Source organism: Ambystoma mexicanum, chromosome 3q (genome assembly GCF_040938575.1).
Source record: "Ambystoma mexicanum isolate Mex_15411 chromosome 3q, UKY_AmexF1_1, whole genome shotgun sequence".
Classification (NCBI taxonomy): domain Eukaryota; kingdom Metazoa; phylum Chordata; class Amphibia; order Caudata; family Ambystomatidae; genus Ambystoma; species Ambystoma mexicanum.
Window position 1 is genome coordinate 508,667,093 of NC_090926.1, and position 72,089 is coordinate 508,739,181.

Consider the following 72,089-nt stretch of genomic DNA (forward strand, 5'->3'; position numbering starts at 1 on the left):
CTGTCCTCTAAGTGAAATACTTCATAATTTTATTTGGTTTCTATAGAGGGTAGATTTTCCTTAAAAACCCATGGTTTCCTGGTTGGTATCGTAATGTTCATACCATGCAACCATGGTGTCTGTAGGTGGGTGTAGATAATAGGTTATGGACCAGAGTTCTAATAAAGATTATTTTCTATCCTCATGCATGAAGTGTCATTAATGTTGTCCTTTGAACTTCAATGCAGACAGAATTCCTAAAACTTGATCTATCCTATCTTCTGTGGAAAGATCAAACTGTAGTCTGGCGTGGAAGTTTTAGTCCTATTTTGTCGCACAGTTACAGTTTAGAGATGAGTCGACCAGTTTCAGTGGTATGGAGACCGCTTTCATCAGGGCTTAGACAGCTGGTAGTAAGTAGTATGGTGTTGTTGGTATTTTGATTCGCAGCTAAATCTGGCTGTGTATTTTTAAGAGGACCTGCTTGTAGAGGATACAAAGTGGGTGGGGAGGAGAGAAACGATGAGCAGTCATAATTGAGTGCACTCCAGCTAAGGCCTGGAGCATTAAAGTCTATTAGTTGCCACTCCGGGTAATGTTGAATCCTACCCTGTCGTGGTGGTCCTTCTGTGGGACTGGATAGCTTCAGTCTCACTGCAGGTGCTGACACTACTCAGCCACATGCGGGGTAACCTAGATGGAAACCATATATGGTTTTAATTAATCTAGGTGAACACTTCTATGACAAGACATTTGCTGCACTTTTAAATGGGGCTAATGTTGAAGGAACATTTTTTGGAGAATATTCTGTGGTGCTGTTTTGGGAATCCGGGTTTTGGTACATTGTTGCTCACTTTCTGTTTTTACTCTCCTTTTGCATGGTTAATTTGGTGTATTTGCATGCTTTCCTAACTCTTTGTGCATACTTTGTCAATATTTTGCACTCCTTTTCAAAAGGGTGCATCTCTGAGATCCCCACTTTTGTGAATGTGGCACATCAATTTGTTGCACATCTTAGATTTGTACACTTTTTGGATTTTTGGAGAATATGGCCCAATGTGACTAAGGGATATCCGTATGTATAAGTGTCAAAACGCAATTGTTTATTGGTATGAAAAGCCCTACCATGTATGATTAGATCACTTAATGCAGAAAGTACTTCACATCACAGTTGTCTTACCAGTGTGACTAATAACAAAGGACTATTCTAAGAAAGGGCTGAGCAAATTTTGTGAATGATCTCATTTTTTTTAATGTATAATTTATAATGGAAAATTACTCTGGTTGATACAATCCTGATGGATTAATCTAGGTTCCCAGTTCAGTTTTCTGCCAGTGAGGGATCAACAACAGAAGATTGAGAGCAGGACCCACGCCACAGAGAATAATTAGCTAATGGACCTGAAGCGTACACATCTGGATTACAACGGTCTAAGCAACCACAGCTCACAGACCCCAGGTATAGAAAAATAAAACTCATAAGGCTATTCAGTTTGAATGAGCCCCTTCTGGCATGCATGAATGGCAACAATTCAGATATTGCTGCACTTAATTATGTAATTCAATATGTTTCTATGTATCTAAAATATGATGCCAATGGATACTTTCTAGCTTCCAAATTTGTATTGGTTGGTTAAACGTTTTTTCCACAGCCCAGGTCAATGGGACTAGGGTCTGTCACCGACAAATGACCACGATCCTTACCATCCACCTTGTCTCCTGCCCCTTCTGTACCCAATTTATTTTGTCCTTCCAAGGATAACTTAACACATATTCTCAGAACTAAATATTTACTTGAAATCTTTGGGTTAGTGGACATTGCAAGGCACATTTGTATGATGTTATTCTCTGTTTAGTGGCCTGCTTATGATGTTTCGATTGTGTCTATTATGTTTAGGCAATGGCTGCTTTACCTAAAATATAAATTGCCTGTCGTGTGTCAAGTTGACGTTTGGGTCCCATTTCTTTTTTAATTTTTTTTTTATCTGAGATCTATTTTGTGAATGCATTGATGGCATCATTTCAATGTGTGCAATTTCTGCCAAATGACTGTCTCCAAATACATCCCTGTTCCAAATGTTTGTGTTTCTGACCTCAGAATTTCCACAACATAAGAGGATTGGATCTCACTTGACGGCAAGATACAGTCTGCAGACTTGGCCACTGTTTAGCCTTACATAACGATGGCCACACTGGAAGAAGGTAGGTTTCTGGGTGATCAAGAATGGCTACTGAGTACTGAGGGTAGGAATGATATGATCTACAACTGATCGTGAACTAATACCAACAGCAGGATAGTGGAGACTGGCCCTCGTTCTGGTGCACATAGCTTAATATCCAAACGCAGTATGAAGCAATAAGGTCCAGCTGCTTATTCACCTTCTAATCATGGTCTCCACTTATCCATTTCAGCTTGTCCAGACTTGCACCCTTGAGCACTGAGCCAGAATTATTCTTGTACCATACACCAAAGAGCAAAATGCCAGAAACAAAAGAAGAACAAAAAGGAGAACTGTCTGGATTTATTTTTAAACAGAAAATCCAATACATTCTGTACTGTATAGAGGTGAATGCTGCTGGAAGACTTTCAGACACACTTGCTACTGGTTCGAGAAATAAAACCGAAAGTATATTTGCAGATATGGCGCAAAGGTCAGATATCTAGAAGCCTAGGGATGAATACATACACAGAAGGAAAAGGATAGGGCACGTGTTCATCATTCTGAAAATACGTGTTAGCATCCAATTTTATTTAAGAAAGCCAAACAATCAAATCAAAGGAGTCAGTTGTGATTACCCAAACCGTATCCAGCTAGAGTGGGGGTACATGAACGTGGTAATAACACGTAAAGTGGTAGGAAGTAGGTGGCAGGTAAGAGAGTCGCCAATTTAGATAACACTAAATCCATTAAGATGTCAGACTTGTGCTGATATGATCACCAATGTCCCTATCTCTTGACAATGTCCATTTTGTCTTGCCGTCTTCAGATTGAAGGCACAAATATTTATATATTTGACATAGGGCGCATTAGCGTAATGCTACGTGGTGGACGTTGCAGCTTCAACACTCCACCAATCTGGCATTTTCCAAATACCCTGACAGGATTTTCTACAACAAAAAGCAGAGCAAAATAAAAAAATAAATAAAAAGAAAACACATTCAGGCAGAACCTGCATATGCGAGACAAAGGAGGACTATTTGGTAAAAATGAATGGCAAATATGCAGTCTAGAATCAAACAATACAACAGAAAACCAGTAAACATCAAAATCGATATTGTAGTACATTTACAAAAAAGACGAATGCTGATATGTGGATCTGATACTACAGAGAGGTTTTGTTAGTAGCAATAGATTGAGGAAAAAATTATTTGACTAGTTCTGTGAAGAACAAATATCCCTCACCTTTATCAGTGACTCGAGCGTGAATTGTATTATATTTGTCAATGGCACGATTACATGGATTAATAATTATATTTCCTGAACCCAATAATTTATGCATTAATATTTTGCCCCTGGCATGTCTTTAATTTTTGCAATTAATTGTTTTAATAGCATTAAGGTTAATTGCGCCATTCATCAGAATTGCTTGCTGTGAAATGGTTGACAAATGCAAACCTCAAAGATAAAGGGCAGAATGACTAATCAATTCTGTCATTCCTGCTGAAAAGTAAACTTGCTGAAGCTGCCTAATAGATTTAGTTAATTGACCAAGTCTGAGGTTCAAGATGGATCCTGCTCATACAAACCGACACTTAAAAAGCAAGCCATCAACTGCCAAATAATTTGTGCAGTTAGGTCTCTCTGCTTTTTTAATTCATTTTGTGCAAATTTTAGAAACATGCATTACCCCTTGTTCATTTTCTAACACCCAAAAACAATATTAATGTAATTATTTTAGGCTGCACCCTGAGGAAATTAGAATGTTTTTGAATGCCACGGTTTTCGATAACGTGCTTAAAAAACAGCAGTACTCTTGGAAAGAAGAAGGCACTGCGGCGTTTTGCTGCTGAGCCATTTGCTATGGAAAAAATAACAACGTTGTATCATGATAAAATGTGCAAGGAATGGGATAGCGATCAATGGTAGATCTGCTTCTCGATTGTCGACTAACTCTACTGCATAACTGGATGATAATGTGACTGTGATTCTTTCCACCTGATGTCTTCGTTTTATGTTGTATAAAAAAAAAGAAATTAAAACAATCTGGGAACATGACAACACCAATTCAGTGTTTTGGAAGCACACAAAACAATGAAGCTATTAAAGCATACCTTCAATGTCTCTACAGATAACAACATCATCACCAGAAAGCCTCCAGTAAATTACATAATGTTGCAGAGAATCCTTGACATTGGCGTTGAAGCAGTCAGATCATACCTTTCTTTCCTGTTCAATTAGAAAGGGAGAGAGAGATTTGGAGACAGTGGGGAATTACTTTGGGCTTTGAGGAGTTGACACTTAGACAGCAAAGTGCCATTTAACAGGCATAGCTGATAGGCAGTCTGAGAGAGATGAAAAAGATGTGAGTTTTGTCCACAAGAAGGTGATGGGGGAACCCAAAGGAGGACATGAGGTTTCAATGGGATAAGATGGAAATGGTATAGAGGACAAAGGCAAAATTATTGAAGGACACTGAAAGGGCGGGCAGATCAGAGTTGTTGTGTTCTATGCAATGGAGAAGGATGAGTTAGAAAGCTAGGTGGCAATCCTGATGAGAGCGGTATCCTGGATTCCAAGGGCAGAAAGGATTTGAAGGTATCAAAAGCAGAAGATTGTTTGGAAGGACTAGGTTACCTGAGAGTTTACAATAGTGAGCAGTGGTCAGAAAATTTGGGACAAGGGAATGGGTTTCTTCTGTACAGTTGCTTCTGGAACCCATAATCTTGAGAGGAATATGGATGGCATGATTATTAAAGTAGGTGAACATCCTGTTGAAGATTAGCCTCTCCAGGGTTTTAGAAGAGCGAATGAGGAAAGCTACAGATCGATAGCAGGATTGTGTGGGTCAGTCAATGGCTTTTTCAGGATCGAAAGAAGAGCAGCTACCTTGATTCACACTTGTTGCACAATGAAAAGGGAGAGAAAGGGAGGCCATTGGGGATGGGAGAGGAGCAGGTAAGACTTGCAAGTTCCATGGCCATTGTTAGGAAATACTCTTCTTTTGCTGCTTTCCACCCATAGACATCATCAGGAGCCCTTTGCTATTGTGTTGAACTTTTCCTGACCTGTGGAGGTATGTGAATCAGTTTTTCTCGTCTAAACATAATAAGCTCAACAGTTTTGAGGACACTTATCAGTCCCTACAAATATCAGTGAAGGAAATGATATCCTTTTAATAGTAAAGTTATGTTATGTTTCCTGCATACATCACCTTATGTGAAGTGTGTTAGGGACAATTTGTGTACCTGTAACTCTGTTTTTGGTATCTTTATGGATACTTGCATGATGTGTCCAGGATGGGATAGTGGCAGCAGATACTGTTGTAGTGTTTTTCTTTTATTAGTCCTGTGCACTTTGTATTTGACCGCATATTCAGAGTACCATATACCCTAAAATGGCTGAGCCGTGAGATTTTAGCCTGCGCTTTGGCCATCTTGTAGTTTGACATTCTTCCTACCCGAGTGGCTGGATTGTCCATACATGATAAGCCCTTTCCCAGGGAAAGGTCCAGCTTGCGCAGGCAAAGTGGGTGTCTGTGGAAGTCTGTGTGTGTGTCCAGGTTTTGGGGGCTAGGTCTGTGTGAACCAGTACACACTCAAGGAATGTGTATCTGATGCTGTGGCCAGAATATGACCAGCATTGGACAGCTATGCCAGTTTGAATAGTGCAGATCCTTGACATTGGTGGTCTGGCCGCAACTCCAGCCCTCAGCCTTTATAAAAGGAGGACTCCCGCAGCCATTCATCAGATCAATGCTTGAGTAAATACCTAAGTGAAGGAGAGTAGCCCACAGAAGACCCAGAACTCATTGGTGTAAGATCGCCAGCAACCCTTTCTTCACTTGCCCTGTGAAGCCACACTTCTCTGAAGATCTTCATCAGTGCTTCAACTCTTGAACCAGTGATTGGGAACAACCAGTTCTGACCTCTGTCCATAAACCATCCTGTGGCCTAGTCAGACAACCTCATGTATCTTCTTGCACATTTCCTTCCATGTGGACCCACAATCTTTTTGCTCTGTTTTTTAACCTGTTGTGACCTTTGAAGGGGAGTAAAGCCTTTAGCTTTGCTTCCCTTCTTTTTTGCTTATATGTTATGGGGAATCTGATCGGACAGTCAGACTATCAATACTGGAACATGATGTTTACCTTTTCAATTCTTATATTTTTAACATTGCACGCAGCAGTTTACAGTGGATTGTAATGGTATTACTTGTATATGTGTTTAAAGACAAGCTTTTTTTCATTATTTGTTCATTTGTGTTTACCACATATGGCTACTAAACCCTGCCTAGTGACCTAACATGGATGTGACATGAAATGTGTGCTTGTTCTTTGGCCATATTAGAGTTTGGGCTTCTTCCTGTCTTCTCAGGTCAAAACATTCTCATACGGTCATTCACTTGCCTGGGAAAGCTGCTGCTTTTGATCTATGTGATTAATGTGCTTTTTTATCTATGCATCCCAAAATGTCACTTTATTTGCGGTTTTATCTCATTTCACTGCATATATTTGCAGTGGAGAGCCCTGCAGTGTCACCATACCCCCGTATATATTATTACCTTTACTCATGCCCCACATATGTACGCAGTGAAATGGGGCTTTTAAAATGCAACATTTTGGGAGGCACAGCAATGGTGTGCACAGTAATGGGCTGATACTGCTGCTTTCACAGGTTAGAGAGCCTTTGTGTGTGTATGCCACAGGAAGGGGGCTGGAACTGTCCAAACCAGTCCACCTCACTGTTGCCAGAAAGTCTGCTACTGGGGCGGATGTGAAACCAGTAGTTATGCCTGATTACCCGGTTTCCTCCTCCCTAGATCTTCCCTAATATGAATCCATCCATTCCTCCCTCAAATTCTCGTTTTGAGCATTCTTGGTGCAGGTGGAAGTGGACCTTCTTTGCAAGGTCTGTGATGTCGAAGAGAAGGAGAGAGTGAAGTCAAAGATGACACCAAGGTTATTTGCCTCACAGTACATAGAGGGAAGAGGGCCCAAGGAGGGTGGCCAGAGTGAGAGAGGGAAAGCGGGAGCAAGGGACCCAATTAGAAGGATCTGAGACTTACTGGCATTAAAGCAGAGATCGCTGGAGGCACACCAATCCTGAATCATGGATAGACAATCAGGAAGGAGCGAGGATCGAGAGGAGGCTTTGGGAACCCTGAAAGAGAGCTAAGTGTTATCCACAAAGTTAGAAGAGAAGGTGGAGATCAGGTGGGCCAAAGCGGCCAGATAGACATTGAAGCAACAGGGTGAGAGGATAGAGCCCTGGGTGACACCACGTGTGGAGAGAGAGATGTTGGAAATAACCCAAGTTGGACCTGTAGAAGATCAAAGCCTTTCTCCCCTTCTGACTCTCCTGTGTGCAAGGTTCCCAGTACAAGTTCTAGACTTGAGGAGGAAACCAAGCACTAATTCAATGTATTATAGAAGTTCACAGACAACATAGGGAATACTCAAATCATCATGTACCTGGAAGAAATTAGCACAATGCTGGTGAACAAGCTCATATTATGGATGAGTGCAGTACATTCTTCACTGACCACAAAGCACAATGAAGATTGCCAGCCACATGTCTATGCCTACAGTAAAGCTGGACAGCATGAGCATGGACACCCATTACAAATTCAATGAGCAGTCATCTCCGCGCCACCTTACTTCAAGATAGTAGAGGCCAGTTTTAAATCCTTGGCTTGCACTCCCCTTCCCTATTACATGTTTAGCAGATATGTTAATCAAATTGAAAGACCCCACTCAAGTACAATTAGGAGAAGCAACGTAGACTCTGTGGAGGAGGAATGCTGACACAACCCCAGGCTTTATAAGAAATTACTCAGCCCATTGCTTACAATATTGGGATCCTTAAGGTTGCTTGGAGAATATAAATGAAACCAAAGGAGGCACACAGTATGGGAGTTTGAGGTATACTGTGAAAGCTGGTGAAGGTGAAAAGAAACCCAGGCAATTTAGTCTTGTAATCACATGCCTGGTGCGGGCTATAAACCAGAGGAAGAATCAGAAAGCTAAGCATATTCGTATTGATAGCACCGAGCCCTACTAGAACAAGGGGGCTAAAGTGAAAGTCAAGTGTATGCCAGTATGGGTTGCAGCCAGGAACCTGGCTGGAACTAAAGAACAGGAAGAAGCAAGAATGTAGCCCGTTTTGTTCTCAAGGGTTGGTAGAATAACATCAGCGTGAATGTGGGAATAACATCACCTGGGTGGGTGGCATTCAGCTTCTAGGTGTTATAAGAAGCCCCTTAGGCAGTATGGAATCGTACTTCCTTTTGCATCAAAACGTTTTGTTTATACGTAAAGTAAGAATAAATCAAACTGTGTTGCCCGTTGGTTGTGTACTGAGTCTTTATTCTCGGAGTGCAAGAAACGAGTAACAGTAACGACCTTTGACTCAAGAGATGACTGGCAATAACCTGAAGAAATGTTCTGGGGCACTGTAAACACTGTGTGACAGTGAATAACTAGGAGAATGCCAGCAGGGGGTTCTCTCACTGAAACTGTGTGTTTTGGATGAGTGAACCGAACTTAGACAAGGACACTGGGTCCTCTTGTTTTGTTAATCCTCCATCCTGAATCTTTTAAGCAAAGTTATCCCTTTGTGTGCGTTAGCGTTGTAGTCTCATCTCCTGTAACTTGGTCAAATTCGAGGTGCTGCATTATCGTGAAATTCTGGAAAATGTAGCCATTTGGCCAACAATGCCCTGGATGAACAATTTATGATTGTGTGCGTGCTTCTGAGCATGATTCAAACTGCGATTTTTAATGGCACTTTCCCAATGAAAAGCACTTTTGTGTTGTGGATCAGGACCATTATCTCTGTAGTGATCAGGAGGGCCCCATTGTTAGGGACATCTCATGGTCATGCATAATTTTTTTAGCTGGTCCGATAGCACAGCAGTAGAGCGCTCGCTTTGACATCTGCCGAGACTGCTGACCCAGGTTCGAATCCCGTCAGGGCCAAACTCAGCCTTGCATCCTTCCGAGGTCGATAAATGAGCACCGCACACTGGGTAATATTAAGCAGCGCTCAGATACCTGAGGGTTCGTAGCGCCATATAAATGCTAAATTATTATTATTATTAGTTTTAAATGTGTCTATGTCAAGCAATACTTTTTCCAAACCTAGGCTTAGTTATATCTATCCATTTCATCAATTTTATACCACACTACCTAAACATTTCTACTTTTTTGTAAAGGATTTTTTCTGTGGTTTGGCTTTAAAATTTTAAAAATAGTTGTTCATTCTTAAGCGACTCTGAGAACACGCCCAACTGATCTGGGCACAGCTTGGCAATGTAAGTAGTATACATGCTCCTAATTCATTGGGATTGCTTTGATATTTATGATATTACTAAGTTGGAGGCTTCAGAGTTTCCTTAAAACAGTGCCTCATTCATTTACCCTTTGAATGCCATCTTAATTAACAAAATGTGCAGTCTATGCTTTACTTTAGCCACATATATGTCAATATAATTGTTTGACCAGATTTTATTTTTGATTGAAAGAAACAAAAAATGGTATGCACTCAAAAAATTCAATTAACTGTGTTTTTCTAAAGCACACGACAGTGCCACTATTATTTGTTGTATTATTTGCAGTAGTAGCAGTGGTAGTAGTAGTGGTAGTAGTGGTAGCAGCAATACTAATAAATAATAATAATAATAATAATAATAATAATAATAATAATAATAATAATAATAATAATAATGATAAACGACAATCTATGCATAGATACAAAACATGGATACAAAGAAAACTCATTAGGCCAAAAACAACATAGCAACGTGTGGATAATTACCAATATTACATTTTCAGTTTCAATCTGGTGTCTACATGTCCATGTGTCTTTTAACATGTTTTTGACATGAGGAGTATGTTTTATAAAATGAGCTGAACCTAACATTTCTAAATGTCAGGCTCATCTGGTAATAGGCACTTGACGTTGAAAGGTAATTTATGCTGCTGGCGGTGGATTGCTACAGGACTTCATATGAGCTGCTGTTTGAGCCAGGGATTCTACTCTGCTCTTAAATCATTCCAGTAGTTAAGACTGCATTGGTAGGGACGATTCAAACTATTTAAAAGGCAATAATGAATCCCTAGACTGTGCTTCACCTTTTCATTGCATTTGAAACAATGAGAAGCAAATTCACAAACAAAGTCATCTGGTCGAACGGATCATGGCAGGTGAAAATTACACATGCAAGTACCTGTAAATTGCAGGGCGATTCACATGCACTCACAGCAGAACATGAGCATGAGCACCTGGACAGATGACTCGGGGTAGAGTGGAACACAGGCGACACCCATGGAGAAGGAGTCAACAACCACAGCCAACCCCATCCAACATCTTCACTCGCCCCTTAGTTGCTACCAGGTACGAAAGTGTTGTGGAATTGTCGGGATATTGCCAATCAACACATTAAATGAATTGTGGACACTGGCAGGTGCACTGGCCATATAAGTGGGAAGGAAGGACAGGTGGGGTTGCGAGGGAAGCTGGTGGAGGTGGGAGCGAGATGTGAAAGGGACCTTGAATGCCGGACCGGCCCATATCAGGACAGAGGTGCAGGGTGCCCCTGCACCCTGTCTGGAGAGATTACGCAAGCCCAACATGTCAATTCAGGATAGAGATGCCAACTAACCAATTCCACTAACAATTCCCCCCTCTGCATACACAGCTCAAACTCCAAACCAAACACAACCACAAACCCTCAGCACAACAAACCACACAAACGTCACTACACTACAACAACAAAACAAAAAAACACACATGCTTATACAGGACTCTACAGGACAGGGTTAGGGTGATGATGGTTGGATCGGAAGGGTAAAGTAGGGAAACCGAAATGAGGTTTATGGAGAGGTTATGGATAGGTTGGGGATGTTAGGGTAAGGTTTTGACCACTGCGTGGTCATAGGATGTGTCATAGTAGCTGTTCAAATGCTGCAAGAGAGAGAGTGCAACCCAGTTCTTGCCCCTCCCCGTCCAAAACACATATTCATGGGAATTCTTTGAGCTTGCTTTAATCAAACCATACCATCAAACTTTGCAGTGTTTTCTCAGACCAGCCTCCAAAAGTTAAGGACTTAATTGGAGCTGTAAACCCGCTAATGGTGTAATAAAACATGTCTTAAACAGGACTGTCTTCAACCCCCATGTGTGTCCTTCACTGAAGTCCTGTTAAACCAAACACAGAGTAAATGCCCGATTTAGCTCCACCTCTCACCGCCTCTACTTTAACGAGGTATCTGGAGTGATGCTCTCCTGTAAACACCACGGAAAGTTGTCTGGAAGCTCTCCAGTAAATTCCACGCTGGATCTATTGGCTTAATTAGAACATGTTGTGTTGTTGGGTCCAAATTAGGCTCCCATGCCCCCTTTGTCCTTCCAGACCACAGAAGGCATGCTCAGTAAACAGGATCACAGACTTGCGCTGCCTAAAAACACCAGACATCTGCCTCGTTAACGGACAAGACAAATGTCGCCAGTACAGTCGCTATAATAATGCATACGCGTCTCATCGTGACAATCTCCACCACAGATCAGCTAGCAATATAAAACTCAGGCATATTATTTATTATGCATTAACACTCCTCACCCCCAACCCCCTCCCTTCGCAGAACTGCAGGTGCCATAATAAAAAGACACAAATGGTCACCTGAGGTCAGATGGCCGATCGCTGGTCATTCGAGAGCCAGTGCCAACCTTTCACCTTTTGGTGATAAAACGTGTACACAAGTTGGTTAATTATAGCACCTATCTATGAGAGGCATACGCTAGCTATACATAGTCCGGTAACGGGTACAATAGCATTCTTGGAGTGAGTTATTATGACTAAGTCACTCTCGTTACACCAACCTTAGAGAGGCAAGCGCGAGAAGTAAAGGCCCACCTATGGAGGTGAGCTGGGGGCCTGTGCATCTTCAGAGACATGCGAGGAGGTAGACAAAGGGGCCGCAGGGGACTGGAGAGAGAGCGAATGGCTGGCGCTGGCAGAGGGTGATGTGGGAGAAGCAGAGGATGTTGGCGGGGGTTGCACATGCCCTGCAGCAGGGACCAGTGCCTGGCAGCTCTGCCAGCTGCACCCTCCCAGTACTCACCCCGGGTTTGTGTGTGCTCCCCCAATTACTCACTCCGGGTCTGTGTGTGCTCCCCTTTCTCTCACTCCGGGTCGGGTGGCATGCGCGTGGCAGCTTGTGGGTCAGGGGCAGGCTACATACTCTAACGTGGCCTGTGCTGTTTCATGGTTAATTTAATGTTGCACAGCATTGTGGTCTAGCCACAATCCCTTGGGTTCAGTATCTTAAGTATATTAGTTATCCAATTGACAAACACAAGACCGCGGGAGATTCAGTAAAAAATGTATGAAAAATCTAAAACACAACTTTGCCAAGCTTACTGCATTTACCCAGTCTGTTTGTTGAAATGTTATCTCAGTGGGAAACAAAAAAGCTTACAACACTTACTGCAAACCGTACAATCAGTGACATTGGGCCTCATTAGGACCCAGGCGGTAAGGGGTTTACGCCGGCGTAAACCATGGCGCCCCTTACCGCCTGAGTACGAGTTCCCTTAGCGCCATGGTGATTTTAACGCCTGCTTTTAGCAGGCGTTAAAATCCATGGCGGTAAGGGACCTTGTTGTTAATTACGCCACCGTAATTTACGGTGGCGTAATTAACGCCTTCCCCACTCCCATTATGCCCTATGGGGCCAGAAATGGGAATGGGGAAGGGTAAATGGGGATTGGGGACTTACCGCCCCGCCAACCTCGGAATGGGGCGGTAAGTCCGCCAACCCCCATGGCGGAGTTGGCAGCTTAGCGCCATGGACCATGGTGCTAATAGCGCCATGGTCCTCCGCCAAGGTCCTAATGAGGGCCATTGTTCTAAAAGGAACACACACAAACACTGATGAAGCCTCTGCATGGTATTCATTTATAGAATTCTCACTCTGGCAAGCACACACAACCTTACAATGTTCACCCCAGCCTCCTGGACATATAGGGACAATGTTCTGCTACAGGCAACAAACAACCATCCAACTATTAATGCAACTTTTCAAACATATTAAGTGGCCAAGCTTGGACTAGCCCATAGGTCATTGCCCGAACTAAAAGCACACAATGCTAGTGTGGGCCAGTATTTTTGGTCAAAGTGGGCCACTTGATTGGCCAATGTGTGCTGATATGTCGTGTTACTTTGCTGGTCTCCACTACCAGGCCAACCAGATCACCGTACACCAAGATGCTCTCGGTGCCACTAGTAAAAAGAGTAAAAGCGGGCAGATCCAGCTTCCCCTATCTCGTGCCCACTCACTGGAATGCCCTACCTCCCACTATCCGAGGGGGGGCCTCCCTCACCACCTTCCACAAAACTCTGAAAACTACCCTCTTCACATAAGACCTGACACACCAGCACAAATACTTATCATATATGTTGTAATATACGTCCCAATGCAATATCTGTAACAACAGTAGGATATCTTGTAGTATTCATAATGTGTTAACAATCGCTTTCATGCCTGTACCATGTAACTAAGTTATTGCAAGTAACAGCGCCTCAATGCCCCTGGGCTTCTTGCGCGCTATATAAATATAAATAAATAAATAAATAAAATAAATGCGGCTAGTAGTAGTTATGGCCAGTGTTACTGACTAAATATTCTTTCAAATGCACACTTTGTATCACATTTTATTTTAAAATACTCCCCATTGGGTACTATTGAAACAAACTGTTACAAAAGGAATAAATTGTCATTTGCCACTGTGGGCCACTTTTTCTTTGGTGCCGAGGCATTATGCCCCAGTCCGACCCTGCCCGTAGTGGGACTTCAAGAGGACCCGCCCATCAAAAACACTGCCACCTAAGACTAAGATGCAAACACGGACACTGTCACAGGGGTTAGGGCGGCATAATTGGGGGTGCCCCTTCTCCAGTATTTAAGCCGACATCCCATGTAGCGTGGATCCCGTAGTCTCAGGGCTGTTTTGGACATCTCACGGTCAACTTTCTCAGTGTTTATTTGAGGGCTGATACAAAGCCACAGATATGGCGCACATTCGTTTCTCTAAAATAATTCCCCATCCAGTATCAGGTTGAGAGAAGTCCCTATTAACCACATAGGGTTTTTCACTGGATGGGCAGATACAGTGAATACGCTGGGAGAAAAGCACTGAGGTAGTGCTGCTCTAGGTGAGTGCCTGAGTTGCTCACTCTGCCGGCAAGTGATTACTAGTCTGACCCCTTCCTCTCCTTACTGCTCCTAGTCACAAACAGAATGTCTGTGATGCTGAAATAGCAGCCCACAGGGTCTAAAGCAAACCTCATTGGAAATGGAACTGTCGTGTTGCCTTGTGATCTTGGGCAAGCCATATGTTCATATGTTCTGTGTCCTTGTGTTCATTAGGAACGCATCACTTGGTGTTTTGAACTCATTTCTATTAATATTTGGTGATATAACAGAAAAGACCAGGCATGCCTCTTTCTCCCTTTTAGCTCTTGTTCCCACACGTGAGGTGCATGGCACATCAATACTTCATGAAAGTCTTGTGGCCTTAGGACACGCATTGTTGGATTAACCCAACTCTCAAAATAATGAGGTGACGTGACAGGTGTGTTGAATGCCTCAGGTACATTTGCTTGGCTGGATACCAGAGGGGTGTGAGACAGTGACTTGGGACATTACATGGGACATTACAGGGTGAAGAGGCATGAGGATATTAAGCGAAGTGTTTGCAAAATCTATTAACTAATATGTGTCTTGGGACTGAGGGCAAAGTGGGAGACGGCACAGCGGGACATTGCATTGCACTTTAAATGAGAAGCGGAAGTTGGGTCAACACATTTGGATGGGGTGGCATTTATCATTAAAATGCAGGTCCCCTTTCTCTTCTGGGCTCTGATGTATCACAGCGAAAGGCACTACCCACCGGTGTGAATGCATCAAAGGGGCATGTTCTGGCAAAAATAATTGGCCGACTGCTTACAATGGTAATCACTTTCGATGTTTGAATTGCAGCTATGGACAGTGCCACAGTCTGGGCATGCAGGGGTGGGCCGCAAGCGCCCCCAGGCAGTTGACCTTAGGGACGGCTGGCTCCGAGGCCAGCCTGGCTCACAATCCATGCACCAGCAACATCTGCATTCACCCGGGAGCCAGCCAGACAGTGCGTGCCCCAGCCTCCCGCCCCGCTCAGAAACAAAACACACTCAACCACTAGGTGCAGCCGCTCAGCTGCCCCAGGAGCTCCTCTGCCACCTGTCCCGACCGGTTACACTCACAGAAATGGGCAGGAAGTGACACACAGCAGGACCCCTACTGATGCCCTGAAGAGGTGAGCAGCTTGCTGGCTAAAGACAGTCTGTGCACAGTGCACTGTGGATCTTCTAATGCACAGAAGACGGTGTGTGCATGTTCCCCCACTCATCCCAGGTCTGCTTGACTCAGTCCATTAGTTTCTTGACGTTGCCTCTCATCACCTGCTCTGCTCCTGGGAGAGAGAGAGAGAGGGTGGAGGGGGTCAGAAAGTGGAGAGTCCCAGGTGCAGAATTTCCCTCCTTTGAGGGAGGGTGAGCAGTTGCAGGATGTTACTTTTTTACAAAACACTGGGATTGGGCAGGGATGAGGCCTGGCCAGTCCACTTCCAGTATTTTTTTTAAAAAGTAACACTTCCTTCACTTGCTAAGTTCACCTGGTGGCTGGCACCATGGTGTCTCGTGCCGACTCGCTGCCTGCAGGCCCTGATCATGTAGAGCAGAACAGAGTAGGCAGGGCCTGCAGACAGCCCTGAACCTGCATGAGACACCATGGCGCATTAACAAACCGGCCCAGGAGTGGGCTAAACCGGCCCCTTGCCCGTCTCCAAATGATTTCGACCCGACCAGGGGCCGAATGTCCGATGGGTCAATCTGACCCTGTTATCTTAGCCTGTTTTTAGGAAGTAAAAGTGAGAGGTGTGTTGTTTATCCAAAGAGATTTAAAAAAAAAAACTTAAAAGAAAAGTGGCAGGTTCAGAAAATGATACAGGCATAGGATACTAGAGAACTTGCTTGCCAAATGATCTCAAAGAAACCACAGCCAGCACCAACATGCATACATAATTTCCAGACTGTTTCCAGAGATTCACTTCTGCATTGTTTCCCTTGACTCAAGTGGATGCAATGTTGAGGTCAGTCCTCCTCTCATGTCGGTACAGTGAGTGCATTGCAAGTGTAGAGACTTAAACAGTTCCTCCTTGTAAATGCATGTTTTTCATGTCCACTCCATTTTCAGTTTGTAATTTGAACAATGATAGAAATGCTCAGTGTAGTCCCTGTTCCTCAGCCCTGGTCCATCTAAAGGTGTACATGTCCCTTTCATCTAAGGGTGTACACTACCCTTCACCGGAGCAGGGACAGTTCCCATGGACGCCACCACCGCCATCCCCCAGCCCACTGGGCAGGGATGGGTGCTAAACATCCTAAAGTAAATGGCTGTCAACTGGAGATAGTCTACACCCTGAGTTCTTAGATCACTAAGGGACACAGAGACCAGAGTGAATGTTATAGGGAACCCAGCGGCAACCCCTCTTTATTTATAAAACACTTGTACTTGAACCCTTTAACTGGCCCTAGGATTCCTCTGACATGAGCACCAACTCACTGGGGATCTGCTATGTCGGCTCACCCTACCTTGGAGAGTTTTCGGGGACCCTTAGGGTGAGCATGATGCAACATACCCCTTAACTAACTAAAGTAGCACCCACATGGAGTGTGTTCTTGTGCGTGGTCCCATCTCACTAGGCGGCCTCAGGCATTTCACTACTCTATCCCACCACATCACTCCAGGGTACCTCCTCTCTAGCCTCATCTTGCATAATGGGCATTATATATACATACATAAAACGGCCTATCCCTAATTGACATTTAAATCTACTTAGCATTCCCATTAAATCCCCTATTTTCTACATAACATTCTACTTAACAGTATTTAAATATCTGGAAATTTTGCATAACCAAAATAACAAATCTTACTTCCCCCTCCCAACTTACCTTGATTGTTTCCACTTACCTTCTTTCCCATCTGATCCTCCTGTCACCCTTCTCCCTGGAACTTGTTTCTCCTACACTTAAAATGGGTAGTGAATGCTGCAGATCAGGTGTAGGAAGAATTGGATGATGAGGGTGTTGCTGCATGGAATAGAGGCAGGAGCAACAGAAGTGGAAGGCAGTGAGGAAGCAGTAGCAGATGACATGGATGGTGTAGAGGTGCTTTCGGCCTGCAGATATGGTCATGCAGATTGTGGTCCAGGGGTCAGACCTTAGGATGAAAATGGGCTCTCCTTTAGGGTTCCTCCACTTTGTCCCAATGGACATGAAAAAGATGCTGAATTAAAGTGGTGGTGCCCAAGTATTGCAATGTTTTATTGGAAGGTTCTCTCCACATCTGCTTCCCCCAGAAAACACATTGGGCCTCATTACAAGTCAGGCAGTAAGGGGTTAATGGCGCCGGTAAAGGTGACGGTGCCATCAACCCCGTACTGCCTGATTACGAGGTCCCCTTGCAGTACCCGGTCTGCACGTCTACCAGACGTGCAGAGCAGGTCCCGTGAGGGGAAGAGGGAGCAAACAACGAGCCGCTCGTAATCGGCCCGTTGTTTGTTCCCTCTCACATTCCCATTCAGCCCTATGGGGGCTGAATGGGAATGGGGAAGGCCCGGTCCGGGTTCCCAGAGGGAGGAATTACCGGGCCCTCCGAACTCAGAATGGCCCGGTAATTCCTCATTCTGAGAACCCGGACCCAGACCCGCCAATAGCGGCATGGCTACCGCCAAAATCGTAATGAGGCCCATTGAAATTCCTCAACCTCCTTCTTACTATGACATTCCTTTACTCTGAAATACTGCCAGCTATTAGCAACATTTTTCATTGCACAATTATTATTCTGCAGAGGTGAGGTAGTAGACCACACCCCATCTTCATCACTGCTCATCTCAGACATACTCAAATGTGGTACCGGGACAGATAAAACAAAACCATTAAAAATACACAGTAAAATCACTCAAGCAACTTAAAAAGAAAAAAATACAAAAATTAAATAAAACAAGCTAAAATAAAAACCGTAACGCTCTTGCCTTCCCTTTCCACCCTCCTCTACCCCTCTCCCCCAAAATGCCACTTTCTCAGGGCCAAAGTTTCAGTTATAAAAATAGAAAATAAAGAACACAGAATTCATACATAAATCAATAACCCTTGTGTGACCCTCAGGGGCTACAATGAATTTGGTTATTATTTAGGAACATTTGTTTTGGTGGAAAGAAAACTGGTGAATGGAGTCATTCCATGGAACTGAAAACACTATTGTTTTGAAACCTCAGTTGGATTAATACTTTTTTGCTGATCTTGAACATTTGTAAACTTTTCAAGCCAATGACATTATCCTTAGGACCTTGTATTTACTTTTAGAAGGAGTGGGCTAGGATAGGATTTTGGACACAAAATACATATTTCTTTTAAAACCAGTGGAGACATCCCACCTTTAGGATCTTTGGGGATTAAACCAACTCTCAAGAGGCCTCTTAAAGTATCCATGTAAAGGAAAACCTTGGAGAGCTTCTGAAACAAAGGATTACACCTGAGCAGGTGGCCCAGGAAGGAATGGAGAAGCCATCACGAACCAGAATTGATTTGTCTTTACTTTGGTCAATCAGAATATCTTGTTGAAGGAATTGATCTTCATGCCTTGGAGATATAAATTGACTTCTTGTACAGGGAATCTGCTAAAACCCCAAAGATAGATGAGGACTACTTCACCACCCTTCCCTGAGTGACACATCAGCAACTCAAGAGACTATATTAGCACAGATAACATCCCATCAAATTCAATCAGAGATCCAATTTCAAACCAGACTGGATCAAAATGTTGCCACCCGACAAAGACCCATTCTTCCCCATGGGGTATAGCAACCCTATTTTGTAAGATTGGCCAAGCAATTTTGTTGGGGGAACAATTTAAAAAGCTGTTATTTGGGTCCACTATTAAGGTGATAAATGCAGCACTCATATCAACTTATGAACCCGCTAGGAATAGCAATATTTTATGAGATTAAACAGAGGCTATTGAAAAGGGTCAGTCATACAGACAATTTCTATAAACACAAATTAAGATCACATCCTGGAGAAACACCTATAGAATGTGGTACCCGAGTGCAGAACACTGTGTCATTATGGCTGGAAACAAAACATTGCCTGAAGTGATCGAGATATTGAACCTAGAAGCATACATTAATTAATTACCACCCTTCCTGCATAAAGCAATCCTTCAATTAAATAAACCCACCATGGCAATGGCTGTTGAAACAGCCTGAAACTATGCAGAGACTAATAAACCGTTAAGATCAATCCACTAAAATGAAGAGGACAAGAAAGATCATACAGGTTTCTCCCTTCCTCTGTATGACACAGAAGAAAGAAGAAGTACAAACAACAAAAACCAAGACCCCTTTATCAAATCAGAGGAGAAACTAGATAGGAGGAATATAATCATTAAAGAGTGAGGAGAAACACAAATAGTGTAGGGGACCGCTTTAAACTACCCATGACTGGGAAAGTGTGGGAGGATTTAAACATACCTGAGGAGGAATTCCTAGAGACCAGAGGTAATTACTTCTGTGGAGTTGCTCCTTTTAAAACCCATGAATCTGTAATAGTGCATGGGGTACCAGTTGGAGCTTTAATTGATTCTGGTCATAGGCAAACAGCAGTGAATGCTGACTTGATCCTGACTGATATGCTAGGAAAAGGGATCCCCATAAAATTCACTTGTGTTCATGGTAATGAGGACATATATCATCGGACCCCAGTAACCTACCCGGTTCAGGATGAAACAACTCAGAATTACTTTGCTGTTATTCCCTGACATCCAGAAGAAACTATAATTGGTGCCGATTTTCCAAAATTTGAAACCCTCTTAAAACCCTCTTCCCTTTTCTACTCCCCTTGTGATTATTGGGAAGAAGAAGGATGTGTACCAAAAAAGAGAAAACATCTGAAAGTGAGAAAAATAAATTCCCTTACGGGAAGAACCCCAAATCAAAGTATGGAAAAGTACACTTGGGCAGAAGCCATAGCGTTAGGGGAAGGGTTTGTGATGAATATGATGATGTCATCAGTCCTTTCCCAGAGGAAGCCTCTACGCATGTGGCCAGATAACAGCATGATTCTGACCCTGGGGGTGGCTATGTGAGGGAGGATCATATGGGGGGAGGTGACCCTCAAGGGGGGAGTGAGACAATGTCAGATGAGATATTGTATCCCCATTTCACTTTTAGGTATGTCTCCTCCAATTCTCATGCCTTTATGACATAATTCTATGTGGAAAAGGAGACAGCAAACAGGACTAATTATTCTCTACATGTACAAAACCCAATATACACTACTGGGATGAGGAAGAGGGATGGAACGATGAAGATCTGCAAAGCCCGAAGACCATCAACACACTCTAGTTTTTGGAAGGAGTAGCACCATTGCGGGACATTTAAATCCCAACAGCTGTTGCGGAGAAAAGAGAGACTGGCCGGAGCAGGCAGCTCCTGTTAGATTTGGTAGATTTGGAGAAGGCTCAGAGAAGGCTGGGCTGCAGAGAAAACCAGACAGGCTGTGGGAAGCAAGTGCAGGGCTGTAGGAGGTCGGAGCGCTCTGGGAAATGCTGTTGCCCCAGCACCAAAAAGCCAGAGGTCTGCCAGGGTCAGATTGGTGGCAGTGTGTGGTTGTCAGAGGATGCCAGAGACCAAATGGGAAGGCAAGCAGAAGCAAGACACTCACATGAAGTGCTGGCAATCAACAGCAGCAGCAGGGCAGTGTGAGGAATGCCAAACTGACTACCTGTAACCTGTGAGCCAGTGGGAAGAGGTGGGATGCCAGTCATCTTATTACCCACTCCTCGTAGACCGGGAAAACCTGAGGAGGTTATTTCAGAGGACTATAAGCCCTGAAAAGTAAGAGAGGCTAATGATTTGCCACCCACAGGGTCACTGACTCACTTGATAAGGAAAGCATGTAGAGGGCTGTTATATTTTGTGAGTCTGGGACCCACATGTCAATTGAGAAAGAGTTGTGTTGTACAAAACTCATTGCAGGAGAGTATACCAGGCATTTGTGAGTCTGGGACCCACACCTAAGTTGAATACATTTGAAAAGAGAATCTCAAGGGAGATGCATGCCCTTAGGATGCCGGATTGCCGGATTGCAGTTGCAACTTTGAAAAGAGAATCCCAAGGAAGATGAATGCCCTTTAGGAATTTGAAAGGCAGTTGTGACTTTGAAAAGAGAATCCAAAGGAACATTAATGCCCTTAATATTTTGAACGGTGTCACATGTGAAAAAAAAACATGGGGAAGGGAGTTATTTCCTCGGGTGTGAATTTCAACACCAAGAGGAGAGGGTTATCTTCTTGGGCTATAAAGAATTTGGTTATTCTTTAGGAACATTTGTTGTGGTGGAGTGATTCCCTGGAACTGTGAAAACTATCAATTTGAAACATCTGTTGGATGAATACCTTTTTTTTTAACTTGAACACGTGTGTGCTTTTTCAAGTCAAAGACATTACCTTTAGCACCTTTTAGATACATTTAGAGAGCTAGGATAGAAATACGGACACAAGACAGTTTTAATTTGTACATGTTGACATAGGACAGGCCATTAGTTTTTAGTTGGGGTAGGGAAATACTTCCTAGATTAGTGACATTGATGCATTTTCCAACCCTTCCTTATTTAATAAAAGCACATGGCAGCCACTATGAGTCCTCTGTATCCATGTCTCTTCCCAGGTTCCTCACAAGTATTTCAATACCTTTGTAGTACAACTGTCTTCAATCAGCCACACAGTTTTACAACAAGCCATGCTATCTGCTCTCCTTTTCAGTTTCTAGGAAAATGGTTCTTAGTTCGAATTTGTACAAATACTAGGTGTTGGGCATACAGGATATCTGTGCTTAGGTGTTTTCCATTGGATGGTGTTACTGTTAAAATTGTGTAATTGTCTATGATAGGTTGCAGTGATTTTAGCACTTTGCATACTACAGTCCTGTGTATGTGCCATTGATTTTCGAAAAAAAAGTATCATAGGCACAAGTTTGTAGACTGTTGCCATTTGTATTGCGAACTGACACTCTGTACATGCTGACACTGTGGCTGATGTGAAAATCTTTGGATTGTTAAAAGTACGTTTTTGATCATGAAAACAATGGATTTCAGTTTGGAGAAGCAGGATGTAATTTGAGGTGTATGCTGTAGAAACTTGTTTTTTAGAAGGGTTTTCTGACCATTTTCAGTGTTTTAAAGAGACTGTTTTATTAGCACTCAGAACATGTATGTTTTAAAGAGTGTGTTTTATGTGCAGTCTATGTTATGCTATGGTTATCTATGACATAACATTGGTAACTTTTTTGTTGCAGTTTTGCCCAAGATTATAATGTATAATATGCTGTCAATGTGTTTTTTTCTCTCTTATTTTAACTTCTGCAAAAATACACTGGTACTTCTGCATGCTAAAAGTTGTGTGACACCATTTTCCACAGGAGTTGAAAATAGTTGCTGGTTGTGATTCATAAGGAATGAAAACAGATTTTGTTTTGGAATGCAGGATGCATATTGAGGTGTATGCTGTAGAAGGGTTGAGTGTACTAGATCCAGTCAAAATCTATAAATGGTCCTAGAGCAGTAGAAATGTGATGTTATTCCCACTCTCTCTACCCCCACTCATCCTACCCTACAGTCTATACCCCCATCCATGCAAATGACACCCACACACACTATCCTCCCGTTTCTATCCCACCAACACATACTAGCTCATCTTCTCTACACTAACCTACCCAATCTACCCATACCCTCTCTACCGCTACCCACTTACTCTTCTCTACTTTCTCTACACTCCCCCACCCCTATCCTCATTCTCTATGCTCCCTACACCCACCCTCTCTACCACCACCCACCCTACCCCTGTTCTCTGACCCCAACCCACAATACCTTCACCCACTTTCCCTATCCCCACATTATTTACTCATATCTGCCTACAATACCTCACCCTCTCTACCCCCACCCATCCATTCAACCCCATCCTTTCCACATTCACCCACCTTACTGACACCCACCCACCCTATTCCCAACTTATGTACCCCCTCCTACCTACTGTATGTCAGCCTCTCCAACTTCACTCAGCCTACCTCCACCCACTGGACCCAAACCCTCTCTACCCCACCTACCCTAACCCCACCCTCTCTCCCCTGAAGCACCCACCCCACCTGCAGCCTCTCTACCCATCACCACCCACCCTACCCCCATCCTACCTACACTTATACATGTTCACTGAATACTGCTCTGTAGGTATTCATACGCTTTGAGTGGCCTTACTTTTTACAGACCTGGGGTGACATGTATGTAATACTTATGTTTTAGTTTTCTTGGTATTTCATTGTGAAGAATGCCCTCAAAGAATAAACAGGACCAGGAGGAAGGATCATTTGCAGGGAAGTACAGCTTTTAAGTCTAGAAATGTTGATGATAATGTTTCATGTTTTGTACAAGGGTGCTCCAATGGCAATACACAAATGCCCTTTTGAAAACGTCCAAGTTCAGACAGAAGACATGCCACCTAATGCAGTGATTGGAACCAAGTACATTTCATGTCACACTGATAATGCGAACAGTTTATCAATACAGTTAGTACATAGTAGAAAAAAGCAGCTTTTTCAGAAAAGACAGAACTTCTTTAGGTGTTAGACAGAGGAATACAAATATTCATTAAAAAATATCCACTCTTAAGTCTTTACAAATATTTAGAGAAGTGTGAAATTAGAATCTAGGTATGTGGTGAAGTGTTTTCTGCAAAATAAAAGAATTGAAGGAATAATCAGAAAAGCTTTCCATATGAAAATAAAATTGTTTACTGTGTGTTGAACACACTTAAGAAGATAATTAAGGTCACAACACCAGTCTACAAAGAGGTACAAACAGCTTGTGTATTTACACAAGACAACATTTGTGAAGTCTTTCGCAGAGAGTGGAAACACACTTTTCATACAGAAAGATTTTTTTAATGAAGCAAGTTAAATTCAAGAAAAGAATGTAACCATTTTTATTGATGAGAGTGGATGTGGCTATAAAGTACACCCTGATGTGATTTTTGGAAAATAAGAAATCCAAAAGAAGTAACTAAGGAAGAAGCACCTTTAGGACAGTGTGTAATAAAAGGAAATGTGGGAATGTGGGTGTGGACGTGTCATTTTTAGTTTTCTTGTAGAGTCTTAAAGAGAATTTTGCAAGTGTTTCACAGATATTATAATGTTCAAAGAAAAATCAAGATAATGCAGAGTACAGATGACTGTGAAGTTTGTGAAGAAACATGACTTCTGGGTCACTGTCTAGCTTGTCTTGATAAAAGGAGATGTAAGAGTCAATTTAATCATATATGGATGCTGATATCACATCATAGCAAAATGAGATATCTACTTGTTAAATTGTATGAGTGCAAACCCATGTATGTCCCTTGCACTTTTAAATAAAACACTAACGACTGGAACTGTAGAAAGTTCAACATGACTCATTTAAAAGATTATGTATATGTGGATGAAATACTTACAGGAGGTGGAAATTATGATCCTATGCTTTCAAAGGATCTAATTATTCAAGAGTACAAAAGAGGTATTGCAATGTATGAGTTCACCTCAAGTGAAAGACCTGACATTAGTTGTGTGTCCGGTCTACACACTTTCTCTAAACAACAAGCACACCTAGTGTACATTGAGGATAAAACAACAGACACTGTAGAAGATGTTTGGAAAAACATTTATCTGTATTTGTTTTTAGAACAGCAATTTGACCCAGTAAGGCACTATATGCTTGTACACACTGGTTTACCAAATAAAATGCATTCCTCCTAGAAGTATCTTGAATGGCATCCTAGTGCCTGAAATTCTTGTGGTGCTTCACAAAATGTATCATATTTGAAGTGATTGCAATGCAAACTGTTCATCATTTACAAGTTATTGTTAGGCTACAAATAATTGCCTAAGGAGTCATTAGTACAAGGTGTACTGGCAATATTGTGTATTTGCCTCTCAATTTGCAAGAAAATGTCAACATTCTAGAACTGAAACGTGACATTGTAGAATCTTTGTTTGCTTCATTAAATGGTGTTGCCACTAATTATGAGCAGGTTTGGCAACAGCTTATAGACATCAGAAAGGTGAAATAAGCTTTAGAGACTCTAATGAAGAACACTGATTTGTACAAAGACAGTTTGACTGTACCCAACTTGTCTATACTTGATGTTGAGTCAAAAAGCAAAAGCAGTCAATGTCAGTTCCAATGTCAAACTGTTGCAGAAGGGAAAGGTTTGTATGAACATTACACTATCCATCCGCTACACTCACATGAAGCAGTGGCCCGACGGTGTAGAATTATACAAGATGAAAGCAACAAAGGTTGCACCAATCAGTGTCTGGGTAAAACAAAAAATATATAAATTGTTGTTTCCCATTGCTTTTTCCTACTGGAAAAGGAGTCTGATTGGACGATTGGAAGTTTCCAATTTCTTCTTCAATATATCATTGTGCACAATTGTATTCTGAAGATTTCATGATTTTGCAATAATATTGAATATATTTGTTTACTTTCTGCATGAAAGTGAATTTTCAACATTATGATATGCTGTTACTCATACACTTCAGACAGAAACTAGATTTAAACGTGTTTTTCCAAGTGAGATGCTGCAACAGGTCAAAGAAAAATTACCAATATCCTTTCCACAGAAAACTACAGAAACTAAAGAATATAGGTATAAAAGACACTCAAAGGTTAGATGCATGATCAGAAATGTGTTTTGTGACTTTAAGTTGTGATGATCTTGCAGAGTGGATTTGTGAAAGCAATACACATAAAGAAGACATAGTATGGATGACACCGGGATAATTGTGTGCCGTAGCCCCTGTAAGTGTATCGATATTCTTCCATCACCAATTGCTAGCCATGCTAAACTTCATATGCAATTAAGAAAATTGAACACTAGGCACCTTGGGACATTTCTTTTGGAGAAAAGTCTACCAGGCATGTCTGGCTCCACATAAACATATGCTGTTGATGATTGAAGATGTTCTCGGTTTCGTAAAGAAAGCGGTTGCTCTATGATGGAATTTATAGAAAAATATGTTACTTCTTATATCACTGCTCAGCATGTCAATGCTGATTTACGGAAAAAGGTGGAATGGTTTCAAAAGCACTCATGTGGCAAGTATTGTGTCACTGAATCCCTGCCTAATCACTGAATCTCACCCATGTAAAATCACGGTTGGACTATGTGCTACTAAACAGCAGAATGCTTGCTAGTTCTGACCCATTGAACATTCAGCATAATAACTCGTTTTAATAGTTATCTATTAGAGCACCAAGCCCAGTTGCTTTGTTGGTTACGAGACCACGCTTGGGATAAACATCAGTTAATGGTATGTATTGCCACTGTTGTAGGTCCAAAAAAAAAAAAAACTCATTAGCAAAAACACCTAATCAAGTGAGGGCACCCTTTGATAATATAGTCTCTCAAAAAAGGCATCTTGCTGTAGTGAGAGAGCAAGGGTCAGAGTGGACTCTGCTCTCCTCCCCTGTGAGAGGAAGTTGAAACTTACAGCGTTGACTACGTGGTACAATAACTGGTTGAAGGCTCACAGACATGTGTTGGATAATGTGAATTGACTCTGGCTCTTTAGAACTCTTAGGTGTAATGATAACCATACATTTTGGTCTATATTGGCCAAATTGTAGCTGAAACTTCCCCTGTTGAACTCCATGTTGTTTCCGAATCTCAATGGATGAAATATATCACAAAGCTTTATCACACTGACTCTGATCACAACCAGGAAATGACTCCTACTCCCCTCAAACAGAGTTTTTTGATGAAAAATTTGATACCAAAGAAGTCATTATTAAAATCCAGAAACTTAATGGGACCCTGGTCCTGATGGTATGTCGAACGTGGCAATGAAGGGCAACCCTACTCTTTGGGCAAATATATTGCTAAATCTATTCAGGCAAGTGGAGAAAAGTGGATTCTCTCTGCTTATTTTGCATACATCGATACTGATTCTGGTGAATAAAAAGTGAGATAGGAACTAAACCTCATATTGCATGCTCTTAGCCATGTTAGATATAAGCTCAACGATATTTGACACTTTTCTTGTGAAAACTTACTGAGTGGGTATTAAGAAGTGGTCTTCTAAAGTCTTCTAAAGTCTTCTAAAGCCTAAATATACTGCCTACAGCTGAATACCTGGGCTCCTGGAAAAACACCCACCTAGAAGCCAGACAATGTCGAATCTGTCACTGTGAACTCGAAACTGATTCACATATTCTGACTGGGTGTCTGTTATTATCCCAACTTTGTGTAAAGGGTTATGGGAACTTTGTGAGGTACATTGAATACTGAGGTGGATCAATTTTGGAATACGCTTGTCAATGCAGAATCCCTTGTCATCACGGCAGTGGCTTAATATATATGGACTGGTGTAGTTAGCAGGTTTTAACTTTCAATCATTTGAAATCTTTTTTAGGTACTTGTGTGTCCATTTTTAACTGTTAACTTGGCCATAGTGCGCATATGAAACTGGAGGCATTATGAATGATGAACATGATAGGTATATGTTATTAAATTTGAATGCAATTTTGAATGTATGCAGATCTTCCATAATTTTTAAAAGTAAACTTAATATGTATTAATATGGATTTATTATGTAATTGTGCTTAATGTTTGTTTTTAACTAAATGCATTAAAACATTCATTTAAAAAAACATACAAAATAAAAAATCCCTCCCTAAAGTCTCCTTCCAGGTAGCCAGGGAAAGGCAGACATATCCTGATCCTGACCTGGGCGGTGGTACTCTGCGGTATGGTCACCAGGTAGGAGAAAAGGTTCATGGAGATGAGAGGAACACAGCGGATGAGACACAGTGTTTGCCTTCTTTTATAGGAGACATATTTGCATTCCCACAATATATAAGACTTGTTGCCTCTATAACCCTTCTGTTTCACATCTTAGCATGGGTGGAATTAGTCATAAACCCTGGGTGAATAAAACAAATAGACACCTTTCTCAAATTCAGGGAAAACAGAGAAGTGAAATTGTTCCTAATTCTCAAAAGTGTAAGAGAAGGAGGTTTGTGAATGTTAGCAACATTTTATCTAAAGACCTCTATTCCTCTTTACAAACTAATGTGATGTCTGATTCACCTAATATTCCCTTAGTAAAGGTTTGCTGAAAAAAGAGATAAAAAACTAGGTATGAAATCAGTTAAGAAAAGTATTTTTTTATTTGTATTTGGGATTTCAAGTCCCATAACCCTCAGTACTGAGACAAGCAAGAGGGATGCAATGGAGCAAAACTGTAGTGGCCAGCTAATTAACATAAATAGCCCTGACCTGAGGGAGACTGAGAGGCTTAAATGCCACCTCAGGTGCAAGCTGTAGAGAACTCAGAGAAGCAGAAGAAGCAGTGTATGCTGTGTGAAGCATTGCAATTTGAGACGGGGCTGAAGAAGCAAGAAGATGCCGGGACCACTGTGGGTCCTGAGAAGGCTTGTGCCTCTCGTTATTCCCCTTGCAAATGTTGCACAGCAGGAAATGTGAGAGAAGAACATTCCCCCCCCCACAAAGAACGTAGTGCATATCTTGCACAACGGAAGCCAGATGTGGTAAAAGCAGCCGGGACATCACCATTGGCTAGATTGCACCAGGGATGCTCAGAGATTAAGGCAGTGCTAACCTGGTGTGGCTGAAGCAAAGGTGACCTAAGAAAGGTCTGGCATTTGATTGTCAGAAGGCACAAGTGTCAAGGTTCTGCAAACACCAAGCGGATCTGGGAGAAGCAATTTACCCGGTGAGTCTGAGGCAAGTGAGTGACTCCGGGGCAATCTGGTGCTGTCCGTGTGCAGAACGTTTAAATCCCATATGAGCGAAAGATGTGCAGACAAGCTGTATGAGTGCTGAATTGTCAAACACTGTTGCAAGTGGCAGTCTGTAAACTTAAAATGCTCCAAAACTGAGCCTGTAAGGTCTTGCAAACTCCAATTACCCAGTGGGGAAACCTTGTTGAACTCTGAATGGCACAACCATTACCCAAGCCAAAAGATTTGAAACAGGCAATATCAATCTATCAACTATGGCCGGAGGCCATAGGGGAACAGCACACGATCCAAAGGTTCTAAGTTTGGCTGCTTATCCTGTGGGTGATTTATAGATGTGGTTGATACAAATACACATTGTAAAAAGCCAAGAGAGAGGCAAAGTAAAACCGTATACATTTCACTGTTTGTTTCACTGGTTGTTTGTTGAGGTAGAAGGGGAAACAGATGGCAAATATGCTGCCATTCTGGAAAAAAGCTATCCAGAGGGAGATAAACATTGTTTGTAGAAATGTTCTGATATGGACCAATTTGAATGTTCTATTCCCTGAAAGATACTAAAATGTTGATACCAAAGAAGACTATTGACGTTGTTGTTATTCTAATTTGAATGGTACCATTGAAGCACTTTTCTGTTCCGGTTGATGAAGAAGTAGACAGGCACATCATTGCCCAGAAGAAACCCGGGGAAAGAATAAGTCAGGTAGTGGAAGGTGCAAGTGCTAAAGAGTGGTACTATTAGAAAACAAGTTGGCTTGTAACATTTGGAGAAGAATTGTGAAAGCTTTTTGAAGAAAACTTATAATTCTTTCTGCAGTTAAAATTGTGGAGAAGCATCTTGACCAAACTACTTGTTGTTTCCACAAATGCAAAACCATTCTATTCCAGGACCGAAAACGTGTGACTTCTTTCTATGTACTTTATTGAAGCAACAACACTTTTTGAATTAGAACACTCTTAAACTTTGTGTTGAATCAGATTTCCTTGTTTTTCTTATATGGTGGAGAACACCCTTGTTTGGATCTTGGGAAGGGAAGTTTGCCCAGACCATGACAAGAGACAGGCTAGGGATTGTTATGCGTTTATTCCACCACTTTATCCAATACAATGGCAAAAGTTGATAACTCTCTGCAAAGTTGTCCACCTCAAATTTCTGACCCCTTTCAACTGTCAGAGAACATATAAAATTAAAGACAAGTACTGCACAAGTACAGATTTGGCTTTCCTAGGCTATTACACCAGTTGGTCAAGAAAATAGTTTATGTCATCTGTTTGACATCATGTTACTGGCAAGTCACCCAGGGAGATATATGATTTAAAAGGATAGACTGAATGCCAATTCATTAATGATTGCAATTCTGTAATTCCTCTACTTTGGAATGTAAATACTGATATACAGTATGTTGCAGATGATACAATAGCTATTGTTCGTTATGTTACAGTATACATGACAACATATGAAAAATTGCAATGCAGTACGGGCACACTTATCAGAGGACAAATGGTTTACTCAGAAAATATTTGGTCTCAAGATGCTCTCTCACAGAGAGTGTGGAATCTACAAAGCTGCAGATCAGCTAACTAGTTTGCCTCTGTTTGGGTATAGCATTAGTGTAGTTTGGTTAAGTCCTGGCCCAGCTACTGCAATACATCGGGAACTGAAGCCTCTGAGTGAAATTCTGCAGTTAGCTGAAAGAGTACTTGATATAAGAGATATTTTGAAAAAAAAACTTGATTTATACCTATTATCCAAATAGTACACCAACATTGGAAGATTTTTGTTTGTATGAAGTAGCAGAACACTACTCAAATCAAAATATTGAAGCAAACAATGACAGAGGATGCTATAAACTATACATGGATGTACTGGTTGTCTAGTGAGCCATGAAAGTGTTATCAACTACATATAATTCTTTTGCCAAACAACAGATAAAAAAATATTTATTTGATGTTTGTCTTCTGAAGTTGTTCTTTCCATAGTAGTCAAAGAGTGATTTGCTTGGACATTTTCGAACAATCATTTTTTGCCCAAAAAAATGTATTACATATCCAAAGTTTGAACTATACTTAGAGTTACAGGAAAAAGTACTACACCAAGAACAACCTTTGCCAGCTAATTTGGCAAAAGAGACTCCTGAGGGCATTCAAGAGTCTTCAGTAGGAAGTCAAAATGTCTTAGGTGAGCCAATTATTAAAACTATGTTGAGCTCACATGTAAGAAGTAGAAATTGCAGTGCAACAGACTAAAGTTGCACATGCAAATATGATGCATGAGTAAATAAACTTAATGTAGAGCTGAAGGAAGTAAAGTTTAATATCAAAGATAGGTTCTTACGTGGTTTACAACATGACGCACATTAACTAATTCCAATTGACACACATAATGATGCACAGACCTCGCATTACTACCTCACATTACTGTGCTACAGTTAAGAGATTCCAGCCCAAATGCCAGCTACCTGGACTCTGTACATTGTTCTGCTGCTCTCAAGCTAGGCATAGGCTATCAACAATAAAATTAAAATTACATTAAAAATGAATATTCTCATGTCCAATACAGACCTCTATTGATGTATGTTAGTGAACAAACAGAAACAGTAACATCTTTTTTAAATCATGCATTGAGATCAATGATACAACATTTTACAGATTGTTCTATCTCATGTATCATAACTGCTCCATCAGGTTCAGTAGAATTCAAAATAGGTGGTGTTACGTTACATCAATTGTCGATGCTACCAGTGGACCATGCCTATACACTTGAATATCAAACATTTCAAGTGCAGCACAAGAAGTAGGGCAAGTTCTGAGAAAATTAAACAGCTTGATTGTTGATGAAGTAAGCATGGTGTCTTACTTGATGCTAGCTTAAACTCACTTGAGAAATTATTATGATGTTTTGTTTGGAGAGAAACATGTCATTGTTTTTGGAGATGTGTTACAGTTAACTCCATTGAAAGGTCAACCAGTCTTCAAGATGCTGCAATCTAAAGATAGTCAAAATAATATGGGTAACATTGGTAATTTCAACCATATGAATTAATTTGAATTCACTTATCTTACCATTAATATGAGGCAATCTGCAGGTCTAGAGTATGTGGAAATGCTTATATAAAATACATATCGGCATCATTGAGGAGAAACTGAAAAACATTTAAAAGGAAAACTGATTTCTAACATGTTACATGAAGGTTTTAATGGACCTGATGTCATTTTGTCTCTTCAAGAAAAGGACATTTCTTGTGTTGCTTTGTTGTGTACACAGATAGAGTGTGACAAGTTCAACTCTACAATGCTGTTCTCTGAGAAGCAATATATTGTAGTGATACAAACATGTGGTGTTTTAGATGGCCATCGTATGCCACTAGAGTTAGATAAAAGAGCAAAAGCACAATTAATTCAATTAAAACATTCAATTTCTAAAACAGCTGGTCTTGAATCGGATTTAAAACTGTACATCAATGCATTAGTAATTTTAAAGAGAAACTTGAATGTATAAATTGGTCTAGTCAATGGAGCAATGGGAAGAGTGGTTGCATTTCATGCTTTTCCTCACAGTACAAATATTGAACATATTTTCCTAAAGTTTAATTGTGTAGAGTTACTGCATTTAATTTCTCGAACCTCTGCATGCTTCATGCTTTTTAAGGATGCTGTTGTGAAAAGAGCACAATTTCCATTTTGCCCTGCATGTGCAATTAGTATTTTGACTTTAGAAGTAGCACTGATTGACATTGGTCATACAGTGTTCAAAGAAGCAATGTCATGTGTAGCCCTGTCATGCGTAGAACATATTGAAGGTTTATTTTGAATACACTTTGATGAATCGAAAGTGATGCTGACAATTCATGCATTGAAGAATATAATAGATTGTGTGTATTGTATGCTTCTCACCTTGTACCTATAATTATTCCTGCTAAGATTGTAAATTGAAAAAATAAGTGCCAGGTGAAGTTACATTCACATAAAAGTGGTTCCTCTTAACTCCGCAAAGAAGAGAATCTAGCAGTGTTGGAAAGTCAAACAAATATGATATACTCCCAATGTTATTTTAGTTATCAAACATGAGTTGAATTCTATTCAACTGCAGCTTTGTGTATTTCTCTCCTTCTGTCCTCACCTCACATACCTCGCTAATTAGTCACACTAATAGCTGTACCTCCTCAAAAGTATTCTTCCTTTTCTCACTTTCCCCCAGAAGCTCACTGTCTCCAGAGCCCTGGACTACTGCAACAGCCTGTTTCTCAATCTGCCTTAATCTACTCTCCACCCTCTGCAACTAATCCAGAACAGGACTGCAAGACTTGTATTTCCCCTCAAGCCCAGGAATCATATCTCTCCAGTCCTGAAATCTATCCAATGGCTCTCGGTGGCTGCAAGGATCAAGTTCAAGACCCTCTGCATCGTCTATGAGGCTTTCTGGGGACAGGGCCCGAACTTCATCCAACTCTCTCTTCCTAAACACCTTGTCCCGAACTTCATCCAACTCTTTCTTCCTAAACACCTTCCTACTCGATCCCTTCGCTCAGCCACCTCCAACTGTCTGAGGATCAGATGCTTCTCCAGTCAGAGAGTGGGTGTTAGATCTCTCTCCTCTGCAGGTGCCTCCCTCAGGTATGGCATCCATGCCCCTCTCAAACTTGACCAGAACCACTTGAAGTTCCGGAAGCAACTCAAGCATATCCTTTTTGCTTTTGCTCTCTCTATCTCTCTCCCCTGCTGTCCTACCTGTCTGCTGTGCTGAGTAGTTACCTGGCTACCCTAAGAATTTCAATGGGAACTAGGCTCCTCCAGGACCAATAGCCCCTGAACTTCCTCTGTGCCCACTGTGCATTTGAGGCTGTATCTGTACCCCTACAGTCCCCTGTCTCCCTGCAGTTACCCAGAGCCATGATGCCCTTCTGCACTTCCTTAGAGCAATACTGCCCTGATTGCACTTCCCCCTTCCCAAGCCCCTGGCACTCCCCCCCTTGCACTTGCAGAATATGAATGTCACAATGCCTAGAAAGATTGTTTGTTTTGTCCTACCTCTGTCTTCCCTACCTTGTCTTGTTGTGCCTAGAAACACTTGTGTACAAATGCATTTTAAATGACTTATCATATCACATCATATATTGTTTCAAATCACACCTCTGATGCAAATAATAGCTTTAATAGGCGAGGCACAGTTATCTGTGAAACTTTCAATATTTAACGTTTCTGTAGATAAAAGACCACACAACACATATTAGTCAATGTCACTCAAAAATGTAGTAACTGTTGTGAGCGGAAGGGAACCTTTCTCTCATAGTACACATGAAGATAGTCAATAGTTCTTACAAGTATTTTTGAGGGGCTAAGGCAAGAAACAGTAAGTGTAGATAGATGTGTAGGAATGTCCTATGAGTGCAACCATGAGTGTCCACAATGGTATAAACAGCACATTTGTCAAGATCTAACATAAACATTGCATATCTTCCTGTCCCCAATCTTTTAATAATGTTTCAGAGATAGAGCATAGATGATAGGAAATTTAGCAGTCTGGTTTTGAATCTTGTAAGCAGTCAGTATTCTATTTACAAGAACAGTATTAAAACATGTGTAATCATTTTTCATGAGGCAGCATACATTCAGTGTGGACATTTCATAACATTGGTGCGTACAGAGGTATATTGGCTTGTCTGCAATGACTGTGTAGTCACACACCAAGCTAGATTGCCAAAGTGTGGCCTATGTTTTAAATTATGTTGCATATTCTTGGTGAATATAAACATGCAATATGGACATTTAAAAAGGGAACATAGGTCATAAATTATTTCTGTAAACTAAAGGATAGACATTTACTAGGTTGCAATATAAAATCACTGCAAAACAAATCTTTATGGCATATAGTCAACATTCTATAAATTACCAAAAACAACCATTCTGCAATCTTCTATCTTCTGGCACATAGAACCACAACTTAAAAAAGCTACAGGTGATTCAAAATAAAGCCTTGAGAGCAGCGTTAAAATCCTCCACATCTCTACGACAAGAAGGAACACTCACTGGCTACCTATACAAGAACATATACTGTTCAAAACCCTCACCCTGACACATAAGTGCATACACAAGGCAGCTCCTACTTACCTGACAAACGAATTCTCTAGATCCCATTCCAACAGATCCACATGTTCAGCTTGCCTGAACCTGCTCTCCATTCCGATATTCAATCTACTGAAAGAGGGAGGCAGCGGTTTCCCAACAATAGCTGCTAGGCAGTGGAACACCCTACCTGCCAATCTAAGGTCAGAAGACTCATTCTGTTCCTTCAGAAAACAATTGAAAACACTTTCTAGTTGCACAGGAGTCTCACTGCTAAATCCAGTCTTTCTAGCAGCAAACTAGCCACATAAGTAACAAGATTTGTAAAATGTCAATTATTGTCAACATAACTTACTTGCCTCTCCTATGTATGTGTAACTATGTAACCTGTGCTATTGTGTCCTCTTCTGTAAGAACAGCGCCTAGATGCCTGCAGGCTTGGTGCGCTATGTACATTTCATAAATAAATAAATAAATAAATACATAAAAGTGGTTACATGTACATTATTATGAATTGTAGGGAGTGAACATCCTGATGACTGCTTATATATGAAACAAGTAAACAGTCACATACTTCAAAGATTTGAGTTTTAACCAAACATTTCAATTTTGTAGGAAAGATTTATGTATATTGTCATGGATTTCTTATGTGTGAATATGCCCAAAATAAGGATGCACACAGATATTACAAGAATTATTGTAATGACAATTAAGAGGAAATCAGTATAGTTTTCATGCAACCTTTGTGATGTATATACATTTCACATACATGTTCTATCAACACCTCTACATTTAAAGAACAAGTGTGTGGATATTGCCATTGGGTATGCGTCTATGTGAAAACTAGATGTGAATATCATGTCAGGGTGCATGAAAGATCACTTTATTGCACGGTCCCTTGAGCTGCATCTGGGTCATCAAATCTGCCTAGTTTAAGTAGTATCGGGTGGATTCTCTGAAGTATCTCTATTTCAAGTGTGCTAGTTTCTACAAAAGTCTGGGAATATGTTATGTGGTTAAACATAGGACTTGGGTAGAGCCAGGAGCAAACAGGACACAGGAAACAGAGGTCCACAGTAGTAGACAGTATCAAAGAAAACTGTACAATTACACTATCTAGCACACCATTAGGATGTGCGTCTTCGAGATCGGTGCTTTAATACCAACTAGAATCAATTTGAATGTTGGGATTTCTCAATTGTTTATGCTGTCAATTTTGTATGTGAAACCAACTGTATATATGTGAGTTAGGGTATGTATGCACTATATCCGCTTTTATACCACTTCACCATTAGTGAAGTGGTATAAAAACTGATAAACAACCTAGCTAAATGGAATTTCTGTTTGATTGCAAAGATGTCCTTTTTAGATGTCCCTTTGAGGAACCCCACGTGTGGAACACTGCATGGTTTAAACCTCAGTTGGTGGTTTTCCTGTTCCAGATGTCCTTACAAAATTTAGTTTACCATTTGGTTGACAAATTGAGGATGGCATTCTGCAATTGTATTCAAACCTGTGTGCAAATAGAAGTATTAAAGGACAATATAATTTAAAAGAACAACTTTGTAAGTAGAATTGTATGTTAGGAAATGTTATTAACTTCTAAGTGTGTAGGTGGGCAAAAGAAGCACACACACATATTTTACAAGAAGTATTGAATTGACATGTGTAATATAGTTTGTGTAGCTTATAGTAAATAGTCATGTATTTAAACCAGGGAATATTTTACAGTCTTCCTATTATTCAAATAATGGTATTACTAGACATTAAAATGGTTTACACTCATAATTTGTTGGCATGTTTATAGATTTCTTTTGTAAAACTTATTTAGGTTGCATGTCTTGGTTTCCTAGTTAAGGTTGCATGAACTACTATGCACAAATTGATGCGTTTTGAAATAAAAGAATGTTTTTACAGAAATTATACATTGGATTTATATATATAGTTATTTACCTTTATGATAGTTTTACTGTACATATTTTCTGTAAATAGAATGTATAGTAGTACCTTTGGCAAGTGCACAAACCAATGACAATGATGCAAATCTGTTTGGAATTTGCTGTTGCAAAACCATGTTCAGAGATACCTGACTGAGTGCTTGTAGCTGGACTGGATTACAACAAACCTATGCAAGGAGCATCAGGAAAGATGTGAAAGGATGCTTTTGCAAATCTGACTTGTGTTTTATTTTTCAAAAGTGTCAAAATGTAAGTACAAAGCAGAGTGATATAACTTTTCATGCATGGACAGTGGGCCTGTCCCTCGGCATAGACAAATATCTACTCTGATTTACTTATTAGGGCATGCGCATGGCCGAAGCCCTTGTCCCATGGATTGATAGAGACTGGCCATGGCGGCAAGCCATGAGTACTGGCCATCGCTCACATTATGAGGGCATTGAGGACACCAAACTAGGATGTAATCTTTGATGTCCTGGGTGTTAGTGTTAGCAGTGCACGGTGGCGTGAGTTATGGTTGCTTATCTTACCATAACTGCCGAATTTCAGGGGTTTTTCGGTTTTACTTTGAACCATAACGTCCCTTTAACAACGTTTTTTACTGAATTTCATAGGTTTTTCGTAGTGCATCTTAACCATAACGTCCCTTTAACAAAGTTTTTGTCACTGAATTTCATAGGTTTTTAGTAGCGCAACTTAACCATAACATCCCTTTAACAATGTTTTTTCACTGAATTTCATAGGTTTTTCGTAGCGCAACTTAACCATAACGTCCCTTTAAAAAAGTTTTTTCACTGAATTTCATAGGTTTTTAGTAGCACAACTTAACCATAATATCCCTGACTTCATATACATGTAACATAGAACATACTGAACCGCCACGTAGTGATTTTGATGTCCGCAGACTACCGCCATGTCCGCGGACATATCGAGAATCTAAGCGTGGTGAATGTAAATTTAAATAGTGTGCCCCATTTCCCCTTTGAAGTTGGCTCTGAAAAGAGCCGTTTTTTTTTGGTTTTTTTACAGATGCTTGACAGACACCTGTTATTTTGTATTTTTTTCTTGTTTTTTTTTTCTTACTTTACTCCTAAAATCTTCAAATAACCTTCTCCAAAGCAATCCTTACATTCCAAAATAGAAAGGCATTTCCTGTAAAAGATAAAGAGATGCCATCTTCCTTAAAATTAACAGTATTTCTGGCATCAATATTCTCATTATTACAGAAGAACATACCAGCTCTAGGCATGAAGGCACACATGCCTCGGTTGATGACACACCTAGCAATGTTTTGCTGAGGACAAAAAACTGAACTATTGTCCCATTTTGCCCTAGGTAGTAATCCAGAAAAAATTACTTTCGCATTTGGAAGGATCTTCATTACGGCTTGAACCAAGCGTTCCAAATCAGCCAACAAAGTAGGGGCACTGACGTTGCCCAAATGGAAAGCACCATAGTGCAAAACTACCACATGCAGATTGTTCATCGTGGCCATATCCTCACAAACTTGTACAATTCCCTGTACATTGCAATCAGGCACAGTGCTCCACAACACCTCCACTCCTTTCACATCAAAGTTCTTTTCAACATGCCAGCATCGAGCGTACTGTTGTAAACCATGCACAAACATTTCTCCAAGCACCAACTCCCTGACTTTCTCTACTTTTGCCATCTTCACCACACACAGTCTCTTTCAACACAAATCCACAACCTCGACATCTGATTGGCTAATCCGTACAGTCTTCTTTCCATGTTGGATTTGCTGGAAAACCCCGGATAAGCATGCCCTGTCCACGGACAGCCGCGGTGTCCGCGGACCGCGTAACTCTTCGACACCCCTTCTACCATTTCCACTTTACTCTCTGTGCCATTCCCTCATTGCATACAGCTAAGCAGTCACACAATACGAAGAACGTCCTCAGAACACCCCCATTTTGTTTATTTTCGAACATTTCAGGACAATTATCATTTCATTATTCAACATATTAACATTACAAATGTTATACTTTCATTTTGTACGCTGCACACAATGCTTTGTTTCTCCATTAGTAGCTCAGTATACTAGATAGAACCCCATAATACAATGCTATTTATATCAATGTTCAAAGCATTAATTACGGTATGATATTTATTGCAATGATCCTTGACACTTTTTTTGCAACATTATAATAAAATCCCTAGTACACAAATTTCATGAAAAGTAAATGCACATGTGATGTCATCAGTGATGTCATCAATGACATTTGCGATGTCATCTTTGATGTCCTGGGTGTTAGTCTCAGCAGTGCACGGTGGTGGCGCGGGTTATGGTTGCTTAGCTTACCATAACTGGCGAATTTCAGGGGTTTTTCGGCTTTACTTGGAACCATAACATCCCTTAAACAAACTTTTTTTATTAGCACGCAAACAATATACAGAATGTTGGAAAGTAAGCATTTATGCTCGTTCACAGTGAAGGTCAGCTGCTTCCATTTTTTTCTCGCGGCCCGGAGAGGCCCACGACTCCCAGTATAAGGTTCTATTTTTTTTTTAGCTTGACAGACAGAGATTGTGGTGAAAGACTTCTTTTGAAGAAGTGTAGCAAAAACTTAAGACACGATAAAGATGACATTTCTGAAACGAAACCACTTTTGTATATTATATCACTTTGAGAAAGATCGTTGGCACACGCGGAGTCGTATTTTGGGACTGCACTACACTTGGACAATGGAAAATGGAATTATAATGTAAGTAACCCTTTAGATTATTTTATACCGGAATATAATAAAAATAGCGTGGCATTAAAGCCCGGTCAAGTTGTACTTGTTCGTTCAATGTGGCATATTGTTTTCTACCGCGCACTATCACCGCCGAATTGATGCCCTGACGTTTAGCGGGCTCTGAAAAAGGCAGACGACACAGGGTGGGTTAATAGAAATAATTTAACCGGTGTGTAGCCGGTCAAGCGCTCTACTCGCTGTGCCCCTTCACTGTAGCCGGTCAAGTGGCACAGTGAGTAGAGCGCTCGCTTTGACATCTGTGCACAGCTTGCTAACGCAGGTTCGAATCCCGGCACAGCCAAACTCAGCCTTTCATCCTTCCGTCGTCGATGAATGAGCACCACACATCGTGGGTAATAATAAGCAGCGCTGAGATACCTGACGGTTCTTAGCCCTATATAAATGCAACAATATTATTATTTTATTATTAACATACTCCGTTGCACTATCTTCGCTAGCAAATAGTTTCATGCCCTAATAAATAAAATGAATATTTTTAATAAAGATCGGCTGGTGAGACTAATTTATTTTTTTTAAAACAGGTATGTTGCCCCATTTTGCCAATGTCACGATTTTCAGACTCCAGCGGATGGATTTTTCAACTGCCAGGTGCAGCTCCATGTAAGCAACTTCATGACCCTCACCATTTTATGGGACAATCGCCAAGGACCAATATGCCCTTACGCAGTACTAGTGGCTAGAAGCAACATACCAACCATTATGGTGGTCTAATGCATCGTTGTTGGAGCAACCTTTCGATTATCAGTGCGACCATTTACTGCTTTTATCATAAACCAACAGCCTATCTACCGCAAAGGAACAGCGCGTGGATCAAACTAAACTTTTGCTGATCGACAGCAGAGACAATTGCAAATCGCTGAATATTCACTAAACATTTCATGTGAAATAAATGTACTTTACCAAATGTACAATCCTGCTGTTTACTTTTAAACCACAGTTTCATATTCCGAATTGTGGTGCACTGTGTTCTAAGCTGATCTAACACCCTCTGTACCGCAAAGGAACATCGCATGGCTCAACATGAACTTTTGCGGATCGACAACAAAGACAAATGCAAATCGCTGAATATACTCTAAACATTTGGGGGTTGATTCATGGAACAAACGTGCGCCGAAAATCCCAGCGCAAGCAGGCGCAAGGTGGCGCAAGCATGAGAAACCCAGCGCACACGCACGCGTGCGATTCAAAGAAGACACTGCACGTGTTTCCCACTGTCCGTGCGCCTTATCCTTGCATGGCGCACGCGGGCACACACTCCACCAAACGGCGTGCGCTACGTGCACAGCAAAAGCGCACATAGCGCGGCGCACACAACCAAAGTGGGCGGAACAGTGGGCGTAACACGCGGAATTGGGAATAATGCATGAAAACGAAGGCATAACTGGGGAAGTACTGCAGGGAACTACACGGAACGCCCACATGCACGCAAACAACCCGTATTCATGGATTTGAATACCGGAAACCCGCGCACGGCAAAAGACGCACACAGGCGTCAACGCGTCCGCCACACGGAGGCAGGCGGAAGCGTCCCCGCGCACAGTATAAAAGTGCGCGCAAACACGTATACACAGCTACGATGAATGCCCCATTTGTCGCAGCACTGATCGTGGGACACCGCAGGAGGAGGAAAATAGCCAGGGCACGCATTTTCACACCACAGACAAGCCTTTTTGGGATGCCTGACGACCAGGTCTACGGCAGGTATAGGTTTCCACCCCATATCATCCTAGACCTGGTCAGGGAGTGGGATGATGACCTTACATCCCCCACCCTTTGCTCCCAAGCATTGAGCCCCTTGGAGAAGGTGCTCAATGTCCTGCATTTTTTGGCCACTTGGTCATTTCAGCGGACTACTGCCATAGTGGGGGGGGTCTCACAGGCCACGCAGCCACGCTGCCTACACCAGGTCTTGGCAATCATGACAGCACGCCCCTAAATCCGAAGGCACATATACATGCCCAGAACACCCGCAGAAAGGCAGGCCGTTGTCCTGGATTTTTACAGGGTGGCACACTTCCCCAAAGTGCTTGGTGCCATAGATTGCACCCATGTGGCCCTACGTCCACCTAGGGCCACTGAGCACATCTACCAAAACCGCAAGCACTGGCATTCCATCAATGTACAGGTGGTATGCGATGCAAAGGGAATCATCACCTCTGTCTATGCAAACTACCCTGGCTCCACCCATGACAGTTTCATATACAGAATGTCCGCCCTGAGCCGGGCCCTGGAAGCTGGGCAGCATGGCGACACATGGCTCCTAGGTGAGTACAAATGCTGTTGCACATGCATGCATGTCACACACACACACACAAATACACAAACCCCAATAATCACAACCATTTACACCCCGCCCAGGGGACAGTGCCTACCCTCTGAGCAACCACATGATGACGCCAATCCGGAACCCCACCACACCACCCCAGGTAAGATACAATGCCGCCCATATTGCAACCAAGGCCATAGTGGAGCGCACATTCGGAGTGCTCAAGTCACGCTTCCGCTCCCTTGACCGCTCTGGCGGGCAGCTACTCTATGCACCCCCAGTAGTGTGCAGGATCATTGTGGCAGCATGTGTCCTGCACAATGTTGCAACACAGCAGGGCGTACCGGTGGACATGGTGGTGCCCCCACATCCCCAACCACAGGCACAGGCGCTGCCCATGGGTGGGGACAGGCCACGTGGCGAGGAAGCCCGGACCCAGCTTGTGGCCACATTTTTCACCTAAACTCCCACCCCTGCGGAGTGCACACAGGCCTGGCACATACCAGGTGACAATCGATGATGACAAAGAGACAGTCAACTGTCACAACCTTACCACCCTGAGATTGTTGCCATGGAAGTGCCACATTGTGTGCATCCCTAGCTACTTAAACACAATCTATCCTGTGGGACCAAAAGGCACACATATGATATATGATATGAGATGATATGGCATTTGTAACGTGCCTATACACAAGTGTTTCAAGGTGCGACGAGGCAGGGAGGGGGGAACAAGGGAAGACAGACAACGATCCTACTAGGCCAGGTGTCATTTAGATTGCGCAAGTGCAGGGGTAGGGGGAAGGGAAAAGTGCATGTGGAAGGCGAGGGAGGAGTGCAGTACAGGGTAAGTAGAATAAAAAATAAATAAATAGGCCAGTTGGTGGCAAGTGCAAAGGTAAGTGCAGACAAGTGCTGGGAAGGGAGGGCTGTAGGGATAGAGAGACAGTCCCACAGTACAGGGGATGCCAGGGAGGCAGTGCAAGTGGAGAGTGGCTGGGCCAGGGACCGAGGTTGGTGAGAGTGGCCCAGTTACAGATTCAGTGCAGTTTCAGTGAAGAATTTAGCAAGGGAGAGAGAAAGCAGAAGCAAAGAGGAAGGTTTTGAGGTGCTTCCGGAACCGGAGATGGTTCTCCTCAAGTTCCAGGGAGGCAGGAAGGCTGTTCCAGAGGGAGGCCCCTGCCGCAGAGAGATATCTACCCCCAGCTCGTTGCTTCGAGAAGCGGCTGACCCTGACATGCAAGGTGTGAATCACACACACCTGCAAAACAGGCCATGACCATCGCTGTTATGTCACTCAAACCCTCCCAAACCACATGACATGGCAAGCAATAGCCATACACCAACCCAGTACCAATAAGGTACACGTTGCCATGTGAAAAATTTACATTGGCATCTGACAATGATGCCTGTCATGGAATCAGATGAAATGACTGACCAACAACCTCCCACCCAAAATAAGTAATTCCCAAATGCATTACAAAAGTTGTAGCCGTAACATAACAATGAATGCCTGTCTACATGCACATTGTGCATTGCAAAATCAACACTGCAGCTTCTGTGTGCTGTGTCCAGCTCAGCGCACAGCACAGTGAACAGCCATTGTGTGTGATGCACACCCTGAGCATCACATCTAAGCGACAAACCACATCAAAAAGCAAATTAGGCATGTACAGGATCCATAATTGGTCACAGAACATGTGCTGCAGGGACACAGTGGGCAGCAGAAGGCAAACAGAGTGTACACGTGGATATCCAAGGGTGGTTGTACATGTAGTGCATCATAGTGTGAGTGTGTGGGTCAGTAAGGACATGCACTCAACATTTGCATGTGCAATCAAGTGACCATCAGTGTCCTCTACACATCACATGTGAACATTCACCCCAGCATGTCAAACCACAACTATCCCCTCACACCTGAAAGGTAAACACAAGACATGAACAGGCATTGATCAGCAGAACACATCATGTACATAGGATACCACAATTACAATGTCAGGGTTCCCATCACACTGACACCCCTCCTCCCTCACAAATCACCATGACCCACTGAACAACTGCACCTGGGTCAAGGAGCCTTCAACCCTCAATTTCACCTGGCCACAGGATCACACTTCCCCTTCATCACCATCTCCCACCTTGTGTGTAAAAAGTTGCCTGCACCCTCAGAGTCCACCTTGATTTGCAAAACCACAAAATCCAAGGCAGAAAAACGAACCAGAACAGCCTCCAGTAGATGACTTGAAGTAGCAGTACCTCACAAAGGCCAAGAACTACCACAATGATGTAACAACCAAGGTAGCACAGTAAAACAATGTCACAACAGGATGTGAACCATGTGTGGTACATAACATAGAATGATGCACCACAAACGGATGTGTACTGTCACAGCTCCCATGTACAGGCGCAGGAGTGGCATGAACCAACCACCCCCACCGTGGCCCGGGTGCCTGCAAGGTCAAACTCACACAGGCCTCTGAGACCCTGGTGGGGAAGGAGGGTCAGGGATATGCAGTCGGGACAGGCGTTGGCATACTGTATAACTGGAATGAGTGGCAGGAGAGGGGAGGAGGAATGACACGTGAAAGTAGGGAATGCACGAAAATGTACTACCTGCATTAACACATACACAATCCTAACAAACTTGTACATCATTGTCAGGGCCTTCCGGAGTCCAGGCTTAGGAGTGGCAGGAACCAACCACCCTCTCTAGGGTTTTGGCGCCTGCAAGCTTGGGGCTTATACAGGCATCCGCAACCCAGCGGGGAAAGAGGGTGAGGGAACGTTGGTTGGATAGGTACGGGAAGCAGGAACACCGGGTAGAGGGTACAGGGTTTAGAATTGGATATTGGATATTGGTGCATCATCCATGCACCCTTTGCTCCCAAGCATTGAGCCCCTTGGAGAAGGTGCTCAATTTCCTGCATTTTTTGGCCACTTGGTCATTTCAGCGGACTACTGCCATAGTGGGGGGGGTCTCACAGGCCACGCAGTCACGCTGCCTACACCAGGTCTTGGCAATCATGACAGCACGCCCCTAAATCCGAAGGCACATATACATGCCCAGAACACCCGCAGAAAGGCAGGCCGTTGTCCTGGATTTTTACAGGGCGGCACACTTCCCCAAAGTGCTCGGTGCCATAGATTGCACCCATGTGGCCCTTCGTCCACCTAGGGCCACTGAGCACATCTACCAAAACCGCAAGCACTGGCATTCCATCAATGTACAGGTGGTATGCGATGCAAAGGGAATCATCACCTCTGTCTATGCAAACTACCCTGGCTCCACCCATGACAGTTTCATATACAGAATGTCCGCCCTGAGCTGGGCCCTGGTAGCTGGGCAGCATGGCGACACATGGCTCCTAGGTGAGTACAAATGTCGTTGCACATGCATGCATGTCACACACACACACACAAATACACAAACCCCAATAATCACAACCATTTACACCCCCCCAGGGGACAGTGCCTACCCTCTGAGCAACCACATGATGACGCCAATCCGGAACCCCACCACACCACCCCAGGTAAGATACAATGCTGCCCATATTGCAACCAAGGCCATAGTGGAGCGCACATTTGGAGTGCTCAAGTCACGCTTCCGCTCCCTTGACCGCTCTGGCGGGCAGCTACTCTATGCACCCCCAGTAGTGTGCAGGATCATTGTGGCAGCATGTGTCCTGCACAATGTTGCAACACGGCAGGGCGTACCGGTGGACATGGTGGTGCCCCCACATCCCCAACCACAGGCACAGGTGCTGCCCATGGGTGGGGACAGGCCACGTGGCGAGGAAGCCCGGACCCAGCTTGTGGCCACATTTTTCACCTAAACTCCCACCCCTGCGTAGTGCACACAGGCCTGGCACATACCAGGTGACAATCGATGATGACAAAGAGACAGTCAACTGTCACAACCTTACCACCCTGAGATTGTTGCCATGGAAATGCCACATTGTGTGCATCCCTAGCTACTTAAACACAAGCTATCCTGTGTGACCAAAAGGCACACATATGATATATGATATGAGATGATATGGCATTTGTAACGTGCCTATACACAAGCGTTTCAAGGTTCGACGAGGCAGGGAGGGGGGAACAAGGGAAGACAGACAACGATCCTACTAGGCCAGGTGTCATTTAGATTGCGCAAGTGCAGGGGTAGGGGGAAGGGAAAAGTGCAAGGGGAATGGGAGGGGGAGTGCAGTACAGGGTAAGTAGAATAAAAAATAAATAAATAGGCCAGTTGGTGGCAAGTGCAAAGGTAAGTGCAGACAAGTGCTGGGAAGGGTGGGCTGTAGGGATAGAGAGACAGTCCCACAGTGCAGGGGTTGCCAGGGAGGCAGTGCAAGTGGAGAGTGGCTGGGCCAGGGACCGAGGTTGGTGAGAGTGGCCCAGTTGCAGATTCAGTGCAGTTTCAGTGAAGAATTTAGCAAGGGAGAGAGAAAGCAGAAGCAAAGAGGAAGGTTTTGAGGTGCTTCCAGAACCGGAGATGGTTCTCCTCAAGTTCCAGGGAGGCAGGAAGGCTGTTCCAGAGGGAGGCCCCTGCCGCAGAGAGATATCTACCCCCAGCTCGTTGCCTCGAGAAGCGGCTGACCCTGACATGCAAGGTGTGAATCACACACACCTGCAAAACAGGCCATGAGCATCACTGTTATGTCACTCAAACCCTCCCAAACCACAACATGACATGGCAAGCAATAGCAATACACCAACACAGTACCAATAAGGTACACGTTGAAATGTGAAAAATTTACATTGGCATCTGACAATGATGCCTGACATGGAATCAGATGAAATGACTGACCAACAACCTCCCACCCAAAATAAGTAATTCCCAAATGCATTACAAACGTTGTAGCCGTAACATAACAATGAATGCCTGTCTACATGCACATTGTGCATTGCAAAATCAACACTGCAGCTTCTGTGTGCTGTGTCCAACTCCTGCAACACACTGCTCAGCGCACAGCACAGTGAACAGCCATTGTGTGTGATGCACACCCTGAGCATCACATCTAAGCGACAAATCACATCAAAAAGCAAATTAGGCATGTACAGGATCCATAATTGGTCACAGAACATGTGCTGCAGGGACACAGTGGGCAGCAGAAGGCAAACAGAGTGTACACGTGGATATCCAAGGGTGGTTGTACATGTAGTGCATCATAGTGCGAGTGTGTGGGTCAGTAAGGACATGCACTCAACATTTGCATGTGCAATCAAGTGACCATCAGTGTCCTCTACACATCACATGTGAACATTCACCATGTGTACACCCCAGCATGTCAAACCACAACTATCCCCTCACACCTGAAAGGTAAACACAAGACATGAACAGGCATTGATCAGCAGAACACATCATGTACATAGGATACCACAATTACAATGTCAGGGTTCCCATCACACTGCAGGGCAAGACAACTATCAACAACAAAACACCCCTCCTCTCTCACAAATCACCATGACCCACTGAACAACTGCACCTGGGTCATGGAGCCTTCAACCCTCAATTTCACCTGGCCACAGAATCACACTTCCCCTTCATCACCATCTCCCACCTTGTGTGTAAAAAGTTGCCTGCACCCTCAGAGTCCACCTTGATTTGCAAAAACACAAAATCCAAGGCAGAAAAACGAACAGCCTCCAGTAGATGACTTGAAGTAGCAGTACCTCACAAAGGCCAATTACTACCACAATGATGTAACAACCAAGGTAGCACAGTAAAACAATGTCACAACAGGATGTGAACCATGTGTAGTATATAACATAGAATGATGCACCACGAACGGATGTGTACTGTCACAGCTCCCATGTACAGGCGCAGGAGTGGCATGAACCAACCACCCCCACCGTGGCCCGGGTGCCTGCAAGGTCAAACTCACACAGGCCTCTGAGACCCTGGTGGGGAAGGAGGTTCAGGGATATGCAGTCGGGGCAGGCGTTGGCATACTGGATAACTGGAATGAGTGGCAGGAGAGGGGAGGAGGAATGACACGTGAAAGTAGGGAATGCACGAAAATGTACTACCTGCATTAACACATACACAATCCTAACAAACTTGTACATCATTGTCAGGGCCTTCCGGAGTCCAGGCTTAGGAGTGGCAGGAACCAACCACCCTCTCTAGGGTTTTGGCGCCTGCAAGCTTGGGGCTTACACAGGCATCCGCAACCCCAGCGGGGAAAGAGGGTGAGGGAACGTTGGTTGGATAGGTACGGGAAGCAGGAACACCGGGTAGAGGGTACAGGGTTTAGAAGTGGATAGAACTTGGGGTGATTAGGGAAAAAAAAACATACCAAATTGAATTACGCATTCATCCATGCATTAGTGCACTGCCCAGCAAGCCTATGCAGAGCAGTTTGAAAGAAAAACAACAAGACACTTAGATCTGGTTTTGAGTGCTGGCCTCCTGCCTGCGCACTCTCAGGTCCGGTTACAGGAGCACTTCAATGCTGCAAAGAGAGCCACAGTTAATATTCTGTGCGTGCCCATAACACACAAACACACCACCAAATATGCCCCATAGCAACAAAAAACTCTACAAACAGACAATCTGGTGTGGATGCTTCGTACCCATATGTAACATTACCCCTGTAATGGGTCATACACAGTCAATGCAGCAAGTCAGCCGCTGGTGGGTGTGTGGCAAATGGAACACCAATGTGTCATGACTCACACAACATGCAATGTTCCCTGGGTAACCAGACAGACGCATATAGCAAGGTATGACTTCAGAACAAGTCGTGTTCCACCATGACCGAAACAAAGTAGGCAGTGCATGTTTCAAAATGTACAAGGAAATGAAATGCACTGCACCCGAGTCTGTCCCTTGCTGTATGTCCCTGTGAGCGGCTCCTTTCCATGTCTCGGAAGGCTACATGGGTGATACAAGTGCCTCAATGGCCCATGGTGGAACGGAGGGTATGTTCAACTGCCCCTGCAGGTGCCCCAGACAACCTTACAATCAACTAGCCATCAGTCCACCAACACATCTGAGCTCTATTGTGCGCTTCAACGACAATATACGTCGAAGCCCACCATCAGTGCTGCTACTAAGCATGCATGTGCAACTGGCCAGGTGGAAGCTTTGCTGTGTTGTGGCCCCCCTGTGCTGCTCACCTTGCCTGGAGTCCCTTGAAACACGTCAGCAGTTCTAGGATGTATGTCTGCAATCCCTGTGCCTCTGCTTGCGCACACATGTGCATGTGGGCACCACCAAACGTGTCCAGAATCCAGATGTCCAATGGGCCATGACTGCTGGCAAAGGTGGTCTGGAGGCTCATCCCCCTGCAGAAAGACCATGAAACACATGATTAATGCTTTACAGTCATCTGTGTGTGTCTCTTCAGGCATCTCATTACTGGACCATGTCAGAGACGTATATCTGAAATCACACCATCAGTCCGTCTTTCACATCCAAAGTGTGGAACACACTATCTACTGAATGAACCGCAACAAGCCCGTGTACAGTAAAGATAAGAAACATACTACACAATGCATAGCAATGAATGTACTCAATCATGAAATACCCCATCTAGCAAAAGCAGAACAGTGGTCAATAATAGCGCAATCATCCCCACTAGGGGTGTCAACACAAGTTACACAGCACCAGACATGTCACAGATATGACAGTCCAAAGCCCTTGTGTAATAGGCTGTTATACCGAACCATCCTTGCGAGCCCATGGATAACGGAAGCAGGAGTGGCATATGTGAGTCAAGGACCCCAAGCAGCAAACACATACACAAGACAAGCCTGAAGGGCCCAGCTGGAACAGACAGTGGATGCTTTCAAAAGCCCCAAAGCACTGCACCGTCACATGAAAGCACAATAGACAAGCAATTTTAAACTATATTAACTAATTACACTAACTATGAAAAACCTACATTACCTAATTAAACTAACTATCAAACAGAAACTTAACTAACTAAACTAAAAGAAAAATCAAAAATGGCCACATACGCCCCGGGGGGAAGGCACCCAGGAGGGCGGAGGTACAGGGTGCTGCTAAACACCCACATGCGATGAGGCTGAGCCCAAAAAAAAACCTCCATGGGCTCAACGCCTGCACAGCCCGACCTATGTGGGAGATAGATGGTGGTCCGAGTCTGGCTCATCCTGGAAAGGAGGACATGGCACAGTAGCCTGGCCATGCCTAGCCGCAGCTTGCCCCTCGTCGGCAGCAAGTCTGCCGGACGGGTGAGCATGTTTCTGTGTGGTGATGTGACGTAGGTCTGCATGCAGAACCTCACGTGATACACATGCTTCCTCTTGCAAGGTAGCACGTATAACACAGAGTTCCTCCTGCAAGGCCTGGCTGGACAACCGCTGCACCTCCTGGCAAGCCTGTAGCTCAGCTGAGATGGTACGCTCAAGCTGTGCAAACCTCTCCTCTGCCCGCTCCCTCTGGGACATCAGAAGGACACCCAGAGTGGATCTGAGGGAAGCATACTCCTCCCTTAGGGCCTCCATGTGCGCCTCTGCGTGAGCAGCAATTGCTTTACGCAGAGACGACATTTCAGCCTGGCATGCCCTGTCTGAGGCCGCCATGCCCAGCCTGAGCGAGTGGGCCGTGGACCGTGCCGCCTGCTGCTGGAGAAGTACCTGCCTAGCAGGGGGGAGCACAGATCGGGCCACACGCTCCATGCTCGCCGCGATGTTCTCCATTGCTGCCCCCTGCCGTTCTGAATTGGCAGTCATGTCTTGCTCCCACTGAGTATACTGCGGTTGCGCGCGGCGACCGCATTGCTGGGCTTGACCCCTGCGGGACCCATGGACCGGGTGTCCTTGCTGTGTTGGCACCGCCCGCGGCTGCACGACTACAGGCCCCGTCAACGTGATGTCCCAGGCACATCAGTGACTGTTGTGGAGGGTGACCCTGCGTCTCGATCCACCACGGGCGGAGGTACCAAGACTGTCTGACCCCTCAGTGCAGGTGTCGCAGACAGAGGAGTGTCCAAATCAGAATCACTCACCCCTGACACATGGACTTGATGCTCATCCAACTTGACATGGGCGTCAGAGTCGTCATCAGGGCTGGACTCATAGTCAGCCAGAGACAAGATGGACTGTAGCACATGGGGGTTTTCGTGGCCTACCACCCCACGACCCCCACTTGTGCCGGGTTGATGTAGTGGTAACAACCCTGTGTCTGGCATGACAACACCATCCTCTGGCTCCATTGCGTCATCATCTGAAAAATATAGAGAGAAAAGGTCACTACACATGTCATAAGCACACAACACACACACACACCGACACCAAACACATCAGGCAGACATGTGACACACAAAATAGAACCTGGCATGCATGCTGGTCAACTTTGAATTGCTTCTGTGATCAGACCTGTTGAAAGGTGGCAGTCTGCATAAAAGTGGGTCTATGCAGTGCAGCAAATGTGTATGTCACTCACTGCCTACATGTACAAGGACTTCATGATGTGTGTCAGGAAATGTGAAGGCAGTGCAAGGTATCACGTGCAATGTGCATTCAATGGGTAGCATATCTACAAGCAAAGCCCCCCTCCACCCAAGTGCAAAAGCAGGGATGCCTAGCATGGTATCAAAAGGCTGACCATAGACCTGTGTATTGACAGTCAGTGTTGACTGGCATCAACAGCTTAATGTGATTCAAGTGACAACACTGCAAATGATGATGGGACAGTAAGCAGGACACATGATGGAACCTCTGGAGGCTGCTCACGTGTGAAGAAGACACTACAACAGTCGGACAGAGTCATTGGCCATTAAAAGGCTGAGGCCTGCGACCCACACAGAATGTCAGACCCTAAACATGTGTGCAACGCAGTACTGACCCACAGTTGACATGGGAAGGCTGACAAGATGCCATGCAATGTATGTCACCCAGGACTTGTATTACAGTGATCATCCAGTCAAGGACACATAGGGGCATGCGTGCATTGTACACGGAGCATGAATGGGCACTCATGTCCCTGCGGGGCATCTGAACTCTGCACTGTACAAGTGAGATACCCTGCATCAAGTATTAAGGCTGTACCACACAGCATATGTCTGGCAGATTGTCCACTGGAAGTTAGCATGTACACAGGACGCATGACTCAGGAAAGTACCCAATGGCAAGATTGAAGCAGATCACTGCAAAGGTGGAGCTTGGTGCAGAGTGGCGGAGGAGGGGCAAGGGAGCATGCCTACATGGAGTACCCACATGCAGGCAGAGGACACATGCACATCAGTCATGCTATGACATTGTGCCTGGGCTGAGAGGAAGGTCACCCCGCGCTACATGCAGAAGGGCCAGTGAGCTGGAACATGGACCGGAGGGGTATACTGGTAACCAGCATGTGAGTAGGGTGCAATAGTGGTGATGCAGACAGTCCCCGTCTGCTCAACATGTCCACCATCCAGCACAGCAGACATGCATCACGGAAGCATTGCATTACTTGCACATCAGAACCATGTACACGTCACATGTAGTGGCCATCATTAACAACACATCCCACAAGTAAAACACACATGTCCTCAACAAACACGCATAAACACTCACTGGACTGGGCATGAAAGTCCAGCATCTCTCCCATTCCTTCGACCGATTAAGATGGTATGAACTCTGCAACGAGTGACTCATGCGGATTGAGCTCTTCCTCCTCTGGTGCAGGCCCACCGCCAGTCACCAGAGTCAAGTTGTAATTTGAGGCAGGCTTAGCCTTAGCGCTGCATTTGAGGTCATTCTAACGCTTTTTGCACTCTTGCACCGTGCGCACCTCATGGCCGAATGAACTGACATGTTCCGTAACTTGCTTCCAGTGGGTGTCACGGTGGGCAGCCGTAGTCTGACTATTGGCACCCACTATCATGTCACGGCTGTGGCCCCGCATGTAGTCCATGAGGAAGTCCAGTTCCTGCTTGCAGAAAGGCTTCTTCCTCAACGTGCAGGAGGTCGTGGCTGTGTGTGGGGTCCCAGCCTCTGCTGCAGGTACAACCTTCCTCGTCTTGGACTGTGGCGCAGACCCTGGCTGGCTAATGCCGCCCTGACCATTATGGCCAGTGGGTTCGGTGGATTGAGCCAAGGGAGTGGCAGGTGGAGGGACGACCAAAGGCCTGACTTGTGTCAGTGGCATCTGGGTGCCCTCTAATGGACCCTGCCTAGCAACATCCGCTGTGGCAGGGTCATTGACCGCAATGGTCCTGGTTGGCAGACTCGCAACCGGGGTGTTGTTGGGTGCATCTGCCCCTGCACTTGCAAACACCTGGCTGTTCGGGGCAGCAGATGACATAACTGCCCCACGGACACGTGTCTTGGTCAGAGCAGCCCTGCGTGCCCCTACGGTTTCCCTCCTGGCCTGTTGGAAATCTTCCAAGGGCTCCTCAAGTGCCAACGCAGCCTGCGCTGGCAGACCCTGAGCCTGGGTGGTGGTGTCCACAGCTGCACCTGCAGCTACCTCTACCCTTGGGCCCGTGGCAGTCGATGGAACGGACTGCCGGGTCACACGGGTGCCAGTGCCAGATGCAAAAACTGCATCCCCCGGAACCACAGGGGGTGGTGGCATGACTGCACCAACACATGGCACAACATTCTGCTCAAGTGGCGCACCCCTGCCTCTTCCCCCTCTGTGGCCGCCCTGGACACTCTGGAGTCCCCCTACTCCCTGGTCACCACGGCCACGTCCTCGACCATGCCCGCCACGAGGAGTACGCCCAGCTGAGGCGCCTCTCACCTTTGGTGGCCTCCCAACCATGGCACAGATGTAGTAGTGCCGGCACAGATGGAGTAGTGCCAATGGGAGGTGTACAACACAATTGACCTGGGCAATTGGGGTGAAGGGGGTGGGAAGCAAGATGTTAACAGCCCCCCTGCACCTGCAAGGCTGTATGTGATCCCGGTGATGTAGTGACAGGTCACACAATGCTCAGGCACCCCAAAACTGCAGTAAAACCGTGCACGCAACCCTGCAGCCTATGTGCGTGGAATCAACCTCCTGCAGTACGCGATGGCGCCCAGTAACACGAATAACGCGTACGCGTGGGACACGCAGGCTACTATGACCTCAAAAATGGGTGCGATACACAGGGGCACCCACAGTGGGAAAAATAGCGTGTGCGACTCACCGTCTGACTAGCGCGATGCAGAAAAACACACATAGCCAATACCCATGCCAAAAGAAGAGATACGTCCTTGATAGCTGTGAAGTTGTGATGGCGAGCGAAACATCAGGAAGCAGCAACACACGTCGGTCTCCACGAAAGGCACATACAGCAAACTGCTGCCCCCGCTCACCTTTAACCCATGCTGAGGGAAACGCCCGCGCGCGTCACGTCAATTACACGATTGGGCCCTTTCCTCGGATTACATGCATTCCCTCGCGGACGTGCAGTTTTTCACGCGCACTGAACCACTATGCTAACGTCATGAAGGAAACGCCCGTGCACGCCCACGCGCGTCACGTCACAGAGGCGCTTACACTTGAAGGGCCTTTGGTCCAATGAAAGCGTGTACGAGTGCTGACGCGCTTACGCGCTAGGGGCCTTTCCTCGAATCAGACGCTGACGTGCACATTTTTCACGTGCCAAATCACTCTGTATCAAGTTGGCCACATGAAAACACATGGAAGACCACGCTCCTGCCCAAAAGGCCGAATCACTGCCCCCCAGAGCCCTGTGCACGCTCCCACCTGCCATCTGCTGCTGCCTGACTGCCTGACTGCAGGTGTCCAGTTACGGGGCCCACCCCTGCTGGAACAGAAGACTCCCGACTGGGATATCATCGCTCCACAGCCCAGCCCCAGGACCCAGTTGCCCACCCACGCCTGCCTCGGGGGTCGCCATGTCGGCGCAAACACCATCTGAGACCACTGGCGACCCCAGCCAGAGGGGCAGAGGGCCACCAGCCTCAGTCAGAAGGAAGTTGGTGTCCTGGTAGAGCTTGTCCTGGGGCATTATGATGCCCTCTTTGGATCATCACGCGCCGACAAGGAAGGACGGGACAGGATCTGGGACGACTTTGTGGTTGCCATCAACGCGGAGGGGGTGGCAACCCGCAACATCAAGCAAGTCAAGAAGCGCTGGGAGGACTTGAGGTCCAGGACCCTCATAAAGGCCCGGTGCCTCGTGGAGGGGCGCCGGGGCAGCATGAGTACCATCCAGATGAGGGTCCTGGAATGCGTACGCCCAGCGCTCCATGCCCAGATCCCTGAGAGGCAGACCCGTCGAGCGGTAAGTGGCCAAGCATTGCTGTGTGAGACAGGGCATGTTGCAGTGTGCTGGTTGTCTGATACTTGCCTGTATGTGTGACATAGGCCATGTACGCATGTGTGTGTGCAGGAACATCATGGTCATGCATGTGAGACCAGTAATGTGTGAAGCACACGGTTGGTGTATGTGTTTAAATGCAACATGGGGAGCCCTATGCAGAATGGACACATGAGAGCATGCCAGTCTCTGTTCCTGGACATGGGTGGGGGTGAGGGATGGGTGCTAATGCCATGTACATGTATGGTGTCCATGTCTGTGTGTCTGACCTGCGTGTCTGTGACTTGTGAATGCCATGGATGCATGACACATGTCTGTGACAATGTTCAGAATCACTGATGCATCCTAGTTATCCTTGCATCCACTGTGTCTGGGGTGTACGAGGCCAGATGGATGAAACTACAGTGAAGTGTGTGCATGTGATAGGAATGACCCATGATGCATGTGAGTTCCAAAACAACATTGTATGTTTCAAGAGTCCCTTGGACATGTATGCTAATGTCCATAGCATGCGTCATGCCTGTTACGGCATGTGTTTTGCCTGCACTGACCCATGTGTTGTGGAGGGACATGATGGAAGTGATTTTTGACAGTGCCACTCATCTGCTATTGCTTCCTGTCTAGGGGACCATTGTACAGTACCCTGATGCTTGTGTTCTATTTCTCCCTCTACACAGCGCCAAGTGAAGAAGAGGGCTGAGACGGCGCTGTGGAGCAAAGCGGCGGGGATGCCCCCACGGCTGCAGCGGAAGGGGTGGGTGAGCCCCCACATGGGCTTGCAATGGCAGAAGACGGGGTGGAGCCATCCAGGTTGGTGGTTTCCACAGAGGAGGAGGAGGCCGCTACTGAGCCGCACATGGGGCCTGGTGGGGGCATCCCTGCTGTTGCAAGTGGTGCAGTCCAGGGGCAGGGGCAGGAGGCAGCACAGGTCACCGTGGAGGGGCCTGTGCATGTCACTGTCCCTGACACTGTGACTGCACCACCATGCACCAGCAGGGATGCCCCATCCCAGGCCCGTCCGCAGGTAGGGGGGATGTCCATGTCATCTGACTCCCCTCCACCTGAGGACGAGGGGACCACTGGCCGTATGGAGAAGGTCCTGATTGGTGTCACGTTGCGCACGGGTGTCATTCGTGATGACGTGCGTGCTTCCTGGGGGGAGCACGCACGTCATCACGAAGAGCACTGTGCCAAAGTGGCCCAGTTGGGAGCAGCCATGGTCGGGGGTTTCGTACATGTGTCAGCCACTCTGGCGACCCTCTCCTCCTCTGTGGAGGCTATGCGCCAGTCGTTCTCCAGGCCGTCTTCCAGCCCAGATGCCACCAGGGCCCCCTGTGGACCTGCCCCGACCAACGCAGCCAACTCGGTGGGGATCCCATCCCTGCCACAGTCGGGAGTCGGAGGTCCAGCAGGGGTGGACACACCAGCAACTGGACCCCAACAGATGGAGGATGTGACGGCATCATCGGGCAGGGCACGTGCACGACGGCATCGGTGGATTACATCAGCCTGGATGCTGTCGTGCTGGCACAGGCAGTTGCGTCGGAGACAGCGGCAGGCTCGACGTGGGAGGCATCATGGCTCGGGGCCATCAACATCAGGGGGGCAGGCATCAGCCAGAGGGCAGGAGAACCCTGGAATGGGGGTGTCTTCCATGTGGGAGCGGTTGGGCCAGCAGATATGTGCGGAGCGGCGGCGGGCGGAGGAGGAACGGCTCACAATGGTCAGGGCGGAGAACTCCATGCGGAGGGCGCTGAGGCGGGCTGAGTGCCTCGAGGGTCTTCGCAGGGAGTTGGAGCTGAACACTGCATTATCCCTGCGAGACCTCAGGGCCAGGGAACATGCCCGCCTCCAAGCCATTGAACAGGAGTTCGATGATGGCCTGGCCCATGACATCAACCAGTGAGCCGTCGGACTAGCCCGCCGCCTTTGTATATAGTTATTTAGGTTTAGGTTTCATTTCTTTATTATTATGATTTGGAGTCCATGGACTTTTCTCCACTTTTTGTATATAGTTGTATTTTAGATAGGGTTCTTGGTAGGTTTCATTTGCGTTTGGGATAATGGACCCTTCAGACTTTCTTTTTCAATTTTCAGGACATGTATATACTTTCTTTTAGTCATATTCATATGGAGTAATGTTTTTTTATGCTTTCAATCTTTGGATTTCGTTCTATGGACTTTGGGGATGCACCACTTATATGTTTTCATGTTTTGGATTTCTTCATTTGCATGTGTACTTTTCATTTTGACATTTGTTATACTTTTTAATACATTTCTTTATTCAACATTATTGGTGTGGTGTACAGTGATGAATTTGGTGCATGTCTTCATGAGCATTGGCACAGTCATGTGTTGCAACTGTGTGGCTCTGTAGGACATTTGCTGATGGGCATGCTGGTTCTTTTCAGACTATCATGGAATGGGTGATTTACTAGGGAGTGGGTGCAGTGGTTTGTTGGGTGTTTGCACTGGGGGTGGACGGGTGGGATTTGGGTTGGCATTAGGGCCATGGGTCTGTATAGTCATGGCGTGGTGTTTGGGGGACATGTGTGGGGGCCTGCTGGCAGGTGCCCTGCACTGCTAGGGGGTGGGGGTGCAAGGGGACATGAGTGGAGGCCTGCTGGCAGGTGCCCCACAATGCTGGGGTGTGGGGGTGCAAAGGTACATGAGTGGGACATGAGTGGGGGCCTGCTGGCAGGTGCCCCGCAATGCTGGGGGGTGGGGGTGCAAGGGTACATGAGTGGGACATGAGTGGGGGCCTGCTGGCAGGTGCCCCGTACTGCTGGGGGGTGGGGTGCAAGGGGACATGAGTGGGGGCCTGCTGGCAGGTGCCCTGCCCTGATGGGGGGTGGGGGTGCAAGGGGACATGAGTGGGGGCCTTCTGGCAGGTGCCATGCAATGCTGGGGGGTGGGGGTGCAAGGGGACATGAGTGGGACATGATTGGGGGCCTGCTGGCTGGTGCCCTGTACTGCTGGGGGGTGGGGGTGCAAGGGGACATGAATGGGGGCCTGCTGGCAGGAGCCCTGCACTACTGGGGGGTAGGGGTGCAAGGGGACATGAGTGGGGGCCTGCTGGCAGGTGACCCGCACTGCTGGGGGGTGGGGGTGCAAGGGGACATGGTGGCCTGCTGGCAGGTGCCCTGCAATGCTGGGGGGTAGGGGTGCAAGGGGACATGAGTGGGACATGAGTGGGGGCCTGCTGGCAGGTGCCCCGTACTGCTGGGGGGTGGGGGTGCAAGGGGACATGAGTGGGGGCCTGCTGGCAGATGCCCTGCACTGTTGGGGGGTGGGGGTGCAAGGGGACATGAGCGGGGGCCTTCTGGCAGGTGCCCTGCAATGCTGGGGGGTGGGGGGTGGGGGTGCAAGGGGACATGAGTGGGGGCCTTCTGGCAGGTGCCCTGCAATACTGGGGGGTGGGGGTGCAAGGGGACATGAGTGGGACATGATTGGGGGCCTGCTGGCAGGTGCCCCGCACTGCTGGGGGGTGGGGGTGAAAGGGGACATGAGTGGGGGCCTGCTGGCAGGAGACCTGCACTGCTGGGGGGTAGGGGTGCAAGGGTACATGAGTGGGGGCCTGCTGGCAAGTGCCCCGGACTGCTGGGGGGTGGGGGTGCAAGGGGACATGAGTGAGGGCCTGCTGGCAGGTGCCCTGCACTGCTGGGGGTTGGGGGTGCAAGGGGACATGAGTGGGGGCCTGCTGGCAGGTGCCCTGCAATGCTATGGGGTAGGGGTGCAAGGGGACATGAGTGGGACATGAGTGGGGGCCTGCTGGCAGGTGCCCCGCACTGCTGGGGGGTGGGGGTGCAAGGGGACATCAGTTGGTGATCAGTAGTGCCTTTGCTGGGGGGCATGCCCATGTTGGGTGGGCTGCCTGTGGGACATGACCAGGGGTGCAGGGTAGTCCCCTGTGGTGTGGGCTGCCTGCAGGGGCCGTGGAGGGTGTACAGGGAACACCTGGGAGGACCCACACTGCCAAATCATGTTTAGGACTCCCGGCACCCCCGAAATACACGTACCCTGCTGAAATTGCGTGTGAAACTTCCTGCGCACCCCACGAAATACACGTAACCTGCTGAAATCACGTGTGAAACTTCCCGCGCACCCCAGTAATACACGTACCCCGCTCACACAGGGCCAGTCGCGTGTGAAACTTCCCACAAACCCCAGTAATACACGTACCCTGCTGAAATCGCGTGTGAAACTTCCTGCGCACCCCAGTAATACACGTACACCGCTCGCACAGGGCCAATCGCATGTGAAACTTCCCGCGAACCCCAGTAATACACGTACCCTGCTGAAATCGCGTGTGAAACTTCCCGCTCAACCCTGAAATACACGTACCCTGCTGAAATCGCGTGTGAAACTTCCCGTGCACCCCTGATATACACGTACCCCGCTCGCACAGGGCCAATCGCGTGTGAAACTTCCCGAGAACCCCAGTAATACACGTTCCCCGCTTGTCGTGCTGGCACAGGGTTAGCGCAGCCCTTTGAGCTGGATTGGGGATTTTGATGGCTTTTCCCGGCGCGAGGGGCGTTCTTGGGGGCATAACTGGTGCTGCTGCAGGGACCCGCGGCCGGCGCAGAGATTCGCACGCGCACACTGTGCGCCAGCCGCATGCGCCACTTGTGCGCTGAATTCTATGAATTACCCCCTTGATGTCAAATAAATGTACTTTACAAAATTTACAATCTTGCTGTTTGCTTTTAAATCACAGTTTCATATTCCGAATTGTGGCGCGCTGTGTTGTGACATAATGTGTGTTGTCTTCCGGGTTCTGTGTAAAGTCGCGTAGGACTGGAGACGACTGGGCGCGTTTAATGACGCACCCTGTAATGTCACGGAGAGAGGCGGGGAATATGAATGCTTTCATAATGTGAGGCTTAGGGGCAGGAGATATGATTTAGTGTCGCAAAAGCAAGTCAGCCAGGTCAATAGCGCCAGTCATAGGATTATCACATAATTTTGGCGCACACCAGCCTGATTTATCGTTTCTTTAGTGGACAAAAAGTCGGGTGAGGCCCATAGGAAATTGTACTATCAGCGGACAAAAGGAGGGTTCGTAGAACACTTTCAACCTGACAATGAACAACTCAAACAACGTACTCAGAACACCCCCATTTTGTGTAATTGCAACCATTTCGGGACACCGCGTGTGTTGTTAGAACACATTCAACTTGACAGATTACAATACGGACAGCGTCCTCAGGACACCTCCAGTTTGTGTATTTACGAACATTTAAATACACTGCAAGTGTTTTTAGCTAAATTTTTCCTTCCTTGCGAACAAAAAGAACACATACTCCGTCCTCTGAACACCCCACCATTTAGTTTATTTACAAAATGTCAGAACAGCCTTGTTCTCCGTGGACAAATCGAACACAACAAAAGCGTATAGCACATAAAAAAGCAAAACATTGAACCTATCTCATACTCCCCCACCCTCCCCAAACACTCTTACACACCAACACACTCCACTAAATACAATTTCTAATCCAAGTTTCACCGCGCTGTACGCGGTCGACAGCGAATACAAGATGGCGGGCGCCACAGAAAATGTGACGCACTCCACGCCTCACACCGTCCAATGAGCGAACACGTCGCATGTCTGCGGACATGACGCAAGCCCATGGGCCAATCGGGGCGCTGTCCGCGGAGCGAACAGGGAAGTCCATCCGCGAAGCGAACACAGATATCACTAATTTTTTTGCCTTACATTTTGGTCATTTTTTAAAAAACTAGCGACAGGTTTACACCAAATTTGCAAAAGCACGCTTTCGGGACCAAGCCGCCGCTCCTGCTGCAAATTTGGTGTAAATCCATGAAGCGGTTCGGGCTGCAGCCGTGCGCAAAGTTTTTTCCCATTATGTCTATAGGAAAAAAACTTTGCAAAAATATTCAGAGTGGGCCATATACTTCGTTTGCAAAGTTTGGTGAGGATTAGTCCAGAGGGAGCGAAGTTATAAGCCACCCAAAAAGTGCTCTTCCTATGGAAACACCAACTTAACCATAACTACATGGACGCTACTGCGTCCATGTAATATATATATATGTATGTGTATATATATGTATGTGTTGAAGTAAGCAACCATAACTTGTGCTACCACTGTGCAATGCAAGGGCTAAAACTCATGACATCAAAGATGACATCACAAATGTCACTGATGACATCACATATCTGGCTCCCTCTTTTTTTGTTCACTGACATATCTAGGCCACCGGGTTTTCTTCACTGACAGTCAGGAAGTAAGAATGCAAAAGGTACTACATGTGCAGACCTTACCCTTCTCATATATTCTAACACTACTTTCCGTAGGGTTCAGGCACATCATATGATACATATACATTGAGGAAGAAGGCAGCTTGAAATACAACAATCATTTCTGTGCCTGAAGATAATCGGTTAGGTTATGAACACTTTCTGATAGTACGGCTATTTATTTGCTTGCTTTGCTTGCCCTGTATATGGTCATATTTGTATGCGTTGTGGTGTCTTTATGTTTCGTGTAGAGTAGTACAATTATGTAGTAAGTGAGGCATTCATGGCGACTTATTACATGTTTCCCAGTACACAAAACTCTGAAACGAAAGCAAGCATCATTTTACTATTCAACATGGGAATATTTTGAATATTGCACATCTATGATATATGCTGCAGACAATACCGATGTTTCTACATGAGATGGTGCATGTACTGGAAATAACTCTGTAATGCAATGATGTTTATAGCAATACATTGATTAATGAGCTATGTATGTCATGATGGTTCTTCCATTGATCTCAGATGGTTTTCTGACAACATTACAATGACAATCCCTTGTGGAGGCTTTTTGTGAGAACTAAATACACATGTGATATCATCATTGATGTCATCAATGACATTTGTGATGTTATCTTTTATGTCATGGGTGTTAGTCCTTGCAGTACACAGTGGTAGCACGAGTTATGGTTGCCTCGCTCACCATAACTGGTGAATTTCTTGAGTTTTTCGGTTTTACCTGTTCCCATAACGTCCCTGTAACAACGTATTTCCATTGAATTTCATAGGTTTTTACTATGACTATGCATCTGGTTGCATCCATGCTGCTCAGAAAGGCTCAGAAAGGCAGGGGCTTTCTTATATAGTGGTACCATTCACCAGACCCAAGGAACATATACAAACAGCACCACGTGCATGAAGTGCAAGGGAACATAGAGGATGACTGCAAACTGTGTACTTATGAAACAAACATCAAAAAGGCATAGGGAATACACCATAATGCAATGCACCAACAAGAGAAGTGACGTCTGCCTTCAACAATCTTACCACACTGCCGCTTTACATGGAAACAAAGAACGAACGGGCAGAGTAAGGACTGGAAAGTACTAAGACCAGAATGTTGTAAGCACACTGAAGTGTGTCTGATAATTGCACAGGTGGTGCAATATACAACAGTTGAGAAGCATAATGTTTCTTTTTTTACACAGCAATGGCAAGCACCTTAGAGTGCTGGAAGAAAATTTCCCTCATGACGCTATGACTTAGTAACACCATTGGTACTCATTGCAGTCTAAAACGTAAAATATGTAATATCTATTACTTCATGTACATCTAACAGATTTTATTTTCTTTAAGAGAACATATTGGAAAGGAAAGCAAGGCAGCACAAGCGGCACCCTTTGAACAACAGCATACGGGCACAGGAAAAGAAAGAAACTCTGTAAATAGCAAACTGGACAGCCTGGAAGGCAAAATGGAGGAATAGGTAAACAATTTTGCCACCTTAAATCATGACATAAAAGGACATAATATGGTCAAAATAAAATACCACTGCCCAACCTGCACGTGTACCCCTTCCCCATTTCACAGGCCACCATCCCATTAAAATCCATGTGATAAGAGACGTTACGCTTCTACCTCAATCACTTACTCCCCTCACAACCAACTTCTGCAAATCCATAATTCCCCACAATAAGTATCCACTTCTGCTACTCCCTCCCTTTCCTAATGGCATCTATGAATGTGTGAAAGTAAACGTTGATATGTAAGTTGTTGCTGAGTGTACATGTGTCTTTTCCTTTGGTTTTAAAATGTCATTATGACTCATTGGTGCAGAGTACTGGTGGGATTACCATAATTAAGGAAAAGGGTGGTGTCCTACTGACACTGCACCTGCCCAGCCTATCCGCAATCACAATAGAGGCCACTGTACCACGGCAGTATTAACTGCATGTCTGCACCTTCTAAAACTCGTATAACTAGTTGTGGGAGCGGACGTTGTCCGTTGCACTAGCATGCGCATGCGCATCTCTTCCTCTATCTCCTGGTAACACCGCGCCTGTCCAGCATATGCAAAGAAACTTGTGAGAAACTTTAAGTAGGTCGAGGTGCCCACCCACGTCCTAGAGGTAGCAGTACACATAAACATCATACCTACTATACACTAAAAACACCAAGCATCTCCCAAAATTGTCGGCGCACGTGTGTCGCACTATTAATTACTGCAGAGATCCCAACGGTGTGCATAGGACATCTATGCACATGCTCACAAAATATTCTGCCCAAAACGCTGCCTGCGGACATCTGTCCCGATGGAGAATGTGCACAACATCATCATGGGACTGCACCCCTGCTGTGCATCGGCACTTATGGTGCGGACATGATCCAGACCCTCGACCAGTGGAAAAGTGCAATGATCTGCGATCTACAAAGTGTTCCTGGGAAATTGCACGCTTACAAACTCCCCACAATGTGCCATTTCACATATATCTATTTGGTTCAATGATGTATGCCTCTTTGTCAGTTGCAGAGTCTCCGCAGTAGTCCTACAAAATGTCACACCTGAGACCTGCTCTGCATTCTGTTTGTAGCTTTTCAGAACAGAGTAGCAGCCTACATAGCTGTGAGCTGTAACTGAGTTTGGAACAATTTCTGCTATGCTACATTACCTTTGCAAGTAATGGTAACCATGTCAGCCTGGCTCACTACGCACAGTAATGGAGAGAGACATTAATGCCCCTTCGTGTGAAGCACACCCTCAGTACCGATAACCCCCAGTATCCCATTCCCATGGGCAGCATGCTCACAACGGAAGTATGTGGCACTTGTGCTTCCTGAAGTACTGCGAGGACTGTGCCCTAGTAAAGCAGTAACAGCCCTTCTTCTCTTTCCACTATCTTCTTACCAGCACCTACTCATTTGGTACTGATAAATAGTCACACATGCATCCACCAGTCATAGTGAAGAGCGCTCCATGTTACACTATCAGTTCTGAACAACATTCCTCTGTGTTGACACCACACCCAGAAATGTTATTGTGCAATCCCTTAGCATGCAGAGTCCCATTTCCATGCCTGCCATCCTCTAAAGCCCTGGATGTGTCTTTCGTGCTCTGTGCAGGCATGGGGGAATACATTGCAACTAGGGTAGGGGATTTCATCTTCAGTGGTGGCTCTGAAATTAGCCATTTTTTTGTAGTTGCTTCTAGAGAAACACCTTTATTTTTGGTTTTTATAGCGTTTTCTGTTTTCTTCTCCTCCTCACATTCTTACAATCAGCTTTTCAACGCCTCCTATATATGCGCAAACAAAAATGCATCACCAATGCTGGACAAAGAAAGGCCATTTCCAGGGAAACACACTACGTTTTGAGAATGAATGCCGCCATGGAGGCAGAAGAACATCCGACGACCGGACAAAAAATCACACATGCTTCTATTTATGAGACCCCTTCCAGCCTCTGGCTGGGCACAGCATACATTAGGGTAGTCCCATACTCTTCTTGGTGTTATGGCAGATAAAACCACCTGGGCAGTGGGAAAAAGCCTCTTCACTGCCTTCATCAAACTCTTCAGTTGATGGAACACACATGAACAAGTCATGTAACCCAAATGCATGCCGCAATAGTGCACAATGACAATGTGCACTGTAACAAAGCTGGCCACTTGTCTGCAAAGATCAAGAATAAAGCCAAAACTGCAGATAGGAACAGCGCACCACAATGCGTCAACTCCTTCCAAACCAAAATCACCATCAACGTGCCTTTCCTGGGCATACTTGTGCAGATCTACCACAAAGGCATCACCCAAAATCAATACAATGATTTTCTCCATGTCAGCCCTCCTCACAAAGCAGAGTAATGAAAAATAGTATTACCGCCCCTTCCTTGAACCACACCCTCTGTACCTGATTAGATAATCCCCACCGTCCCATTTCCATTGACCCGCATAGTCAGAAACGCAGATTGTGGCATTTTTGCTTGCGCAAGTACCACAAGGGCCGTGTCCCAGTAAAGCAGGAACAGTCCTTCTTCACTTTCCACTATTTTTTGTCCAGCACTACCTCATTGAGTACTGTTAAATAGTCACACATGCATCCACCAATCACATCATCAAAGACGTCAGCATGTAATACTGTCAGTTCTGTACAACATTTAATATTTACCGTTGCACAATCAGAGTGCAAGTGCCATGTGATTCGAAAGCACCTCCATAGAAAGTTCTGTAAAACTATCCAAGATTTCTGCATCCACATTCATCCACATGGCCACCCATCACCGCAAAGTACAAGTAGAAATATTTTCTGTACATTATTTTTGCAACTCTGTTATAAGTGCCTCTGAGCAGGCTGTCTGCCACTGAACGTCCACAACATACTTACAAGACGTATTGTTCTTTCTCCCATCACCTACCATCTAGTGCCACTTCAATGGAATATGCTTTCCACGTTTTCATTTACCCATATTAGCCATTCTAATATCCAAACAGTAACAGTCTTCCTGCCTTCCGACAATGCTACAAATTTTGTTCCACACTTACCCATCTCCTACAAAATTTGAAAAAATACTGCAGAAAAGCAGCATTCAATGTTTCTTAACAACGTACATCAAGTGCATACAGTGCATGCATACAAACAGCATACCTTCCCCTTACCTTGCACACTTCAACCATAGCCTGTTGCAAGTCTCTGTACAAATAGACCTTCTGTCACTGTTTTTATGTACACACCACAACCACAAACCTTATTGAGCAATGAGTTATCCTTCACAGTCCCATTTCCATGCCTGCCATCCTAAAAAGGTCCAGATGTGGCACATGTAAATCTCAAACTACAGCACAATCTGCAGCGTTATCGTGCTCGGAAGCTAAGGGGGGAAAGACATTTGAAAAAGGGTAGAGGTTTGGTCTGTAGTGGAGGCTCTGAAAATAATTCTTCCTTTTTTTGTGTTGTTTCATGTTTTTTCTAAGTGCTTGCAAACAACGTTTTTTTTTTTTTCTTTACATGTGTTTCTCATTGCCTCTCCTCCTTACATTTTTACTGAATTCTGGTCAACACTTCTTGCACAGTGTAAAAGAAAATGACATTGCCAATGGCGGTCAAATAAATGCCATTTCTTTGGAACCACTGCATATTTTGCGACCTCATAATCTCATAGTGGATGGAGAACATCCTAACAGTGCACATACATTCTCACATGCTTCTGTTTATAATCCACCTTCCGAACTCTGGCTGGGGACAAATTACACCGACATGGTCCCATACTCCTCTTGGTGTTATGCATGAGAAAACTAACTTGGCAGTGGGAAAAATCTAAAGAACTGCATTCAGCAACTTCTTCAGGTGACGGAGCAAACATCCACACGATATTTAACCCAAATATAGACTTCCATAATGCACAACAACAACATTAAGGGTAACCACAGAGGCCACATATCTGCAAAGGAAAACCACCTTGCACAAACTGCACTCATAGAGACCCGAAATTAGCAGCAACGCCTCTTTGCACGGCACACCTGAGCAGATGTTGGCCAAAGGTATCACCCACGATCAGTACTGTGCGTCTCTCCATCTCTACAAACCTCACTACACAGAGTATTGGGAAAACATAGAACCACCCCTTCCTGTCAACCACACCCTGAACACCTGATTTGATAATCCCCACAGTTACATTTCCATGACAACCTTGCTTAGAATGGCAGCGTGTGGCACCTGTGCTTTCCCAGCTACAGCAAGGGCAGTGCCCGACTAAAGCAGGGACAGCACTTCTTCCCTTTCTACTGTTCTTTTTCCAGCACTCCCTCATTGGGTAGTGTGAAATATTCTCACACACATGCACCAATGACATCCAAGACCTTTGCATTCATCATTTCTGTACAGCACTCCATATTTACCCTTACACACTTCGAGTGCCCGTCGTGTGTGCTTCCAAAGCACCTCCAGTAGAAAGTTTTCTAAAATAATCCACAATTTCAGCATCCAAAATCATCCAGAGCGGCACCCATCATGACTTTGGCCATGCACACAAGAGTCTTGCCCACACCCAGCACAACATAATGGAGCCATGCATGCGAACATGTGGCCAGATACCACAATCCACAAAAGTAACATAGCCAGCAGTACTTCTACCAAAACCCTGCACCATGACACATAAATGCATAGAAACATGTAACAGTTAGCAGAATCCACAAACATACCACAGACTATGGCACCCCTACCCACTTCCATTTACTAAGCCGTGTGTCACTGTCAACCAAACCACAAAATCTTCACAACATTGGCCCTACTCCCACCAATCTCCACAAAGCAGAGTATTAAATGGCATGGAAGATCCACTTCACTTCAACCCTACCCTCTTCTATACTGACAGTATTCCAACACTGCACCCAGTGTCCACACTGCAGGACTTTTCACTGCACCAGCTCCAGCCATACATCAAAAAACTGTAGGATGTTCTAACAATGACCGCACCCATGGAACCAACAATGTACGCAGGCCAGCTCACTTCTGGTGCTCTATCAAGTCTAAAATATGCTCAACAAACATTTCTTACAGGTCACCACCCTCTGACTGATGCAGAGTCCAAAGTGCATTGCTGTGGTGGGTTTGGTCAAGGCCTTTGCTCTTGGGGGCATTGCATATGTCCTACAGCCTTTGGCAATGCACCCAAGGGTCTAGGTCTTAGACACACCCACCGCAACGTAATGCAACCATGCATGCCAACATGTGACCAAGTACCAGAATCCACAAACGTACCAAAGCCACCGGCACTCCTACCCAACTTCACAGTGCAGTACAGTAGTCAGGCCTTCACACAATGGACACTACACACGCCCATAAAATATGCACTTCAACCCTATCCACTTCTATGCACACAATATTAGAACATTGCACCCAGTTTACACACTGCAGTATCCAAGCACATAGAAGATGCACTTGAACCCTACACTCTTCTACACTGACAGTATTCCAAAACTACACAGTGTGCACACTGCAGGACTTGGCACTGCACTATCTCCAGCCGTACAACTAAAACTGTAGGATGTTCTAACAAAGACCACACCCATGGAAGCAACAATATACGCATGTCAGCTCACTTCTGGTGCTCCCATCGAACCAAAAATGTATGCAATGTTGACAAACCACACACACAAGGCAACAATGTCAAACCTACTTGCAACCTGGGCCCATAGTTGTCTGTGCAAAGCCTCCAGCCAAGCATGGAATGGGCTACGGCCTTACCACACACAACACAGCATAGCATGCACTATGTTACATTGTTTATGTCATGTGCAATGCACTCCCCTTCTGCATTAAAGCTGCCACCAGTCACCACAGTAAGAGGTTGCGGCACATGGTAGTCACCTGTGGAGGGAACTGCAAATTGCCACAGTACGCACGGATACTGCAGGCACACCACCATCTTCTTCAACCTAATAACATTTCTCAGATGAACTACTTCTCACTCCCCCACACTTTCCATCCCTTCTTCCAACTGACACATGGCCTAAAATATGTTTGCCTGGCCCTTTCGGCGGTGCACTGTCCTCCATACATCATGGCAGCGTTTCCCAAAAATGTTGACGCACAGCACACTTACCTCCAGCCAACGAGTGGCCACATCCAGTGTTTGCCGAAATCACGGCGTACTGCAAGCCAATGAGACTTTTGTCCGCCGAGCGAACAGGTAAATGGGTCTACGGAGTGGAGACACATATCACTCATTTTTTGAGACGTACATTTCAATTCTTTTCAAGAAAAGTACCGGTCGGATTTCCACCCAAAAACACACAAGCATGCTTTTGGAAGCAAGCACCTGCTCCTGCCGCAAATTTGGTTAAAATCCATCCAGCCGTTCGGCCTGTAGGCGTGCTCACATTTTTTGTCCATTCAGTCTATGGAAAAAAAGATTAATTTTGGACCCCCCCTATAACTTTGCACAAAACCTCACTAAACATGCCGAAAAAATTCAGAGCGGGCCATTTACTTTTTTTTTTGCAAAGTTTGGTAAGGATTCCTCCAGGGGAGTGAAGTTATAAGCCACCCAAAAAGTGGTCTTCCTACTTCCTATTGGTTTAGCAACTTAACCATAAGTACATGGCCACTTCCGCGGGCCATGTAATATATATATATATATTCACTGACAAATCTTTTTTAAAGGGACGTTATGGTTAAGTTGCACTTATAAAAACCTATGAAATTCAACGAAACACATTTGATAAAGGGACCTTATGGTTACATGTAAAACTGAAAAACCTGAAATTCGCCAGTTATCGTAAGCTAAGCAACCATAACTGGCACCACCACCATGCACTGATAAGACTAACACCCAGGACATCAAAGATGACATCACAAATGTCATTGGCCCTCATTCCGGTGCCGGTAATCCCTTACAGCCCAATTCTGAGGTCCCTTAGCGGGAACCGCAACCGACGTGTGGTTGGACCTAATAGCAGGCCCATAATTAGCGCCTTCCCCATTCCCAATGAGCCCTATGGGGGCTCATTGGGAATGGGGAATGGTCTGGTGAATGGGGACTTACCGGGTCCGCACAGGTCGGAATGTCCCATAAGTCCTCATTCACCCAGACCGGACACAGACCCGGGTTTGGATGCAGCCATGGCGCAAGTAGCACCATGGCTACCTCCAAACTCGGAATGAGGGCCATTGATGATATCAATGATGATATCACGTATCTGAGCCACTTGTTTTTGTTCACTGGCATATCTAGGCCAGGTGGTTTGGTTCACTGACAGTCAAAAATCAAAATCTGCTATATATCTAGACATTAACCTTGTCATATTTTCTTAAAATACTTTCCTTCGAGTTTGGTCTCAGCTCACGTTGCGCATACATGGGGCAATTAGCAGGCCTTAAATACACAATTTATTTGTATACATGAAGATAAACTTTAATGTTATTTACATTTTCTGATGATGCATGTTTCTTTCTTCTTTGCTTTAGTTTCCCTGTATTTGCATCTGATTTGTATGCATTGTGGGTCTTCATATGTATTGTTTGTACTAGCACACATGTGTAGTAAATCTTGAATTGTTAGCTAGTTATTACATGTTTAACATTACTCAAAACTCTGACAAAGGTAGCATTCATTACTGTACTATCCAAAATTACAAGATTATTAATGTTGTACTTCTATGGTGCATGCTGCAGTCATTGCCTATATTTATGTATCGTTATTTTTTAATAGATTAAGAACTTCATGATACTTCTCCCGATCACCCCTGACATCTTGTTACCGACATTTTAAACACAACCCCTTGTAGGGACTTTTCATCAAAATTAATTTCACATGTTTTGTCATCAGTGATATCATCAATGAGATTTGTGATGTTATCTTTAATGTCCTGGGTGTTAGTCTTAGCAGTCCACGGTGGTGGTGCGAGTTATGGTTGCTTATCTCAACATAACTGGCACATTTCTGAGGTTTTTCGGTTTTACTTGAAACCATAACGTATTTCATAGGATTTTATTAGTGCAACGTAACCATAATGTCCCTTTAACAATGTTTTTTCAGTGAATTTCATGGGTTTTTACCACTGCATGCTGTTTTCCTACAACTTACAAATATCATGTTTACCCCACTATAGCTACATTTCTGTCCAGTTTACAAAGTTTCATCTTAAAACGCTGCCATTTCCCACCTTCTGGCATCATTTTTAACACTTCTATACACTTTGTGCAACTTTTTCCACTGTTTTTGCGTTCGGTGACATCCGCGAACGTCTGAATTCATCGCACACCTTCAGGACAGTGCCAAGTGTCCATGCACTTGCGCGCAACATAACATGTCCGCAAACACGTCTGCAGTTTACAATCAGGTCTGTGCTTTGAGGACAGATCAGAACTGCATTTTCTACCAATATAGGAACTTTCAAGCTCAAAATGTACCCTTGCACAGCTCCCACAACTAAACATACTCATTATTCACTAGCAGTCTAGTAAAAAACACATACTTGGAAGAATATTAGCAACACTGCTATTTATCTCAAAAATGGCATTAGCTATTGCCATCCTTCCTCCCCAAGAGCCACCACCACCAGCTGGAGGACCTAGACAATAAAAAAGCGCAGTACTTCCAAAGACAATGAAGCTGACCAAGAACATTATGTAGAGGAAGTGCCTACCTCTTGCACCCAAATAGAATCATGGGTATGACAGTTCTTTACCAATATTGAAAATGTACCAAAGGCTAAAGCTACCAAAGTGAAATGCACTGAGTACTCAGTCACAGACTACCTGGACAGTATTTCGATGGGACCACCTCCATGCACCACCAAACCGAATCCAACCACTGCAATGCTCTCAGAAAGGTTGTTCCGTTCTTAGCAAGTAGTAGGCTTTCTTCCTCCACCTCATCTTCCTCCACTAATACTGCAACCACAGAGTGTACTTCTGTGAGAAACAAAATCCCAGCAGCTACCTTGCAAGCA